Source organism: Ictidomys tridecemlineatus, chromosome 2 (genome assembly GCF_052094955.1).
Source record: "Ictidomys tridecemlineatus isolate mIctTri1 chromosome 2, mIctTri1.hap1, whole genome shotgun sequence".
In the NCBI taxonomy this organism is placed as follows: Eukaryota; Metazoa; Chordata; class Mammalia; order Rodentia; family Sciuridae; genus Ictidomys; species Ictidomys tridecemlineatus.
The window spans coordinates 6,376,818-6,448,906 of NC_135478.1; the positions used below are offsets into that span (position 1 = coordinate 6,376,818).

Here is a 72,089-nt window from a genome sequence, read left to right on the forward strand (position 1 = left end):
GAGGATGTAGCCAGGTGTAGTATTGCACACCTGTAATCCCAGTGGCTCAGGATGTTGGATGTTTATTAAAAAATAAAAACTTAGCAAATTCAAGGTCCGTGTCAGCAATTTAGTGAGACCCTAATCAACATAGTGAGACCCCCACCTAAATAAACAAACAAAAAGTGCTGAGGAAATGGCTCAGTGGTACAATCCCTGTGGCCAAAAATATTAAAAATAAAAAAAATCAGTGGATGCAGAAAATAATGAAAATTTTTAAAAACTGGGACAATAAATATAGGTGATTAATAGTAAATGGATGATGCATCAGTTGTTGGAAGTCAAACATTAACCTTCCATGCATATATTATGTGGAAATTCTTTCCTATATGATATGGACTGAGGCACAAAAATTTAGAAAGGATTGTTTTAATAATAAATGAAAATTAAATGATGTCTCCCTTGAGATAATGCTGTGCCCAGTTAAAGCAATTGAAGTAAATGTGCATACTTGAAAGAGACTGGAAATCACATGTCAATGTCAACCATTGCATTACAGGGCCGATAAGTGTACTACTGAACAATACTTAGAATAGCTTCAGGGATTGTTTAGGTAAATGTTTTAAGATACTCTTCATGGATATCTAAGTCAATACTGACACAAGAATTCTGAAAGGAAGTTTTATTCTCTAAATCATGGCAATAATTGCGTACTGGGGGCAGGTGTGCAGGAGAAAGGGAATCAGGTCATGAGAGTGAGAACTCAAAGGTATTGGGTAATAATTCCAATCTCAATAAAATATTGGTAATGAAGCAAATATAATTAAATGTTTGCATTTTCAAATTAGTTATCAGTTTTATTGAGAGTAATGACAGGTAATATTATTGCATCATTTGTAAATGCCAGGAAATATTCTAAGCCACTGGTTCTCAACCTTGGTTTAAAAAAAAAAATCCAGCAGAACTTCACATGCAGACTATAAATAACCAGGGTTGGCTCTGTGGCTAGAGTATCTATATAGTTTGAAATACCCACAGGTCAACATATTGATAAGTATCTGAATATATTTGATGCATAATTTAAGAGATTTTTCACAATTAAAAAATCATGTAAAGTAGGCCATTAATTTCCCCAGATTACAGATGACACAACTTTTCATGTGCTTTTTCACATGATTCCCTGAACTTTCTCCTTTGCATTGTTTCTTGATTACAGCATTAATCAGTGAGAGCTGACAAAATAATGAGCCCAAGTTTCCTTCAGGTATCTGATGTAACAAAATGCAACTCATATATCAGCAAAGATTGATTTAAAAATCTATTAACTAGCTGGGCACTGTGATGCACACCTCTAATTCTACTACTTAGAAGGTTGAGGCAGGAGGATAGCAAGTTTGAAGCCAGCCTCAGCATTTAGTGAGGCCCTGAGCAACTTAGTGGCATCCTGTCAAAAAATAAAAACTTAAAAAAGGGCTGTGGATGTGGCTTAGTGTTAAAGTGCCCCTGGGTTCAATGTTTGTACCAAAAACATACAAAAGCAAAACAACAAAAAAGTTTGACTAAACCTAAGAAGGCTGAGACTCAAATTGCAACTTCCCTGGGTTCAAAGTCATCAGCTATAAATAAAAGGCTTTATAATCAGAAAAGCAATGAAACAACATGACCAGACATTATACAAAGGAAAACAATTTGAAAAGCAAAGACCTATCTTCCATACCAGATATTTTACTGAGTTTGAATTGATTTGATAGAAGAAAACCTGGATAAAATTTAGAATATTCAAAAGTGTTTCTTAAGATTTTATGGTTTTGGGCTGGGGTTGTGGCTCAGTGGTAGAGCGCTTGCCTAGTGTGTGTAGGGCCCTGGGTTCGATCCTCAGCACCACATAAAAATAAATAAAACAAAGGTATTGTGTCCAGCTACTACAAAAAATTGTTTTATATCATTAGTAGGTACAATGTACCCTAATGTCATATTTGTGGTCACCAATGTTGTATAATTACATGCATTTAAATTTAAATTCAAATCTATATTTGAAGACCATGAAAGCCAAGGTTAGAAGGTATATGTTAAACAATTTTTGAAAGATAAATAATATTTCACTGAGTACTAACATTCACAAGGAGGGAATTCAGAAAACCCAAGAATGATGAAAAAAACTCCTGGGAACTAATGGAAGCACTTTTATTTTCTGAACTGTAAACTTTAACTTAATGTTTAGATGATGCAATCCAAGCTCTTTAGAATGTTTGCAAACACCCAAAGTCAAGGAAAATTGTGCTGCACTCCTAGAATAATGTATGCTTGCTGCTTCTCTGTTTCCTTTAATTAGAATAACTTTTTTTTTCTCTTAAAGGATAAAATATATTTCTTAGTCTCTCTTTTTTCCCGGAAGAATGAGATATTGGGCTGGGGGTGTAGCTCAGTAGTAGAACACTTGCCTAGCACTGTGAGGCACTGGGTTAAATCCTCAGCAGCACATAAAAATATAAAATTATATATAAAAGCAGGGACTGTAATTTACTGTGATCATGGCTCTGGTATTTTTGGCCTTATAACATTGTTCAGTGGAAGGCCTCTAAGGTAGGTATTTATATAAAGAGGTGAATAGCACATAAAAATAAAAGAATTCAAGTATATTTGGTTTGTTAAAAGTGAGAAATACTGATGAATATATATGAATATGAATAATTTACTTGTAGAATACTTGATTTCAAAATGTATGTAGAGTGATGGATTCCTATTCTTTTTGTTTGTTTGTTTTCCCAACACTCTTTTCTTTTGTAAAAGTTGTCTCAGCAACGTGGAACCACAAAATCTCACAGATGTCTCTGAATTCCATCTTCTGGGATTCTCAGAGGATCCAGAACCTCAGCCAATCTTATGTGGACTGTTCCTGTCCATGTACCTGGTCACTGTCCTTGGGAACCTGCTCATCATCCTGGCCGTCAGCTCTGACTCCCACCTCCACACCCCCATGTACTTCTTCCTCTCCAACCTGTCCTTGGCTGACATTGGTTTCACCTCCACCACAGTCCCCAAATTGATTGTGAACATGCAAACTCACAGCAGAGCCATCTCCTATGTGGGCTGCCTGACACAGATGTCTCTTTTTATCCTTTTTGGATGTATGGATGACATGCTTCTTAGTGTAATGGCCTATGACCGGTTTGTCGCCATCTGTCACCCGCTGCGTTACTTAGTCATCATGAACCCTCGCTTCTGTAGCTTCCTAGTATCCATGTCTGTTTTAGTCAGCCTTTTGGAATCCCTCCTGCATACTGTGATTGCATGTAAACTTACCTGCTTTAGGAATGTAGAAATTTTTAACTTCTTTTGTGACCCTTCTCAACTTCTCAACCTTAGCTTATATGACACCTTTGCCAACAATATAATCATGTATTTGGGTGCTGCTTTATTTGGATTTTTTCCAATCTCAGGAATCCTTTTCTCTTATTATAAAATTGTTTCCTCCATTCTGAGGATCCCATCAACAGGTGGGAAGTACAAAGCCTTCTCCACCTGTGGCTCTCACCTGGCCGTGGTTTGCTTATACTTTGGAACAGGCAGTGGAGCATATCTGGGTACATCAGTGTCATCTTCTCCCACTAAGAGTGCAGTGACCTCAGTGATTTACATGGTGGTCGCCCCTATGCTGAACCCCTTCATCTACAGCCTGAGGAACCAAGAAATTAAAAGCTCTCTGCTTAGGCTCCACAGAAGAATAGTCTAATCTCAGGAAAAGGTAGCAAATCTAAACATCCAGATTGATACACTCTACCTCCATGGTCACACTACTTTTATAGTGTAATGGGTTTAATCTCCCATCAGATTTTATAGCAGAATGTTCATTGCCAGGTTGGGTAAGAAATGGAGAATTTTAAATTAGGTACAATGTTTCAGTGCAGGAAGATGAAGTTTCTAAAGATGGATGATAGTTATGCTAGTAAAACAGCATGCATTTAATTAATGTCACTGAATTTTGCACATTCACTTTTATTTTCACATTTATTTAAAAAACAAATGACAAAGATCTAGTTTACCAGATTTTTAAACCTAAGCTTATTATTGCACATTTAAACAGTTGTCAAAACTTTACTAAGTTGCCAGCATTCATGCACATCTAGAAAACATTCTTAAATTTATATTAAACAAGAAATGTATTACATTTAATGCATTAATATCTTTCATTATTAGATACCAGAAAAAAAAACAAATTACTTCTATAGGAGCCTCATTCTGGCAATGTTAGCTCATAGTCATACACTGGCTCACATGTCAAACACAAGAGAAAGCAGATCCATGCTGGTATTAGGATAAAATCTTATTCTAGAACTATTCAAAGGCTCTCCTTGGATTATGTTTAATAAAAAAGTAAAGTGCATACAGAGATTGAAACAATTTTAAAGACCAAAAAAATGGTTATATTGTGTAGATCCAACAATAAACTCACAGTCTATGCCAAACAGGGACTCTGACGAGCTGTTTATAAATACTTTAGATTGGATACAATTTTACTAAAAGTCGATTTCATCTAAAATCTTCAAAAAAATGTTCCTTTTAATCCTCAAATGGAGCTTGTTATAGTTTAACATTTCTGTTAATTGCCTGTGTTGAATTGCTTGTTATCCTAGCGTAGCAGCAGCTCCTTACCATTTATCGTTAAGGACTTCAACTGGTTGTTCTCTTTAATTTCTACTCTTTCTTTAACATTCTCAATAATTCTTTTTGTAGTGATTTTTCTGTCATTTACCGTTTTGGTAGAAGTTGATATAGATTTGAAGTCACCCATCCCACTGCCACCAAATGATGTAGAAGAGAATAAAGTAAGGCCACCGTAACATAGTAACCCAAATGAATAAAATCCACTTCCAAATGATGGAAATTCACTTAAAGCAGAGAAAAATGAGCACGCACCTCGATTTATGTTTCCTCTGGGACCCCTTCAGTTCCCAAATAGTCTTCAAATAGATCTTCAAAGAAGTCCAAGAAAAATGGGCCCCTTCCACCAAAAACTTCCCAGAAGACAACATCTGAGTTCCAGAATGTGAAGCCAAACTCAGACTGTCAAAATAACTTCCACCTCCACCTGCACTATTTACGCCTTCTTTGCCATACTTGACATTAATGACAAGAATGAGTTGTTGGGCTGGGGGTGAATTCAAATCAATTTAACAGATAGCATCTGATAACACCTCACATGCCTCAGCTAGGTGTTTGACTTTTCTCTCTGCTTCTTCTTTATTATCAGGATTTTTTTTTAAATCTGGGTGATAATTTAGAGCCAGTTTCCTGTATGCCTTTTTGATATCCTCAGGTGAGGTGTGCCTCTGGATGCCTAGAACTTCAGAGTAGTCCACCATGTTTTAACAGATTTTTGGAACAAGTCCTCTGAGGACACAGCAAAATGGACAGGGCAGGCAGCTAGGTGCTAGTGGTCAGGCATTGCTACACTGGTGGCAATAATTTTCTACTTTGGGAAGCTTCTGACACTCTTCCTATCAATCCTGAGTACAGAGTATGGATCCTGCACCTGGATGAGGAATCCACAGCCATACCAGAGTGCACTGCAAAACTCCACCTTTTAATTTGTTACCAAGTCTTGATTTTATTGCTAATTTGGAAACTGGAAAGAGTTTTAAAATGTAACTCATTACATGCACCCCTGGTTAGACTTCTGGACCTCTGGTAAATGGAAAGAGCTTTAAAATGATGTAAACTTTCTGATGGCTGGGGTACAACCAAACTTGTTATAGTTTGGCCCATGTGGTGAAGGCTTGTCTGTTCTGGTGCTTTATTGGGAAATGGTGGAGCTTTTAGGAAGTGGGGCCTATTAAGAGAAAATTATGTCATTGGGGTCATGCTCTTGAAGAGGACACAGTGATGGTGGTGTCTTTGTCTCTCTTTTTGCTTCCCAGCTACCTTGAACTGAGAAGTACTCCCCGCCCCCACAACTCCTGCCATGATGTATTGTGCTGCCACTGGCCCACATCAAGGGAGCCAAGTGGAAATGGACTGAAACCTCTGAAACCATGAGCCAAAAATAAATCTCTCAGCCTTTTGAGCTCTTTATCTTAGGTATTTTGTTAGTGGCTGAAAGCTAACACAGACCCAGAGATCAACATGTTTTATTGTGAATCCTGTCAGTTCCACTTATTATTTGCATGACCTAGGGAAGGTTGTTCCTGTCTTCCATGTTCAGTCTTGTCCTCTGGGTTGATTTCTATTTGATACAACTGCACGTGTAAGAATAAAACAGAAAGTGACACTCCCTGTGTGATTAATATGTGATGAATGTAAAAAGGGAAAATGAAATTTAGATATTAACATTAAATCATGACAAGGTAACCTTCATTCCAAGTGTGACACTAAACTAGGTCTCACCTGAGTCTCACATGCAAAGCCATGCCCAGTTTTGGGGACCTGGGAGTGTGGACCCCAGGCCCACTGTGAGGCTGACAATGATGCAGATCAAAGCTGTAGTCTGCAGCAGTGTCTCACAGGTCTCTGCCTCATGTTGGGGAAGGTCTAGAGGCTCCATCTGGAGCTCTGTTCTGTTCACAGAGCCATTGGTTTGTACCCAGTGTGGCACCTCACAGCTCAGAGGCCTTTGCTGGCTTTCAGCTGTGCTCCCTGCAGGTTCTTATTCAGAGCTATTGCCTGAGGTTGGGGGAGGGATTTGGAGGCAGTCTCTGGGGCAGGGCTAACATAGTTTCAGTAGGTCAGCATGTAGTTACAGTAGGTCAGCTCAGGGTTTGTATGGGGGGGGGGAGAGTTGTGACTCTGCTGAGCAGAGGATGAAATCAATCATGATGGGTCTGTGAGAGGCCCCACCATGGGAACATGGAAATTCAAGTCTCGCACAAACATAAAACCACAAGATGTTCTATTTAGATAACCCGGAGGGGGGCAAGCTTAAGCAAACAGGGTAAAGGGTAAAAACAGGAACAGAAAGGACAGGATGCAATTTTATGGTTTTTCCAAGAATATAAAGTGGAAAAACAAGTTTACCCCCTAGGTGACCTAAATGCTGGATTCAGAGGAACCAATAGAATGACTGTTGCTGCGCTAAGCTGAAAACTAACCCCCAGTTCCCTATAAAAGAACTGTACCCTAAAGCCCGGTGTGCCAGTTCACTGAAGCTTCGGCTGAGGTATTGCTGAGCACCCGCAGGCGCCTATGAAGCAATAAACTGCCTCTTGCTTTTGCAGCCAGCGTTTCGCTTGTTTCATTCCGGGCTGGGGATCTGAGGGTCTTTCATCTGATTTCAAGTCTTAAGGCAAGGCCTTAATTTTCTCTCTCCCAAGGGCCCTTCTGCTGGGCTGCTTGGAGCTGAAGAAGGAGTGACTCCAGCAACCCCGCCCTTCCTTCCTTCCTCAATGCATCTTTTCTTTTTCTGATGCTGTTCAGCAAGAGCTCGTTTCTCCAGCTCTTGTGAAGCTAGTTTGGTGCATGTATTTGCAGCTATTCCATTTGTTGTCCCTGTGAGGAGGCGATCTCTGGAGGATCTTGGCCACCATTTGGGTCGGCAACTCCAATGACCTGGTTCTTCTCTTTACTCTTATCCCTTGGAAACACTAGCGATTCTTGCAGCCAGCGCGGGAGGCTCTGTCTCCAGGGCCCTCCTTGGCAGCCCCGCTCCAAGACCCAGCTCCCCAGGCCCCGCCCCTTATGCCCTGCCCCCTGAGGACCGGAAGCGGAAGTGCGGCTTTGCCAGGTGCTTAGGTCCCGCCATATCCCGGGTTTCTCTGACTGAGTGGGAAGTAAATTTTCTCCTCTTTCCTCTTGGCGTGCTGGCCCGGTCCCCTCCTGGTTCTGCCGGGAGGCGAGGGCCGGCCTGGGTCGCTGCGGGACGCGTTCCCGGCTAGTCCCGCCCTCCCAGGGCCTGTGTCGCAGAGTTGGCTCCGCGGGCGCCTGGCTGCTTGGGCGGCGGGCGGGCGCGTCTCCGTCTCCGCAGGCCGGAGCTGGAGAGCCCAGCGGCCTTTCCCGTCCTCACCCGCGCCCTCTGGAGGCGGGCAGAGCGGGTCTGAGGGTCCAGGCCTGGGGGTCTGGGGGAGACGTGGCATTCAGATACCGGGAGTGAGCTGCGTTTTAAATACCGTCCGCCGCCTCCTGGCCAGTGCAGGGCATCCTGATTGTCCATGGACCCTGTGACCCACAGAGAATTTGGTCCTCTGCCAGCTTCAGCCTCCTCTCTGTTCCTCGCGCTTCCCTTTTCAATGTCTTTACTCATCGGGGTTTGGAGTTGAGTGGAGCATAATGTCCCTCCTTCCCTTCTTTCCGACATCAGAGAACTGATCTGCCCTTTCACTATTAAATAGGACATTTGCTGTAGATGTTGGTATTTTCTTTTTCCTAATAAACCTTTTCCCCCTTGTTGGTCCTTCTTGTAGGCTACATTATCACCAATCACGGGTACTGAAATAGTCACTGTTTATGACTAAGAGAATGAGGCAAGTAATCTTCTCCTGTTTATGTTTATTAATCCATGACTTAATTTTTAAGCATCCTTTTTTTCCTAGGATGAAATGAATTTGGTTTACAGTTTATACTTAATTGTTCATTTCTCTAGTGTAGTGGTATTTTTATGTTGTTTGCACATTGTGTATGAGATCTTGTTTCAAGTTGTACCCTTTTGATCGTAGAAATACTCAGGAAAACAGTACCCTCACCCCATATTGGCTTTATGAATTCCTTTCTTAATTGGTGAACCTACCTATAAAAAGAGTATGCAACTTATCTTTTCTTTTTTTTCTTTAACCTGTTTTGTTTGTTTGTTTGATTAATAACTAGATATAACAAGAATTTGGGTTTCTTTTAGATCATTGCTGGAAAATTATAGTGCTTTGTAGAAGAAATTCATTGACTACTTTCCATTCCATATCTATTTCTTTAATTTATTATATTCTTGCAATGTCTATAATTACGATTCATTCTTTGAACTACCATTTTTGTCTATGCTCTGTCGCTCAAAATTGCTTACTTCGTCAGTGTTATTAATTTTCAAAGGGTGTATTTTATGTCTTCTGATTCTGTTAGGCTTTGAAAATATTAATTTTGTCCTATTTTCTTTCTGAACTTTTATGCTTTTCTTTTTCCATGAACCAATGGTTATTCCATGAATGTGATTTTGTTTTTCCTCCTGGAAGTTGAAGCTCATAAATATGTGCACTAAACCGGCTGTGGATTTACAGTTATTTTAATTTTATGCTTCTATCCTGCCACATAACCAGTCCTGACTCACTAAATATAAATGTGTTCCCTTAACTCTCTATACTATGATGTATTTCTATAGAGCATATACCACAACTTGATATATTTTGTTTATTTACTGTCTTCCCCACAAAGACTTTAACATCCATGTTAAAATTTTCTATTTACTATTTTTCTATTTTATTCAGTGCTTTATTTCTCATGACTTCGTTTAGTGAAGTCAGGGTAAATATGTCCAAGTTAAATATGAAATGAAGGAAGAGAAGGTAAGGGCTTTGAGGAAAACATTCTGGCCCAAGACCTAGGACTTATGAGAAGGAGCTCAGAGATGTCATATTTGAATGGAATCTTTCTCTCAATCTTCTCTCTATAGTGCCCAATGAGATTTTGGGCTAAATGCTAGTAATCTTAAGGAATAATGGCCATTACAATAGCAACTAAATTTTAAGACATGTATTCAGAAATGTATTCATTGGTCATTTAGACTTTAAAGACAAGTAGCCTTGTGTTCATACCCTGCTGGAGCAACTGTATAATGGGGTAACATTGTGCAAATGTGTGTAATAATATTCCTCAACTCTAGAGCTGGGGATATAGCTCAGTTGGTAGAGTGCTTACCTAGCATGCACAAGGCTCTGGGTTCTAATCCCCAGCACCACACATACACACACAAAAAAATTCCTCAACTCTAAACTGGTGGTCATAACATCTGATTTGCAGTGTTTCAAAGAAAAATCACTAACTTAAGGTGCAGACATCTCTCCAGAGTCTCTCACATATCAGCATTGTTGAAATGGCTTATATTATTATAAATATAGTAAAGAGTGTTAAAAAGGTTTTATTTTTTTAATATTTATTTTTTGTTTTTGGCAGACACAACATCTTTGTTTGTATGTGGTGCTGAGGATGCTGAGGATTGAACCTGGGCCGCCTGCATGCCGGGTGAGCGTGCTACCGCTTGAGCCACATCCCCAGCCCGTTTTATTGAGTTTTAAATACACTATTTGTTCACTTAAGTGGAAGGAACTGTTGAATTTTCATTGTCTGATATTTGTGAAACAGCACATATCTCTATTAGGAGTGACACAAATCAAATATTCCTCCGCTACTTGTGTACTGTTCAGGGAAATTTAGCATGTGAATCACAGTAAAGCAGTGTTCTTTGTGTCATTCATATAGAATTCAGTGAATTGATGGTCACAAACTAGGTTTGAGGGGAACCCCACAGTTCACTGGTATGGGGGGGAGTGGTCAAGGGCAGAGCTATAATGCTTGTTAACCTGGCAGGGGCTGCTGAAATAGATGTGTGTGAAACTCATAGAACCCTGGTATATAAATCAGTGCTTTCTTGAACTTGAAATAGGGAGTATATATTTTTAGGGTTAAAGGCACTGCTTGACAAACTTTATGCCTTTTGTTATCATGAAGAAATTGACAGCCAAACTTACGTACAGAATGACACTCTTAATCTCTTTATGATCAGCAAAGGCAGCAACACTGTTTTATGGCTCCTAAAGGGGAAGATTAGGTTTTTTGCCTTTATGTGTTTGCTTGGGCACCATTGGGTGTGTGTGCTTGTGTTTTGAGGGGAATTACAACATTGATGGACTGCAGCGTGTAGGCATGTGGGTGTGGCAGGTGTGGGGAGGTCTAGATTCACTTGTCAGCTTATTGCTTTTTCTAGAACTTGTGAACATCCTGCTTCCCTTCAGAAAGAGAACATGGAAGAAGAAAGAATAGCTGCTAAATTGCAGAAAACAATGATATAGGTAAGCCAAAGGTCATAATTCTCTATAAGAATATTTCCATTTGAGTAGCTGCCCTAGCTGGTTTTTAAATATGTATTTTTTTAGTTATAGATGGACACAATATCTTAATTTTATTTTTCTGTGGTGCTGAGGATTGAACCCAGTGCTCTACACATGCTAGGTAAGTACACTACCCCTGAGCCACAGTCCCAGCTCTCTAGCTATCTTTGAGCACAAGCTAGCAATCTAGTTCTTATTGGATCACATGGAAAAAGTATTTTAGGCTTTGAGGGCCATAGAGTTTCTATTGCAAGGAAACTTTCATACAAAATCAGCTATAGAGAGTATATAAGCAAACAATTTATTATGTTTCACTACTTCATTTACACAGGTAGGTGGCATGCTGAATTGGTTCATGTGCTGTAGTTTGCTGAACCCTGGCATAGAATACAAGAAAATATGACCAACTGTGCAGCTAGCATGAAAGATAACACTTGTTTCTGCTCAGGTTTGTGAGGGTGAACAGAATGAGAAAAGTGCCCATTCACTCTGTGTGTGGTATGATGCTCTCTCCAGCTAGAGATTTAATCCTGTTTTGTGTTGTGCTGATTACTGTGATGGAAATAAGGTAGCAAGTGACGTTGTTTCTGTAACAAGGAAATTGATGGTGTCAGTGTGGAAATTACTTCATTTTAGTGCATTTCTCTCATTTCTGTCATATGCTCTGGACTATTCTGGACCATGACAGAAATGAAATGGATCAACATCTGTGGTGATGTTCAGTATATACTTGATCTTAGACCAATGTCCTTGACATAGAGCTCCTAAAATCTGGGGCATGGCTGAAGGGATAAAGGTAACTTTGGATGCTAATAAGGATAATGATATAATAACCTTGGGATGGTTGTTCTTGAAAGATGAAGATGTAATTAAAGAGGTGGGACTTTTCAACACTGCTCTCTAATTTCCAGAGGCAGGAGAGGATCTGAAGTTAATCACCAGTGGCCAACAGTTTAATCTGTCATATCTACTAGTGGAGCCTCCATAAAATCTCAGTAAGAGTGGGTTTATGGAGCTTTTGGTAGCTGAACATGTGGAGGTTCCTGGAGCATGGCACTCAATAAGCATGGAAACTCTGTTCCACTTCCTGCCTACTTCTCTCTCTTCATCTGGCTGTTTCCATGTACTTTGTAATATAATTTATAATAAACTTTAAACACAAGGAAACATTTTTTGAATTATGTGAGCTCTTCCAGTTGATTAATTGAACTCAAGGAAAGCTCATGGAAACCTTGACTTATAGCCACTTGATCAGAAGTATAGTGACAAACTACTATTTGTGATTGAATTTTGAACTAGCAGTTCTATGGGACCAAATCATAAACCTGTGGTATGATGCTACCTCCAGCTAGACACTGTGATTATTTAATTGAATTGGAAGATATTCAGTTAGTATCTGCTGGAGAATGGCTTGGTCCATATGTGTGAGAAATCCCACACACGTCTGGTATTAGAAGTGTTTTGTGCTACAGAGAGAAAGGGTGTAAGAGTGACTATGTGATCTTATTACTATAAATTGCTGAGAGAAATTTAGTGTTTTAGGAGTATAAAGGCTGTGAGACAGGATTTGTTCAGTCACTAAGTTATGTGTGAGTAGAAAGGGAAAGAGATCTGCTGACTGAGTCCTGACATAGACTCTGGGAGACCATAAAATCTTCTGAGCTTCCCCTGAATTGATTCTCAGGTCCCCAGTGCTGTCAGCCTCATCTATCACACTGGAGGAGTTGTACCTTTCTGAACAGAATTTGTGGCATCTTTTAGGACTCGGTGACCTTTGAGGATGTGACTGTGGACTTTAACCAGCAGGAGTGGGCTTTGCTGGATCTTGCTCAAAGGAGCCTCTATAGAGATGTGTTGCTGGAAACCTTCCGGAACCTGGCCTCCCTAGGTAAGATTGGCAATGTTGTTCATGTAGTGGTTTAGAAAACAATTTTGTCTACTAGTTGACCTTATTCTAGGATTTGTGCTGAGGAATGGGGGTGCTTGGTAAATAAGACAGACGTGGTCACTGACTATAGGGTGCTTATGATCTGGAGGCTTCTTTAAGAAAATAAACATCAGTATATTAAATTTGCTTTTTATTTTTCTTGTGGTTGAAAAATTTGAAGCTTATTAAGTATTGTTAGTGTAGGCATTCATGGATTACTCTGGGGCACAGGGAGAGGTTGTGCTTTGAGACCTTTGAGGATTCTAACTGCTGTGAATGCCCTTTACCCTTTACCACCAGGAGAACATCTATAGTTAAAGAAGTGGGGTTATTTTGCAGTGTGTCATGGGAGAGCATACCCTGTGGGGATTTATGGGGCATCCTAGTAAGAGGACATTAGAAAGTACCAATTATAGGATTTTTTCTTTTCTTTTATGGTTCAGGGATGATTTTGTGGAAATACCTTTATTTGTTCCTTAGCCCCTCTGGAATGAAGTACCATAAAAAGTTCAGAAATTTATTCTTGTGTTTCTGGAAGCTGGGAGTATTAATTCCAAATGTCATCAGGGCTAAATTCTTTCTAAAGGCTCTAGGGAAAATGTCCCTACCTGTTTCTTTCTAGCTTCTGGTGGTTGCTGGCACTGCTTGGTGTTTCTTGGTTTATAGATGTATCACTCAGTCTCTGCCTCAGTCATCTTTTTCCTGTGTACCTGTATCTCTCTCCTCATAGGGTGCTGGTCATTGGATTTAGGGCTCATTGTAAACATACTAATCTCATTTTGACTTGATTTTTCTTTGCAAAGACTGTATTTCTATAGACTAAACCTACTTACCTACCTTTCTCCTCCTTTCACTTTATTTATTTTTAGAGCAGTTTCAAGTTCACAGCAAAATTTACTGGAAGGTGGAGAGATCTGCCCTATCTCTGCTGCCACCTGGGGACAGCCTCTTCCACTATCAGCATCCACCACCAGAGTGGTAAATTTGTTAAAATGAATGAACCTACATGACATATCATCATCACCTAGAGTCCACAGGATATGTTAGCACTCACTTGTGGTGATGTACATTCTTTGGCTTTTGGGACAATGTATAATGACATGTACCCACCATTATGGAATTCCATAGAGTAGTTTCACAGCCCTAAAAATCCTCTGTGCTCTACCTTTTTTATCTTTCATGTTCCTTAATCCTTTGGGAGCCACTGACCTTTAAATTCTCTCTAGTTTTGCCTTTTGCAGGAAATCACATAGTTGGAATCATATTGCATGTACCCCTTTTCAGATTGGCTTCTTTCACCTAATAATATGCATTTAAATTTCTTTCATGTCTTCTCATGACCTATAGCTGATTTTAGTGCTTGATAATATTTCACCATCAGGATATGCCACTGTTTATTGTATTGATCTACTCCCCTTCTGGTGACATCTTGATTGCTTCCACATTGGGGCAGTTATGACTACAGCTGTCATAAATATTCATGTGCAACTTTTTGTGAGGATGTAAGTTTTCCACTCCTTTGGGTGGATACTGAGGAGCACAATTGCTGGAATATATGGTAAGAATATGTTTAATTTTATAAGAAACCAAAAAACCATCTTCCAAAGTGGATTTTTTTGCCAAGTTGCATGCTTTCCAGCATTTGACATTGTCAATATTGTGGATGTGGGCTATTCTAATAGATTTACAGTGGTGTCTCATTGTTCGAAATTGCATTTTCCTGATAATGTATGATGTGAAACATATTTTTATTTACTTATTTGCCATTTGTATATCTTCTTTGGTGAGGTGTCAGTTGAAGGTCTTTGGCCAATGTTTTTATAAGACTGTTGATTCTTATTGTTGAACTTAAAAGCTGTTTGTGTATTTTGGAACAGTATCTTATCAAATGAATCTCTTGGAATTGTTTCTTCTAAGCTGTGGCTTGTCTTTTTATTTTCTTGAAAATCTTTAGCAGAAGATAAATTTTTAATTTTAATAGAGTCTAGCGTATCAATTGTTGTTTCAAGAATCAATCCTTTTGGTATTATATCTAAGATGTCTATGCCAAGCCAAGGTCATCTAGATTTTTCACTGTATTTTCTAGGAGTTATCTAACTCTATATTACACTTACATAATTTTAGGTTAATGCTTGTGAATATTTCACTTTTTTACTTGTGTTTCCAGTTATTCCAGCAGCATAACTTTAGGAAAAACTATATTTTTAAAAAAACTACTGCATTTGTTCCCTTTTGAAAGATCAGTTGACTCACAGTCATCCTTTGGTATCCATAGTAAATCCCTCTCAGAGATAAAATTTGTGTGTTCTAATTTCTTATTTAAAGTGATATAGTATTTGTATGCAACATATTCACATTTTCTCATATATTTTAAATAATTTCTTGATTACTTCCAAAACATAATACAACGGAAACCTGTCAATACTTGTTATACTGTATTGATCAACGAATGATGACAAGGAAATAGAGACTGTACCTTTTTAGTGCAGACGTCAATTTTTTCCCCTAATATTTTATGTTCATGATTGAGTCCGTGGATATAGATGGCTAACTGTATTTATGTGTATTTGTTTATGGCCTTTCTATTCTGTTCCATTGATGTATTTGGACATTAATGGGGGTGGACAGTGTTCAACCTGTACATAAGAGGTCACTTTAGCTTGTATCTGACAGAAAACAGAGGCAATTGAATATTTTGAGAGTGGAATATTGCCTTTTCTCTTTGTTTGTTTCTTTTTTTTTTTTGACTGTCCTTAGATAGAATTATGAAGTGGCCTTATTTTGTTTATTTATCATGGTCTTGGAAAAGCTTGGTATTCTGAGATTATTTATGTTCATTAGGAAAATAAAATGTCCTGGCTGTATCAGACAAGCTTATAGTAATATTGATACTCATGTGTAAATTTCAGATCACTTACGCACATCAGAGGCTGCTTTTATCTCCCCATCTCTGTTTTTTCTTTTCCTTTATCTTTTCTTTTTTCTTTCATATATTTGACATTTTGCTGAAGTGAAACTTACACTTAACCAACTTCAGAGTATCAGAATACCAAAATTTTGGCCCCATCTTAGGAAATGTGTGTATTTCTTCATTGTTTTCCCTCCTGATATGCCTCCTGCCTGTGCAGGGTACCCACTACATACACTCCATCTGATCTCCCAGTGATTACAAGAGGAAGAACTGCATACAGCCAAAAGAGGGCATATCCAGAGCTTCTGTACTGAACAGCACCAGGAAAGCAAGAATCTCTGGGATAAACTGGTCTTGGAGGGGAAAATAATCAAGTAGAAGTAGTTCGTTTTGTGAGGATGATGATCTTCCACAAATAGCTCTAATTGATCTTTAGACTTTTTATCAATGCTCTCACGCTGTTTTTGTTCTTGTCAAAGAATCCCTTTATACTCTCTTTTTAAGTGAATATTTGGTATGTACCTTTTATTCTGTTCCTTTCTCTTTGGTTTCATAATAATATTCTAGTAATGTTATCATCAGCATCAGTCTTCATTGAACTATTTCTTAGTGAATTGCTTACCATTTGACTGTTTTGCTTGTTAATACCCAAATTCCTGAAACAGCCACACTTTTAAAAGTCCTTTGCTCTCAAATGCCTTCATATTTTTATTTCACATTTTGAGTCTCTACTTAATACTGCTAATGAATTAGTTGCTCTTTGAGATACTGATAGAGAAAAATTATCCAATGAACAGAAAATATTGAGATTGAAAAGAAGTGGTTCCTCTAATTTGTATGAAAATGGGGAATCTGGTGGTGTTGGTGATTAGAACAAAAGCCATGAGAGACATTTGAGGTGAGTGCCCTTCATATAATAGTAGGTAGTGCCTCAAGGGAGAAACTTAAAATGTTTTGATTTAAGAAATGTGTATACATAAGCCTAGGTCAAAAATTGTGGTCTCACAAAAAATTTTGTCAAGATGATTTTTTTCCTCAAATGAAACTGAAATATTGAATCTTTGACACCTACTTTAATTATCAGAATTATTGGAAAAATTGTTACTGGAGTCCTAGGGGACCAGCATTTCTAGTACTTTTGGGAGTACTCACCTGAGCTTCCATATTATATAGACAAGGGGACCAGGAATGTATGAAAGCCTTCCATTGCTCCTCCTTGTTCAGGAAGCACATGAAGATTCATAGTGAAAAGACAAACTATGCATGTAAGGAATGTGAGAAAGCCTTCAGTAGTTCTTCCCACCACACTGAACACAACAGAATTCACAGTGGAGATAAGCCCTATGAATGTAAGGAATGTGGGAAGGCCTTTAGCTCTTCCTCTTACCTCATAATACATAAAAGAATTCACTCCTGCTCCTTGGCATATACCTAGTAGACTTAAAAATAGGTCACAGAAAGTGTTCACACATGACAGGCCATGGAAAGTTTCTTTCTCGTCCCCACTCCACTTCACTTCAGTCACCCACTTCTTCATCCACTCTTGCAATCATTCCACAAGTCACAAAACTCAAGTCAAGGTCTTGAGTTCCATTCCTACTCAGGAAACTAGAGTTAAAAATGTACCTTAGATGTACTTGTGGTTAAGTCTTCTAGAACACTGATTTAATGTTCAGGAGATCAAGAAACAATTAAGAGGAACAAAGTAGGACTCAGACTAAAATTCAATGTTGGCTCCACTGATTTCTGTGTGACATAGAGCAAGTTCTTTATATCTCTGAGACTCTATGTTGTCATTGAATTAATATCTAGTTGACACAACTATACTGAGCAAGGCTTAAACAGATAATGAATAATACATCCTCTGTGCCAAGGAAGATTTATTTTAGCTCTGGGAAATCCCAAAATGAATGATTCAGTCACTCTTCTCCAAGTATTCAGTATTTACTTATATAAGAACAAAAAGTTGCAATTAGAGGACTAGAAAAACCATAACACAAGGTCACAGAATATTTAGGTCAAACAGTATCGTGATTAACTTTACTATGATAATTAATTCTAAATCTTATCCTATTTCAAGAATGTGGAGATTTCCAATTTATTCTGTGATCCTTCTCAATTCCTTAGTCTTGCCTGTTCTTATACCTTTACCGAAAATCATAATCACAAATTTTGTTGGTGCCATGTATGGTTTTATTCCTTTCTCAGGTATAATTTTCTCTTACAATAAAATTGTTTTTACCATTTTGAGAATCCCAGCATCAGGTGTGAAGTATAAAGTAATCTCCACCTCTGGGTCTCACCTATCAGTTGCTTGCTTACACTGTGAAACAGAAATTGGAATATTCCTTGCTTCAGCTGTATCACATTTTCCAAAAACGGTTGAAGTGGCCTCAGTGATGTACACTGTGGTCACTCCCATGCTGAATCCCTTCATCTACAGGCTGAGAAACAGGAACATGAAAAGTTCCCTGAGAAGGCTCCACAGCAGAATGGTCTAATCTCTGGACCTGTGGCTTCCTTTTAGAATATTGGTTGGAAAAGGCAACAAATCTATCTATACCTATAAATCCTGCTTTCTTTCTTAGTTTCTTAGTTTCATTGTTTTTGTAGTTTAACATTTTTAACTTCCACCATCTTATTTAGTATAGAGATGATTTCCACAGTTGGTGGAAGAGAGTAATGTGAATTTTTTAAAAATAGGCACTGTTTCAATTTGAGAAAATAAAAACTTTCTGGAGATGGATAATATTGATAGTTTCACAAAAATGTAAATGAGATTAATGCCACCAAGGAGTATATTTTAAAGTGATAAAATGGTAAATTCTTGTATGTGTACTTTAGCACAGAACAAATGGAATAAAATAAAGATTACTCTTTAAAAAAAGATATAAATGAAGTAAATATTACACATGAGCATCCTCCAGAGTACATGAAGGTTTAAAATCTTTGGTGGACATTCTTTTTCTCTAATACTTCTTTCTCGTTAATATCTATTAATTCCACAGAGGTTGGGATAACAGACCAATTTGTCTAATTATGAGCATTGTGCATTGAGACTCCAAGGGCATATACTAGAAAATATTCAACTTGTGTCTTCAGCCTTCAGTATGTTGATTCTAGTCAAGTGGACTCTATATCTGTGTCTGCTCTCCAATGGTTTTCTACACCAGAAAGCTCCTGTCACATATTCATATCAATTGTGAGGACAGAGTCTGAACCTTCACTGGGCTTCAGGCAGAGGACGAGTGTTGGATCCATAGTACTTGGTCATGAGTCAGCAGACACAGAGTGTAACCAAGTAAGTGCTGAGGGAGTCAGGGATAGAGGAAGGACTGACAACTGAAGTGTTATTTCTTTATTATTCAAATACACAACAACTACAGTTGGCAGAAGGGAGAATAACTATATGAAAAATCAGATATGTTAACTTTAAATTCAATGTTATTTGTGGCGAAGGTGAAAAAAAATCTCATCCAAAGTAATGCTTTCCACCCCACCAGTTCTCCTTCTATAGACATCTTACCCATATTAGCTAAAACTGGTTCCTGTAAATGGTTTCATAAGCATTCCAAAACCTTCATCATTCAGACAGTGGTGATGAGGAGGAAGATGACAATAGGCATAACATCATTTACTCTTACTGTTTCATTTCATGTACATAGTTTTCTCCAAATATAGACTCTTACATTTTTAATTCTTACAGGAAGGAAGGAGCACCTTTTTGTGTAATGAACACTAGCTAGGTAGGTAGAAATGAAGGAAGCCTTACTTGAATAAATATGATTAGGACCCATGTCATTCTTGCCGTTAGAATGCTGGCATGTTGTGCTATTGACACTCAACCTGCTGTTCACTTCCCTCTCACTCCAGGAGAGACTGCTTGCTTCCTGTTTTCTTTTCTCTGGAGGTTTCAGGTAGATCACAGTGGAGTCATCTTTATTTTATTAATTGAACTTACACCATTGTTGTTGAATAAAATGAGTTGTATTCTGCATCTGCTGCATGAGCTATAGGCAGGAGAACTGTGGGTCACAGGCAGTGATCACAAAGCAATAATGTGTATTTCAGCACAGACCTCTCTCCCCCTCATCTTGAGACATGTGTGCAGCTCTCTCGGTCTTCCATCATTCTTACAATCTGCCACTCTATCTCAATAAAGTTGGCTCCTGGCACTCTTAGTCAGGAATCTGGAGACCTTAAAATTCACTTTAGATGTATCTGTGGTTAATGTATCTGGGCCTCTCCTTAAAATTGATGATTGAGAAACAAACATTTCAGTGTTCCAGATCTAGAGACTGACAATATAATTTGTAATGCTGTTAGATTTACTTTCCTTCTTTACTTCCTTCCTTTATTCCCTTTTCCCTCCTGAATTCCTCCTCATCCCCTTCTTTATCTTTATTTCTTTAGATTACTATTGGGGATTGAACCCAAGACCTCATTTGTGCTAGGGAAGTGCTCCACCAATGAGGTCTATCCCCAACCCTCCACTTATTATCTCTGTTATGTAGGGAAAATATTTGGTATCTCTGACACTCAGCATGATCATCTGAGTTGAATTATAGTTGATAGAACTTCACCAAGTAAGGATTACAGATGAAACATTCTCTCTATATGATTAATATAGAATGGATAAATGGATATATGAAATAAGTGCAAAATAAAATTTAGACTATAGCATTAATAATGATGATTTTAACCTTCATACCATTCAACAAAAATGTCCTGTGACCTGAAGCTACTCTTTTTCTATATCTGTAGTAGAACATTTTATTTTTGTCATTATGTAATTATATGCTATATATCTGGTGAGAAATGACTAACTCTCATTTCTGATTCCTTAGTACCTATTCTTTGTTCACCAAAAAGTAGGCATCACCAAAAAAATTACAGATAAATATTCAATAGATCATTTTTTTGTTCACAGAAAATGGCCATAATCAAATGATTTTCTTCTTTCTATACTTTCATCACTTTCAAGAGTGTCCCATAGAACTGGGGATAAGATAAAATAGCTCTTTTTATGTCTATGTCATGGACATATTGGTTCAATAATTCCAGTTATCAGCACCTGCAATATTTAGTTTTTCACTGACTATGGTAAAGGTTTTTATGGGTATAGAATGACAAAAAGTTGCAGATAGAGAAGGAGCTATATGATTCTTATTGCTTGGAGTAAGACACGGTTTAGAGTTTCCAGTTATCCCAGGAATGAGTACCCTTTGACAATTGCATTTATCATAAATTCACATTTTCATAAGAATTCAGTTCTTTATTTCTTTAAATACGATGGCCAAATATTTATTAAATTCTAAACTTCCCTAATATGTCAGATATGTACAATAGATAAGTGTTATTCTTTCCATTTCCATTAAGTAGTATAAGTTCAGAGAAGTGCAAAGATTTATACACATTCTACAGATTAGAGCAGGTTAATGGTTTGAAATAAAGATGTTCATTTCTTGTCTCCCTACTTGTCTCCCTCCTCTACTGTAGCCAATGGAAATAATATTCCTATAGGAGATGAAATCTATTAGCATGACACCATGGAAAAATTATTATTAGATCTACTGCAGGGATATTTTTTATGGTGTATCTTAACAATAATAGAATATATTGATAGTAACAAATATTTTATTGAAATGATATAGGTGATTAATAGTAAAACTGTACATGTCTCAATTATTGGAAGTCAACCATTATCTAATACACACATATTACATAGAAATTCTCACTTGTGATATAGGGAGAATAAGAATTTTGAAAAGACTGTCATAATGATAAAAATTAAATGATATTCCTTCCCAAAATAATTCTGTAAGTCATTTAAAGCATTTGAAGTAGCTATATGCACTTTATAGAAACATTTCAGGAGAAATGGGTTTTAGTTCCTTTGGGAAGTTTTCTCAAATGGTGTTCATGGACACATAAGTCAATAGGACATGGGGAGAGTGACAGAAAAATACACTAACCAAATTCCTGTTATTAGTTGCTTTGGGGGGACAGAAGAGCAGGAGAATATAATCTTGTTAGATATGAAAAACTAAAATTTAATGGATAACCATCAAATCTTTTATCAAATATGATTTTTGAATGTAAAGTGACTACAGAATAGAAATTTAAGCCAAAAAGAAAAATGAAATTATGTCATTTTCTGGAAACCTGATGGAACTTGAAAGTATCATGTTAAGCAAAGTAAGACAGAAAGGCAAGTGTTTTATGTTTTCTATGTGGAAGCTATAAAGGGTAATAGGGATCTCACTAAAACAGAAGTGAGGCCATTAGTGTAAAAGAAGGAAATGAGAGAGGTGAGAAGGTAAGGGGGGACTGGGGAGTGAAATTGGTTAAATTATGTGCATGTGTAAAAATGCCACAAAGAACCCACTATTCTGCATAATTAATATACACAAATAAAACATTTAAATATTATTTTTGAATAATATATTATTATTATTTTTATTTTAATGGGGGTAGTGAATATTATTGAAATTAATAAAATTTATCACTATGGAGCTTTTTTGAAGTGCACAAAGGCAGTGGTTCTCAACTCTAGTGTAAGAAAGGGTCATGAGGAACTTCACATGCAGGTAGTATAATTAAATTAATTTGGCTTGTGGTCACTGTATCTGAATATTTTAAAAAGTTAGCCAATAAATGTATTGATAAATGAAACTGAGAAATACTAGTTTATACAGTACAAAAGATTTTTTAAACACTTCCTTGTAACAACCCTATATGGTATGTAATTTCATCTCCATTATGCAAATCAGAAAACTCGCTAGAGGTGTCCTATTCTTTTCTTTACAGTTTTCTCCAATTAAATCAGAGTTGACAAATTAACGAACTTGACTTGCCTTTGGGTAGTTGAAGTGAGACAATTGTAATCCATATGTCAGGAAGGATTGATGTGAAAATCTAAACATAAGAAAGTGGGGGCTCAAACCTAAGGTTTGAGACTCTTCCTGATGTTGAGGTGCTAAGATATAAGAAGGTTTATGATCAGCAAAACAATTAAGCAGATTGGAAGGCCCTAGAGGATAAAATTTATATATTAAATGATTTTTAGAAGGTAAACCATATTTGACAGATCCAGTATATCCTTGAAGGAGGGAAATTGGAAAAATCAAAGAACAGGGGATTTATTTGCTAGCAGATAAATGGCAAGTTTTTTTTTTTTTAAATTACAAACAGCCAACTTTTATTTGATGTGCAGATATTTCATTTCTAGAACTTAGTTTACAAATATTCTAAGTTAATTGAACTTATACCATTGTTGTTGATTAAAATGAGATGTATTCCACAGGCTAAAGTTCATTCAATATAAATTATTTTTTTTCTACACAGGGAAGAATATGTCTTATTCTCTATTTTATCTTAAACAGCTGGTTGTTATTTAACTGGAATCATAAACTTGTTGTGTGTAATGTGCTTGGTCTTCTAATATTACATGGTTGAGTGTCTCTAAAGTAGTTGTGAACAAGAGGTAAATAACACAGATACAAATAATGAAAGAGTTCTAGGAAAAGTGGATATGTCAAAAATCAGAAGTGTTTCTAAAAGTCATGGAACACAAGTGTGGAAGGTTGAATAATTGAATTTAAGTTATATACAGAATTCGTGGTGCCTCTTCTTTTTCCCACTGGCTTTTCTTTCTCAAAAGGTGTCCAAACAATAAAGGACCACAAAATATAACACATCTCTCAGAATTCCATCTCCTAGGACTCTCGGAAGATCCACAACTTCAACCCATTCTCTTTGGACTTTTCCTGTTCATGTACCTGGTCACAGTGCTTGGGAACCTGCTCATCATCCTGGCTGTCAGCTCTGACTCCCACCTCCATACCCCCATGTACTTCTTCCTTGCCAACCTATCTTTGACTGACATCTGTTTCATCTCCATTATGGTTCCAAAGATGATTGGGAATATCCAGACTCACAGCAGAGTCATCTCCTACATGGGCTGCCTGACACAGATGTCTCTTTTTATCATTTTTGGATGTATGGATGATATGCTTCTGACCGTGATGGCCTATGACCGGTTTGTGGCCATCTGTCACCCTCTGCATTACTCAGTCATCTTGAACCCTCATCGCTGTGTCTCTTTAGTGTTGATGTCTTTCTTAGTTAGCCTTTTGGACTCGCTGTTGCACAATTTGATCATTTTACAACTTCCTTACTTCAAGGATATGGAAGTTGCTAACTTCTTCTGTGACCCTTCTCAACTTCTTAATCTTTCCTGTTCTGATACTTTTATCAGTAATATAGTAATGTGTTTTGTTGTCACCATCTCTGGTTTCTTTCCCATCTCAGGAATCTTTTACTCTTACTATAAAATTATTTCCTCCATTATGAGAATCCCATCCTCAGGTGGGAAGTACAAAGCCTTCTCCACCTGTGGGTCTCACCTCTCAGTAGTTTGCTTGTTTTATGGTACAGGCTTTGGAGTGTACATTGGATCAGCTGTATCAAATTCTCCCAGAAAGGGTGCAGTGGCCTCAGTGATGTACACAGTGGTTACTCCTATGCTGAATCCCTTCATCTACAGCCTGAGGAACAGGGACATTAGAAGAACCCTGAGGAAGCTCCACAGCAGCATAGTCTAATCTAAGGACCTGTGGTTTCCATTTGGAATATAGTTTGGAAATACAGCAAAACTAAACATACAGACACATGAATCATATCTCCTGGGTCACATTAGTTTTGTACTTTGTATGCTTTAATTATCATCATGTTTCATAGTATGGAGGCAGTAATATTTTAGAGAAGGAAGAATGGGAGGATTTTAAAATGGATACAAAATTTTAGTTTTGGAGGATGAAAAATTACTGGGGATGGACATCACTGAATACTAAACATTAATTTAAATATAATTAATGTCTGAATTTTGCACCCTTTACTTAGTCTTCTAAGTTGTAGTACTATTTTTGGTCAGCCTTTTGGACTCCTGGCTGCAAAAATGGTTTGCTATACAATTTATTATTTTAAGGAGGTGGGAAGTTCCAACTTCTTCTGCCAACCTTCTCTATTTATTAATATTGTCTGTTCTGACACTTTCACTAATAGCATAGATGTTTATTTTCTTGGTGCAATATCTTGCAATTATTGCAAGATCCTATCTCAAGGATCCTTTTTTTCTTATTATAAAATTCTCATTCCGTTGTTCAGAGAACTCCATCATCAGGTGAGAAGTATAAGTAAGGCCTTCTTCACCTTTGGGTCTCACTTGGCATTTTTTTCTTACTTTATGAGTTAATCTTGGGGTGTACATTGGTTCAGTCAGATCACATTCTCCCAGAAGCAGTGCAGAAGCTTCAGTGATGTACACTGTGATCACTCTTATGCTGAATTCCTTCATCTACAACCTGAGGAACAGGGACATGAGGAGGCTCCACAGCAGAACAATCGAACCTCACTCAGGTCCTGAGGCATCCATTAGGAATCTAGTTTGGAAAAGGCAGCCAAACTAAAGTCATAGAACTGTCGTCCCAGCATGTTAATTTGCAGTTTGTGTGCTTAATTCCTCTTCTTGTTTCACAGCAGAATGTTGTTGGACGCTGACTGGAGATAGAGGAATAGGGACTTTTAAAAGTATGCACAAATGCTCAATTTGGGAATTGGAAAATTTTGTACAAATGCATGATGGTGAAATTGAACAACATGTGAATATAATCAATGCCACAGTACTGTAAACATAAAAATGGTGTTTTTTTCTCATGTATTTTTACCACTATAAAGAATGGAAATAAAATGAGAATGTTCTCTAAAAATTGAAGACACAAAAGAAGTTAATATGTACAGCTCAATTCATAATAGCCAAGTTGTGGAATCAGCATAGTTTCCTGTTGACAAAAGATTTATAAAGAAAATATGTCACATATACATGATGCCATTTTTTTTCAGGTTTAAAGAAGAATGAAATTATGTCATTTGCAGTAAAATGGATGAAAGTGGAGAGTATCATGTTCAGGGAAATAAGCCAGAGACAGAAAGACAAGTATCATATGTTTTGTCTCATATGTGAAGCTGGAGGGAATAAAAATTTTAAAAAAAGAAAAAAAATCATATCATGAAAGTAATCAAGAAACTGATTTGGGTAGATGAAGGGGATCAGGGAGAGGGAGGAGGGAAGGTAAGGGGAGGCATTGGAGATTAATACTGAGCAAGTTTTGCTATGTACATGCACCAATATGCCAAATGAAATCCACTGTTCAGTCTTTACAGGATACAGTGTGATATTTTAATACATGTATAAATGTGGAATGATCAAATCAGGACAATTTGCATGTCCATCACTTCAAAGATTGAGCATTTCTTTGTGTTGGAAATATCTAAAATCCATTCTTTTAGCTGCTTTAAAATATACAATTAATTATTGTTAGCTGTAGACATCCTACTTTGCTATAGAAAGCAAGAACTTATTTCTTTTTCATAAGAGTATTTTTGTACTCAATAAAAACCTCTTTCTATTTCCCTCCAATGCTCCCTTACACTCTCTAGCCTTGGGAGCCCGCACTCTACTCTCCATTTAAATGAAACTTACATTTCTGTCTTCCACATGCAAGTGAGAAATGTCTGTCTTTCTATGCTTGACATTTTTTACTTGATGTCCTCTAGTTAAATCCACATTGCCACAAATTACTCTTTTTCATATCTGAATAATATTTAATTGTGTACATATACTACATGTTCACCAATGACACTTTGGCTGATTATCTTGGCTATTGTGAGCTGACTACATGGAGCACTACAATAGTACACTGACACGCAAAGTGAGATTGCTCTGTCAGATGATGCATCCTCAAAAGTGTTTAAAGCATGTGTGTACCTCAGACTTAAAATATTCATGCAAATCATTTTGTTTTAGGCATAATTGGTACAATTTAAAAGAGCTTTGGGTACTTTGTAGGAAAACTTTTAATAAGTGTTCTAAATTTATTAGATGTATATTAAATTATAGAAATATAAAATGATTAACTGGAAAACGTATGTATTTCCTGCAGATAATGTTGTGCACTAAAAATATTTGAAGTAGATATATGTTCCTTACAGAGAGATTCAAACACAATGCTATGATACTAAGATCACTTTAGTGAAAACTTGTGTGGCATACTGTTCAGCTAAGATTTAGGAGACTGTTCATGGTATACAAATCCATAGTAATGTTATGGAAACTATGAAAGGAAAATCTACCCACCACATTTACAAAAACTTTGTTTTGAGGGAAATGTCTACATAGAATTATGATCATGCTCATGGCATTTGCAGGAAAATGGATGGCATTAGGGCAGATTATGCTAAGTGAAGTTAGCCAACCCCTAAAAAACAAATGCCTAATGTCTTTTCTGATACAAGGGGGGGGGTGACTCAAAATGGGGTAGGGAGGAAGAGCATGAGAGGAAGATTACCACTAAATAGGGAAGAGAGGTGGGAGGGAAAAGGAGGGAGGAGGGGAATTGCACAAAAGATGGAAGGAGACTCTCATTGTTATACAGAATACATGTATGATGTTGTAAGGAGAAAAAAAAAGGAAAAGTGTGTCACATTAGATTGGATAGAGAAAAGTGCTAGGAGGGGAGGGGAGGGGAATAAAATAGACATTATGATTGCTGTATGTATATAGGTGACTGTATGACCAATGTGATTCTGCAATCTGTACAATCAGAAAAATGAGAAATTAAACCCCATTTGATTCAAATGTATGAATTGTCAAGATCATTGTAATGTCATGTGTAGCTAGTTAAAAAGAAAGAAATATGATCATGCAAAGACCCATGTGAAACAAGCTTTACTGGTATTAGTACAAATTTCTACAAAATATGAGGTGAGGCAAATATTATTAATGTTTATGTGTTTAATATACAGGGTGGATATTGATGAGAACAATAATAGTTATTATTAAGTGATCGTTTTTTAAGTGTTGGACAATTTTCTATGGCAGGTTTTTTTCTACCCACCAAGAGTCTTAAATATCAGTTCTATCTGATATTCATTCTATTCAGAGACACAGTATCAATATATTTGAAATACCTTTGGTAAATACATGGATCCATTGCTCTTGAGAATCACTTGGTTTAAGAAATTTAAATATTAAAAAAATACTGTTTCAATCATTTATAACTATTTAGGTCTAATCATCATGCTAATTTAACACATGAGGAATTGATTCAGGTATGTTTATTCTTTGAATCTTATATATTTTTCCAGTTAAATAATTATGTAACCATTCACAATGATGAAAGTGAGTGTCCTTCAGGTAGATGAAGTTAAGAGAATGTCTAATCCCTGTGACAGCAATTATGTGAAACCTTTGAACTAGGTTTTAAAGGCTGTTTCAAATCTGGTTTTGGGAGCTCCCAGTATGCTAAGTATGATTGTAAAGTGAAGCAGTTTTAACAGTCCACTGTGGATTACAGAGTTTAAAAAAAATACAAAAACAGAATAGCAAATAGTGACCAAACAAGATGCATTCTTCTGATTACAAGGAGTTAATTCAAACAAACCTGTATAATATAACGCAATGAAAAAATCTGTTCTAAAGTTTTTACTTTTGTTTAATTATTAACATATGTGGTACACTAATGCCATCTATGTGGTCTGGGATGCTTGATAATTGTACACATGGTTATGTACATATTTCTCAAAATTTGAAGTACACTGAAGACAAAGGGTGAGGATTATGTATTAAGTGACTTCTAAAGACAATCCACATATTTGAGTGAACATTTATTTTCATGAAGAAGCAAAATCCTAAAAGTGAAGGAATTATGAAACCTTATGAATTTAACAGGAAAAAGAGCATACTTTGTGATTGTGATGCTTGGACTTTGTGGTAATTCTTGATTATAATAATAATAATAACAACAACAATAACAACACAGGCGTGGCTCTTGTTTATAACTATTATAAGCGAAGGTAATTTGTAAAAGTACAATAAATTGATTTTTGATCACTTTTTAATGTCTTTTAATTAGAATTCTTTATCTTATTAAAGGAGTAGGGATATTTCTTATTTTATATACTGTATTTAGGGTCTTATCTATATTACAATGAATATGAATTTGATATCTCTAATGATGTTGGACTTAATCTTCAGTAGAGTATCTCTGGGTTAACCAGCTTCCAGTTAATATAGCAAATACCTGAAATAACAGGTTATAATAAGAAAGGCATGATTTTAGCTCACAACTTTAGAGGGTTCAACCCAGGATTAATTGAACCCTATTGTTTTGAGCCTGTGATCAGGCAACATATCATGTTGGGAGAAAGCAATAGAGAAAAATTCTTACTGTATAGTCAGGAAAAAAATGGAGAGAAAGAGGAGTCAGATGGGGTCCCTCTATCCCATTCCAGAGCAAGCTCTCAACCACACAAAGCACCCACTACTACCCATCTCTTTATGTTCCAACAACTCCCAAGAGCACCACCATAGGATTCACCCTTTAACACTTGCATCTTTGTGGATGATGCAACATCTGAACTTCCGTCTAATATAAGTAAGATTAGAAACAGGTGTATAATAATAATAATAATAATAATAATAATAATAATAAATTATTTTAAAATTTAAGATATTTCTAATGAAAACATTCTAAAAATTGGTTTTTCCTAACTAGGAAATACAGTAGAAGGTGTATGGTCTTTAAATGCAAGAAATTTTCTATTGAACTGCTTGAATCAAAATATATACACACTGCTACATGCTGGCAACATGCTTCTTTATTCTAAACCCTCTTTCCTTTTTCAAAAGGTGTCCAAGCAATAGAGAACCATAAAATATGACACATGTCTCAGAATTCTATCTCATGAATTCTCAGATGATCCAGACCTACAGCCCATCCTCTTTGGGCTGTTCTGGTCCATGTATCTGGTTACAGTGCTCGGGAACCTGCTCATCACCCTGGCTGTCAGCTCTGACCGTCACCTCCACACCCCCATGCACTTCTTCCTCTCCAACTTGTCCTTGGCTGACATTGGTTTTACCTCCACCGCAGTCCCAAAGATGATTGTGAACATCCAAACTCACAGCAGAGTCATTTCCTATGTGGGCTGCCTGACACAGATGTCTCTTTTTATCCTTTTTGGAGTATGGATGCTACACTTCTGACTGTGATGGCCTATGACCACTTTGTGGCCATCTGTCAGCCATTACATTATCCAATCACTATGAACCCCTGACTCTGTGGCTTCTTGGTTTTGTACTTTTTTGTTTAGCCTTTTTGACTCACAACTGTACAATTTTATTGCCTAAAAATTTCCTTACTTGAGAATGTAGAAATTGCTAATTTCTTCTGTGACCCTTCTCAAGTCCTTAATCTTAATTGTTAGAATATCTTTACCAGTAATATGATGTATTTTTTGGTGCGATATTTAGTTTTTTAACCATCTCAGGGATCCTTTTCTCTTGTTATAAAATTGTTTCCTCCATTCAGAGAGTTCCATCATTAGGTGGGAAGTATAAGGCCTTCTCCACCTATTGGTCTCGTGTGTGTGTGTATGTGTGTGTGTGTGTGTGTGTGTGTGTGTGTGTGTGTGTTTTATGGAACAGTGATTGGAGTGACCTTCAGTTCATCTGTCTCACATTCCCATAGAGTGGGTGTAGTGGCCTCAGTGATATATACTGTGGGTCACACCTATGCTGAACCCCTTTATTTACAGCCTGAGGAACAGGGACATAAAAGAGCCCTGAGGAAGTTACACAGAAAAGCAATCTAAACTAGAACCTTTATCATCTAATCCTAATGTTAGTTGGAGAAGACAGAAAAAAGAAACAACTAGAATCACAAATTCTGTTTCCTTGGGCACATTATTTTTGTACTTTAATAGATTTAACTTCTCATCATTTTTCACAGAATACTGGTGGTTGCTGCTTTGGAGCGAGGTAGAAATGGAGAGTTTTCAAAGTAGATACAATTTATGTTGTAAAAATGTAAAATTTCTGGAGATGTATGGTGGTGATGTATAACTAACAATGTGAATATGATTAATGCGATTGAACTATGTTATTAAAATTGTCAAAATGATTAATGTTTTTATATTTTGTATTTTCACACAATGAAATGGCGAAATAAAAAGCAAATAGATTTAAAACTAAGAGAGAAGTGAATAGTACATAAGCTATATACTGAGTAGAAGAGTGGCCCCAAATGATTGAGGTCATTATCTTTATTTTCCTTCTCCCATTAATAGTAGGAGGTTCTTTGAAATTGGGTTAATGTGAACCAGTATGACAAATTTGACCTCTGTGCACCAAGCCACCAAGATCAAGTTAGAGCAATTACCCATCTTGTGCCTTCAGTCCTTCAATTGATGGCTCCAGTCCAGTTGGCACCATACCTGTCTGTACCTCCCATGGTTTTATGTGACAAGAAGCTCCTATCAATGTGCTCATGTTAATCTGAGGAGTTTGTGGCTTCCTTAGGCCACAGGAAGAGAAGGTTCATCATATTTTCAGTCATTGGTCCTGGACAAGTAGACATTGCAAGATAACCAGGTAAGTGCTGAGAGAGACAGGATGGGAGAAAGACTAACAGAAGCATTATTTTCTCACCATCAGGTGTAATATGTCAGCTGGAACAGCCGATGGGCGGAAAAGTGTACAAACTTCAGGTATGTGCAATGTGCAGATTGTGGTCTTGTTTGTGGTGTGATTTCCCCTCCCGCTGCCAAAAAAACAACAACAAAAAAACTTTTTCAATACTTGACTTTCCACCCCACAGTGGTTCCATCTCCCATAGACATCTGCCTCATAAGAACAGAAAGTGTGACCATGTAAAGTGTTCCATAAGCACTCCAAGACATTTATAATGATAATGAGGAGGAGGAGGAGGAAGACGACAACAGTAACCCTAATATCATATACCATTATGAAGGGCTTCCTATGTGCCTGATGCTGAGCTCTATTCTATGTAGTTTTTTTCATTTCCTGTGTGTAGTCATTCACAAGACATATGCCCCAACACTTTTATTAGCTTACAAGAAAGAAGGAGCCCATCATTTTGTGTGGCATGAACTAGGTGATAGGTAGAAAAGAGTGAAGCCTTGTTTGAGATGACCCGTCTTTGTTCAACATAGGCTATTCTTGCCAGCAGAATCCTGGCAGGCCATGAAATTGATAACCCTCATATCCATTTCCTTCTCTTTCACTCCAGGAGATATTTCTTTCGAGATCCCAGGTAGGCCACAGTAGAGTGCACCTGTTAGACACCTGTTGCATGAACAGTACCAGGTAGAACAGTTGTGCATCACAGGCTATGACCACAAAACAATAGACACACAATAATTCACCACAGACTCTGTCTTCTCTGCAGTCCAGTTTATCCTTTCATCTCATATCATCCATTCCTGTCATCACCCCACTTGTCTCAAACAGAGAAATAAGGTCATGTCCTGGTGTCATTCCATCAGAAAGCTGGAGAGAGTTTTCAAATGTACCTCAGATGTGCCTGTATTTAAGACTTCTTGACCTCAGCTTACAATTTTCTGATAGTTTGGAAACAATAAAATGCTTTGGTGTTTCAAACTCAAAAGATTGATAATTTAATTTTGTATTCTGTTGGTTCTACTTATTTCTGTGATGTAGTGCAAGGTTGTTGATATGTCTGAGGCACAGGATTGTCATCTAAGTTAGTTTCTAGTTGGTACAATGACACTAAGTAAAGATTACACAGGCACAGCTTGATCCCTGTGAGTATGTGAAGGACTAAAATGCAAGAAGGAAAAAATGCAACTTTGACATTAATCTTAATAAAATCAACCTTCATACTATTCAATCAAAATAGCTTTTGATTTGAAGTTACCATTTCCCTGTTTCTGTAATGGAACATTTAATTTTTGTCCTTTTATGTTTACATACAAGGAGAGGAGTTACTATTTCATTTTTGATTCCCCAGAAACTATTCAATTTTGGGCACAGAAGAAGTATCAACAATAAAAACTTTCTTTAAATATTGAGTAGGTTTTTTCTTGGTTCACAAAATAATGGCCATACTCAGCATGGCTCCAACACATGTGGTGTTTTTTCCTCTATACTTTCATTCCTTTCAGGAATCTTCCATAGAACTAGAGACAAGTCAAAACGGCTCCTAGCTGAATCTGTTTTAGGGACTCATTGGACCTATAATGACATTTAATAATATCTGCAATGCTCAATTATTGAAAGATAACTGCAGAGATTTTATGAGTAGAAAATGACAGAAAAGTGTGTAGGTAAACCTTCGGTTGTAACACATTTTATATGTTCACGTTATTCCAGGATCCAGTGCCTTTTGCAAGCTGCTACTCAGTAAATTCACGATCTCCAAAGTGATGGAATTGCTTATCTAGAAAACGTATGGTGAAACAGTTAATGACTTCCACATTACCTTGGCATAGAAATGAATGATATTCTCCCCCTTTCAATAGGGAGTACAAACAGAGAGGTGGAGACTCACATACATTCTAAAAATATAACAGGCCAATTATGTTGGCCCAAAATGTTGATATTCTGATTTCCATCTCAGGGCACTGTCTCCTCTACTGGAGCCTAGTGGGGATATTATTTCTGATACAAAATGAAATTCCTTGGAGAATAATCTCAAAAGAATTATTGCTAGATAGATTTCAATGATATGTTTGGTTATGTACATATATATAAAAGATAAGGAGATATATTAAAATATAAAATTTCAGATGTGTTAACATTTCATTAATCTTAGGCATCAATTGGTGTAGTGTAAAATAATATATTTCTGATCAGTGATTTAGAATTATGTGGATTTAACTAAACCATCAGGTCAAACAGTAGTGACATTAAGTAATTAATAAATAACAATAAAAGTGAGGATTTATATTTACAAAAGAGGAAAATCAGGAAATTCAATAATGTTGAAAATTCAATAATGTTGAGTGCAAGATAATTGGCACTCAATAATGTTTTCTCATTGTGAATTATCAACTTTGATTTAGTGTGCACATGGTCTGTCTTAGTTCTTTCAGTGTTTTTAATATTCTAAGAAAAAGGATGTTTTCATATAGTCTTAGAATAAACTGTGTTTGATTGTTTTTTACCTTCCACTCTTTTCTTAAAGGCAAAAGGATATTGGTTCTTCTTTATTATTTTCCAAAAAATATTGGCTGTATTTTACTGTGATAATGGACTAATTATCCATAATGTTCTTGATCTTATAACAATATTCAGTTGATTGTCTCTAAAGCATATATGTAGAAAAGGAGGTGAGTAAAACAGAAATGAATAATGAAAGAGGTTTAAAAAGATTTTGTCCTGAGAGGTATTGCTACAGTGTATGGACCTCAAGTTATGAATAAACAATTTTGCATACTAGAATTCCAAATAATGAGAACTGAATGCCTCTTGGTTCCATTTTCTTATCCATTTTAAGTTTTCAAAATGTCTAATAAATAGAGAATCATAAAATGTAACATAGGTCTCAGAATTCCTTTTTGTGAGTTTCTCCAAGGACCCAAACCTGCATCCCATCCTTTTGGACTGTTCCAGTCCATGTACCTGGTCACTGTTGTTGGGAATCTGCTCATCATCCTGGCCGTCAGCTCTGACTCCCACCTCCACACCCCATGTACTTCTTCCTCTCCAACCTGTCCTTGACTGACATCTGCTTCATCAACACTATGGTTCCAAAGATGATTGTGGTCAATTCAGAGTCGAGTCATGTATGTGGGCTTTCTGACAGATGTTTCTGTTTATATTTTCAGAGGTAGGAATGGTATGCTTCAGACTGTGATAGCCTATGATCAGTTTGTAGAAATCTGTCACATTCTGAATTATCCAGCTATTATGAACCCTTGGTTCTGTGGCTTCTTAATTTTGATGTCATTTTGGGATAACCTTTTGGATTCTCAGATACACGATTTAATTCAGTTATAATTTACCTGCTTCAAGGATGTGGAAGTTTCTAATTTTTTCTCTGACAATTGTCAATGTATTAATTCTACCTGTTCTGAAATCATCATCAATTACATAGTCCTGTATTTTGATGTTGCCATCCTGGATTTCTTTCTATGGGAATCTTTTTCTCTTACTATGAAATTATTTCCTCCATCCTGAGCATACCGTCATTGGATGGGACACCTAAAGCCTTCTCCACTTGTGGATCTCCCCTGGCAGTTGTTTGCTTATTTTATGGAGCAGGCTGTGAGGTGTACTTATTCATCTGCATCACATTTTTCCAGAAAGGGTACAGAAGCCTCAGTGATGTACATGTTTGTTGATTTTTTTTTCATTTACACCTTGAGGAAGAGATCCCTAAGGCGTCTCCAGAGCAGAAGAATCTGATCTTAGTACCTTTGACATTCATTTGGTATAGAGTTTGGACTTGGCAGCAAAGCTAAAAATGTACACCTGTAAATGGTGCCTCTTGCTTACATTAGTTTTGTACATTTTAGACTTTAATTCCTTATCACGTTTCACTTATAAACCTAAAGAATGGTCTTTGCCAGTGTGGAGAGAGGGAGAAATATAGAGATTTTAAAATGAGTTCAAAGTTTCACTTTGGGAAGCAGAAATTTTCTGGAAATAGATGTTGATGATAGCTGAACACCAAGGTGAAGGTGATTAGTACTATCAAATGAGCAAAAATGTGGTGAAATGGCAATGTTAATGTATATTTCACTATAAAAAACAATGGAAAAATACAAGTGTGCTTTAAAATAAAAAGAGAAAGAACAAATCAAGTGAATAGTACAGGGACCAAAACTTTGGTCTTCAGCTCTTTTTCCCTCAACTACTATTAAGAAATACTTAGAGATTGGGATTGGGGTAACATGGACCAATTTGGCTAATGATCACCTCTGTGCATTGAACCTCCAAGGTCATGTTGTAATAAAAATCAGCCATTGCCTCCAGTGCCTCCAACCCTTCAGTCTGATGGCTCCAGTCCAGTGGGCTCCACACCTGTGTCTACCCTCCCAGGGTTGCATAAGGAGGCTTACATCTTACCTTGGATTCACACCGAGCCCACACAGAGAGCAGAGTCCTTCACTGGGCATGAGGTGTGGTATTTGAATTGCATTCCTCAGTCATGACCCAACAGAGAGGCAGCTTAAACCAGTAAGTGCTGAGGGAGATGATGGAGGGAGGGAGGACCATGGAAATATTGTTTTCTCCTCATCGGGACAAACACATCACAGTGGGTAGTCAGAGGGGAGTCGAGTGACAAAAAATCATACCCATGATGAGTGTTCTGTGTTGTGTTTGGGTCCCAGAAGACTCATGCGAAGATTTGCTTTCTTCCTATACTTGCTGTGCTTGCCAGACACACCTCACCCATGAACATTTAAATGGGTTTCCCAACAGTGTTTCCTAAGTACTACAAAAAAATAATGAAGGGGATGAGGAGGAGCAGGATGGCAGCAACCATCACATCATGAACCATGTTTGAGGGATTCCTGAGTGTCAAGCTCTGACTTTTTATAGCTTGCTTCATTTCATTTAATCTGCATAGTTTCCCCCAAATTGTAAGTGTCCACTTTATTTTCCATAAAATGAAAAAAAAAACAAAGAATTTTTATGTATCTGTTATCAGACTGTTAGGTAAAACAGACTGAAGAGATTTTGAATGGGTCTGTCTGAATATAGACACAGAGAATCCTGCCAAGAGAATCCTGCTGGGTTTCCTCCTGACAACCCAACAGTAAATTGTACTTCTCTGTCACTCCAGGAAGAGACCCCTCGCTCACTATATCCTTCACAGGGCAGAGCAGTGGCTGGCACCTGCTGCATCAAATATAAGAGGGGTAGCTAAGATCACAGGCAAGGATCACAGAAAAGGTAGACAATCACAGTTCAGCACAGATTTCCCTCCTGACCCACTCCAGGGTGTTTTGGATCTGTCCACAAACGCCTGCAGTTTTGTAATCTACAAACCCCACTTCAAAAGGATACTTAAATTCACGTCTTGAAGGAGTTGATTTCCTTCTACCGGGAAGAGTCTTCTGAAGTTCCTCAGATATCCCTGTCATCGAGACCTCTGAATATCTGCTTAAAACTTACTGTTGATTGGAAAACAAAACATTTACTGCTCTGGACGCAGACATCAGATATTAATTGTGAATCTGTCCCTCACACCTGTTATGTCAGTGACACAGACAGATTTTCAGTATATCTTAGTTAATTTCTAATTAATACAACTTCATTAAGGGTAAGTTATATATATATATATATATATATATATATATATATGTATTCCCTGCATGATTAAGATGTGATAAATAGATAAAAAAGGAGGAAAGGCAATTGATATTATTATTATCATTATTATTTTAATGTTCATACAATTTAAAATATGATATTTGAAGTTATTGTTTTTCTCTTTCTGTAATGGGACATTTTATTTTGTCCTTTCATAAGTGTAGGCTGTGTATCTGGAAGGAGATGCCAAATTCTTTTTTCATTTCTGATGTATCAGATCTTCCCTTGTTTGTAGAGGGAATCAAAAATAAAAGAAGGCATCAAAAATAAAAGGACTGTCTGTTAAATGTTGGGTAGTCGCTTCCTTGCGCAGAATGTGTCCATATCAGTGTGGCTTCAAACATTGGTGCTTTCCTTCTGCACTTTTGTCCCTTTCAGGAAAGTCAGAAAGAACAGGAAACAAGAAATAATAGTTCTTGCTTATGTCTTTTATGCCTCATGGACACATGACCCTCACATTTTTTATTTAACAGCATCTACAGTATTACATTACTCAAAGGAAATTGCAGAGGTATGTATTAGCATTAAAAAGGAAAGAGGGAGAAAGAGAAGTAGACAGGTGTTCTTTATGTTAAGCTAAGTCATATTTTTGAGTTCTATCATTCCAGGCTTCCCTGGGTTTTGACAGTTGTTTGAGTCAATTAACTTGCCATTTTCATAAGGTTGGATTTCTTTATTTGGAAAGACAAGACAATAACAAAATGTATGTTAGTTTCCAAACTTTCCTTTCATGGCTTATATGTGGAAGACATGGGTGTGTTTGTCCCTATTTCTTTAAGCAGTGTGCACCCAGACAGCTGGAAAGATGTGCACACATTGATCATATAGTTGCAGGTTAATGATTCGATATTAAATGTTGATTTCCTGACTCTCAGATCAGAGTACTGTGTTCTGTACTGGAGTCAAATTAAAATATTATTCCCTTTATAAGATGAAGTTTCTTGATCAATAATCCTGCAAGGATTATTACCAGATAGACATAAGCAATATTTTTGACAGTATAAACTAACAACCTATAACTAGGTTGTGTTTGACTAGAACTGATTTTGTTTGTTTTGTTACTGAGATTGAAACTGGAGATTGAGCTACATCCCCAGTACCCCTTTCTAATTTTGTTTTTAGAGACAAGATTTCACTAAGTTGCTTAGGGCCTTGCTAATTTACTGAGGCTGGCTTTGAACTTGCAATGCTCCTGCTTCAGCCTCTGAGCCACTGGGATTACAGGAGTGTGCCATTGTGCCTATCCTAGAACTCATTTTCAATTGACACACTAAATATAGGTGATTAATAGAAAATGGGGTTCAAATAACCAAACTTTATGTGTATATTATTTGTAAATTTTTGTTTCTGTGATATGGAGAGAGAGGCACAAGGATTTTTGAAGTTATTTTATAATAATAAACTTGCTCCTCCCTCAAGATATACTGTATATCAGCTGAATTATTTGAAGAAGCTGCATGTCCTTGACAGAGAGACTTAAATCCACACAACATTGTAAATTTTTACATTTCTTGGCAATTGATGTTTGTTGTAGACTACTTAGATAAGCTTGACATATTTTTTAAGGTACGCCTTCAAGAACAAAACTTACACATACACATATCAGTACTGACATCTCTAGTAACATAAAAAATATGACCACTGAGACATGTGTGAAGGGTTTTTTTTGGGGGGGTGGGTGGGTGGAGGAGACACAGGTATGAAGGAGAATGGAATCATACAAAGAAACCTGAAAGTGAAATTATGTAGGCAAATATCCAAATCCCTCTAAAATGTTAGTTCTGAAGCACATATTGCTAACTTTATTTTCAGTATAAGTAGTGGGTATTATTGACAGTAATAGTAGATAAACTTAACAGGGCATTTTCTCAATACCAGGGAGTACTCTCAACTCTGGGCTAAGGAAAGAACACGAAGAATTTCACTTGAAGATGCTCTGATTATGTTAATGTTTGCCCAATGCCAGGGATTCATGATATTTTAAAATATTCATAGCTAAATACAATGATAAATAAGACTTAGAAACACTAGACTGTGCAATTTAAATAAAAGAATTGTAAACTATTCTGCAGTCTCACAATAAGCTAGGTAATTATTGTCCCCATTTTAGACATGAACAAATGGCCCAGGAGGGTTTACTTTATTTTCTCTACTTTTCTCTTCTGCTTTTTTTTCATAAATTATATCATATTGTGACCTCATAAAACAAATAACTCTGAGTCACCTTACAGTAGCTGAGGTAAGAGAATTGCATCCGAGTTCCAGGAAGTGTGGACATTAAAATTCTCTTACATGACATAAGAAGAGTAGTACTCATATTTGGGATTGGGGGACATCCCTGATGCAAAAATTCTCAACAATATGTAGGAGAATTTATGATCGGAAATATAATGACCAGTGGAAAATAGAAGTTTTTTTAAAGCCAAACAATATCTTCCTCACTAGATATTTTATTGAGATTATAAGGGATCAATACAAATAAACCAACATGAAATATAAATTTCTAGTCTGCTACTTAGTATTTCATGGCTGTTTCATCATTGATAGGTTCAGTGCTCACAAAGCCCACATTTGAGGTTGGTGATGACATTGCTTATGTGCATTTACCTTATTTATCAAAATTTGAAGTCTACCAGGCTGAGTATACATGTTCTATTTTAAATAACTTTTTAAAATGCAAATAAAATTTTATAGAGGGATTCTTTCACAAATGAGGGAAATAAAAAAAATACCAGAAGCCAAAATAGCTTTGGGGTAAATTTGTTAACAAATTTTCTGATATAAACCAATTTAACTTTAGTGTTGATATAATGCAGTCTTTATTTTAAATATTCTAAAACAAAGGAATGTGTAGGATTGTTTGCATATGTGTTTCCTGTTTATTGCTTATTTTTTTACAATCCTCTTTTCTGTTTCAAAAGGTGTCCAAGAATTAGAGAACCACAAAATCTAACAGGTGTCTCAGAATTCCATCTCTTGGGACTTTCAGAGGACCCAGACCTTCAACCCATCATCTTCGGGCTATTCCTGTCCATGTACCTGGTCACAGTGCTTGGGAACCTGCTCATCATCCTGGCTGTCAGCTCTGACCCCCACCTCCACACCCCCATGTACTTCTTCCTCTCCAACCTGTCCTTGGCTGACATTGGTTTCATCTCCACCACGGTCCCAGAGATGCTGGTGAACATTCAAACTCATAGCGGAGTCATCTCCTTCGTGGGATGCCTGACTCAGATGTCCCTTTTTATCCTTTTTCTATGCATGGATGATCTGCTTCTGACTCTGATGGCCTATGACCGGTTTGTAGCCATCTGTCACCCCCTCCATTATGCAGTCATCATGAACCCTCGCCTCTGTGTCAGATTAGTTTTGGTGTCTTTCTTGTTTGGCCTTTTGGACTCCCAAGTGCACAATTTGATCACCATACACTTTTCCTACTTTGAGAACGTGGACATCGCTAACTTCTTCTGTGATCCTTCTCAGGTCCTTGGTCTTGCCTGTTCTGATACCTTTACTGTAAATATACTCATGTATTTTGTTGGTGCCATCTATGGTTTCCTTCCTCTCATAGGGATAATTTTTTCTTACTACAAAATTATTTCCTCCATTCTGAGGATCCCATCCTCAGGTGGAAAGTACAAAGCCTTCTCCACCTGTGGCTCTCACCTCTCAGTAGTTTGCTTATTTTATGGAACTGGCATAGGAGTGTACCTTTTTTCCAATAAGTCATCTTCCACCAAAAAAGGTACAGTGGCCTCAGTGATGTACACTGTGGTCACCCCCATGCTGAACCCCTTCATCTACAGCCTAAATAACAAGGACATTAAAAGTGCCCTGTGGAGGCTGCACAGGAGAGCAGTGTGATCTCAGGTCCTGTGGCGTCCATGTTTAGTTCTGGCAGCAACAGAACTAAACATCCAGACATTAAATCTACCACATTGGTCACATTATATTTTGCAGTTTGATAGCTTTAATTTCTCATCATGCTTCATAGTAGAAAGAAGGTTTCTATGGCTGGGGGAGGAATGGGAAGTTTTAAAAATTGATATAAAGTCTCAGTTTTGGAAGGTGAAATAGTCCTGGAGATAGAAGGTGGTGATGCTTGCACAAGGAAGTACCTATAATCACTGCCACTGTTTATTTGTATTTTGATATTTTCAGTTTGGATGTAAAAAGAAGATGGATCCTTAGGGAAAAAGAGAAAATCAGAAGTGAATAGTACACACAAACTTTCTCCTGAGTGTAGGAAGAACCCAAACTTACTGTAGACATTCATTTTCTCTTTTTTCTCCACTAATATGAGGAAGTCCTTTGAGACTTGAATTTTGTATATCAACATGACTTAGTATGAGCTCTGTGTGTTGGGCCTCCAAGGTCTTACAGCAATAAATAATAAGGCCGTGACTCCACCCCTTCATCTGGACTCCCAACTGTGCAATTGGATCACCGTACACTTCTCCTACTTGAAGAACACATTAAGTGCTCAGGGGTGGAACCATTTGTTACCCTCATGAGAACAAACTTTTTAAAATGTAAATAGGTAAAATGAAGACCAGTACAGTAAAGGAAGGGGAACAGGTGGAAGAGGGAAGGGAAAGGGGAAGTACTGGGGACTGAAATGGAGCAAATTATATTGCATGCATGTGTTTTTATATCAAAAGAGCCCAGATATTATGTATAACTGTAACACACTAATAAAGGCATTAAAAAGGTGGAAGAATACCAATATGCACATTTCAGATATGAGTTTTGTGGACTTTATGTATTTGGATATGATGGTGATACCCATACTAACCCTACTCCCCCTAGATAGCTTAACCCCAACAGGAAAATTTGGATCCCTGAAATCGGTTTCATATGTACTCCAAAAGGATTATGAAAATAATGCTGAGAAAGAAGAAGAGGATGATAGTATCCCTAATGTCATGGACTGACTTGGAGAGAGTCCTAAGTGCCAGGATCTGATTTATGTATCCTCTATAACTCATTTCATCTGCATTAACTTGCCCAAGTCTAAGCTTCTATATTATTATTATTATTCAGAAAATAAGGAAACACTGCATTTTTATGTAGCTAATTTGAGGTGGTTTGGTAGAATATTGATAAGGCACATTTGCATGGTTTGTCTGATTATAGACACAGGGCATCACAGCAGGAGAATTTTGGAATGCTGCCTCCTTGACAACCCAACCAGGGGTTTCACTTGCCTGTCTTTCCAGAAAGAGACCCTTTTCTCACTGTGCTATTCCTTTTAGAGGTTCCTGGTACAGCACAGCGAGAGAAATGGTCAGCAACTCCTGAGTAAACTCTGGGAAGGGTGACTATAGATGACAGATTTCCGTCACATGAAGATTGGATACACAGTGATCAGCACAGATCTCTCTTCTTTCAGCTGGCCATGTTCTCCTCTGATCTCTAACCAGCCTGCTCAATCTTAAGAGGAGACAAAAGAGATGCTATACAAACCTCCTTTAAAGTCAGTGTCATTCATTCCTGGGTCCTAAGATGTCATGTAATAATAACTACAGTGTTCAATTATTCAAAGACTAACACAAGGATCTTAATGAGCAGAAAAAGAGAAAAAGGAAGCCCAAAGATTGTTTTTTTCCCCCAAACCACCATTAAAAAAAATAAAGGACAAGAATCCCCCCTGCATTATGCAGTCATCATGAACCCTCATCATTCCTAGTGTGAATGAGTTTCTAGATCAGCCTTTTGGACTACTGTGGCATAATTTGAGTGTCTTACAATTTCCCAACTTCAAGGTTGTGGAAGTTTCCATTTTCTTCTATGACCCTTCTCAATTCGTCTTTTCTGTTCTGATACATTTACCAATAATGTAGTCGTGCATTTTCTTGCTACAATCTCTGGGTCTCTGCCTATCTCAGAGATCTGTTTCTTTTAATATAATTTTTTTTTCTCCATCAACTGGGAAGTCTAAAGCCTTTGCTCTTCTGGGTCTGACTTTTTGCTTGTGACTATTTTTGTATGGCAAAAGCTTGGAGTGCACCATGGTTCCACTGTATCACAGTCACCTAAAAACAGGGCAGCAGTTACAGGGATGCACACTGTTGTCACCCCTCTGCTGACCTCCCCTTCGTCTATACCCCAAATAATATGTTTCAGCATGGTAGAAATTACAGACATCAAACTACAAAAATAGAGGTAGCCAGGGTTGGGGGAGGAAGGAATGGGAAGATTTTTAAATGGACACAAATGTTCACTTTCAGAAGATGAAATGTGAATGCAGATGGATGACACTGATAGCTGCAGAATAATGAGACTGGGATCCATGGCACAGAATCCCATTTATATGTAGAATTAGGTGTTAATAAAGGGACCCAAGAGAAGGGAATATTGTAGACAATATTCTGCTGAATGCAGGAAATATCCACAACCTTTTGGGCATTCATTACTCTTTTTCTTCCACCACTAATATTAGGAAGTCCTTGGAGATTTGGAGAGCATGTACCAATTTAGCTAATTATAGCTCTAAGCATGGAGCCTCCGTGCTATATAGTAGGTAAAACTTCCCCTGCATCCAGGCTTCAGCATGATGCTCCAGTCCAGTGGGCTCCACATATCAGATCTCTCCTACTGTGGTTTTCTGAATTGGGAAGTTGCTATCTTACACTTATTCATATCAATCCTGAGAATCGAGTCCAAGCCTCAGGCAGAAATTTGGCAGGGGTGATGTGTTGGATCCTCAGACCTTGGTCATGACCCAGCAGAGACCCAGCATCACCCAGTAAGTGCTGAGGGAAATGATGGGTGGAGGAGGGATTATGGGTCCTCCTCACTAGGACCAACAGGCAATTTTGTAGCCAGAGAAGAGGCACCGATATGCAAAATTTTAGCTTTGAGGACAGTGAAGTTTGTGTTCTTGGTCATGTTCAGGGTCCCCAAAATCTTATTTAATGCTTTTCTTTCTTCCCATAGATAGCTCACTCACTGTCTAGGAGAAAATGGGCCCCTTTCCACTGTTTTATAAGCACTCCAAAAGGTTAGTAAGGGGACCATAGGAAGCAGGAGGAGGAAGACACCAACCACAACATCATGGAGCATTCCCGAGAGCTCTTTAAATTCCAGGCACTAGTTATGTTGCTTGTTTACATTTCATCTGTATAGCTTTTCTGTTGTTATAAATGCCCACATTATGATTTTACATAAATAGAAAGAGACAGCATTTTTAGTCACTTGCATGAGGTTTTGGGGTAGGAAAGAGTGAGTTCTCTTTTCACCAGCCTGTCTGATTATAGACAGGGCATCTTGCTCTACAAATACTGGCAGGATGCCCCTTGACAACCCAAATGTCCTTTTTATTTCGTTTCACTCCAGGAAGAGATGTCTTGTTCACTGGGCTCTTTTCTTTTATTTTTTTCCCTAATCTTCTAGATCACAGGGCAGAGCATTGGGTGACACCAGCCATCCTCTGTGGGAAGCACAGCCCCAGCCCATGGGCACAGATCATGAAAGAGCAGACAAGGAGGGTTCAGCACAGACCTGACTCTTGCCTAGCCCAGGAGATCCCTGCAGCTGTGCACACCCTCCTGAGAACTTGTACTCCGCCCACCCAACCTCAAAGACCTGAAGTCAGGGCTTGATTCCATTCCTAGGAAACCAGAAACAGCTAAAAAATTGTTCCTCACATATAGGTTTAGTTAAAGGCCTACATCTGTGTTTCAAATTTCTAATATTTGGGAACAATGAAAGATTTAGTGTATAGAACTGAGAGGCTACAAATTTAATTTTCTCTCCTTTTGGCACCTGTTTATTTCTGAAATCTGAGGCAGAGTGTTATTATCTCTAACTCAGTATTGTCATCTGAGCAGACATCTACCTAGTCCACACAGCTGCAAGACAACAGGCTAAGCAGTTGCTCTTACTGTGATCCATCATAAGAAAGGGAAAATCTAGATATCAGTATTATAAGTTAAATCTTCATACCACACAACTAGAATGTCCTCCAGTCTGAAGTGAACATTCTCCTATTTCTATAACAAGACATTTCATTTTTCTCCTTTTATAAATATTAGTTGTATATCTGGAGAGGAATAATAATTACCCAGAGCCTATAACTTGTAAGGCCCAGAGGAGGACTAAACAATAAAAAGCTCTTTAAATATTGAAGAGACCCTTTCTTAGTTCACAAACCTCGACCATAATCAGTGCAGCTTCAGACACTTGGAGTTTTCCTCCTGCACTTCAATCCCTTTCAGGAGTGTCCCATGGAACTAGAGATAAGGGCTTGACTTGGGACATGATACATGTCAGGGCTTCGTATCATTCCAGTATCAGTGTTTTGACATTCACATTCATCGGTAACTCATTATTCCCATAATATTCTGTATTTTTAAAAAAGTAACCACAATGACCAAACCATTTTTAAGTTCAAACTTCACTTATATGACATGTGGATACAGGTGCTCTTACCCTAGCAGTGGGTATATAAGTTGATAGAGGTGAAGAGTGTCACATACACCTGCATCCAGCCACAGGTAAATGACTACTCATGGAAATGGTGATTTCCAGACTCCCACCCCAGGCATCAACTCCTCTAGTGGAGTGAAATAGAAATGTGATTCCTGAGAGAAGATGGAATTCCTTGTTGATTCCTTATGAGAGAATTATGAATTGATGCCCTGTAAGGAAGTGTTGATGGTATATGTTAAGGATATTAATAATAATGCCTACCTTTAATTGGGCACCAAATGTAGGTGTTTTGCAGTAAAACTGAATATACATCAGTTGTTGAAAGTCACATAACTATCCTCTACCCTGATGATGCATGAGACTTTTCAGTAGTGTGATGTGGAGACAAGCAAAAGAATTTTGAAAAATGTGTCCTAATAATGCATTGATAAATGAAGCCCCTCTTTCAGGTAATTGTGTGCATGAACTAAAACATTTCAGGCTAATATTTGTACTTGACAGATTTAAAACCACATGCCAAAGTAAACTAGTAAACTAGTAGTACATTTCAGGTAAAACAGGTAATTCACACTGTTTACATGAGCTTTAGGAACTTTTAGGTAAGTTTTAGAAAAAAAAATTTTTTTACAGAGACCTAAGTCAATACTGAGATGGAAATATTGATAGGAAAATCTAACCATCAAATTCATGACAGAATTTGCCTTTGGGGAACAGGTGGATCTTGCAAATACTAAGCGTTCAAATTCAATGTCATGATTCAAATGTGTGTAAAACATCAGGCCTGAAGTATGCATCATTAAATGTTTGTATTTTAATGTAGGTAGTGGGTACTCTTGGAAACAATATTAATGGGACATTTGATAAGTGCCTGGTTTCTAAGGCAGTGATTCCCAAAGCTGATGTAGTAAAGGACCCTGGAGACCTTCACCTACAGACACTCCTGATAGAAATGGTTTGGAGTGAAGCTACAGAATCAATATATAATAAAATATCCACAGGCAAATAGACTGATTAATGAAACTGATAAACACAACCCAGACAACTTGAAAGATTTTTCAAAACCTTTTATTTTATGATATAAAATTGAGACCAACAAGATAGAAGAGATCAGGGCAGTAAGGAGGGGAGGGCCAGGGGATATTGGGAGTGAAATTGATCAAATTTTGTTAGATGCATGAACCAATGTACAGCAATAAAACTCAGAATTCTGTGTAATTAATGTGCACAATGAAAAAAACATCATCTAGGATTCCTTTATGGCACCGTCTGGTCCTACTGCCTTCATAATTATCACCATTTTAAAGATGAGGAAAGTGTCTTGGAATTGTCACATTATTTCAGGTACCTTTCTCTTTTGTATTTTCCACAAGGAAATCATTGCGTGAGTTGTCAAAAAATAATGTGCCCAGGTTGTCTTCAAGTAGCTGAAGTAGGAGAACTACAATTTATGTATCAGGCAGAATTAATGTGAAACCGAGTAACTCAGCCTAAGAAGGTTCATACTTCCAATTCACATTTATGATTTTTGGGTCTACTCTTAGCTCCAAATTTTCAAATGTAAAAGAAAGGTTTGTGATCAGAACAAATAGCAAAGCAGGACTGGCAGGACATTATAGAATGCAGAATCAAGAGGGAAAAAATTCTCTTCCTTTGAGATAGTATGAGTTAAACAACAACAAAAACAAAAACCACCCAAAATCTAAAAACAAGTTCCAAGTTTAAAAACTTTAAAACACTTTTTATTTGTTTTAATTAGTTATACATGACAGTAGAATGCATTCATACACTTTGATAGATCATACATAGATGAGATATAGTTTCTCATTTTTCTGAGTGTACATGTTGAAGAATCACATTGGTCATGTAGTCACATACATACATCCAGTAGTAATGTCTGTTTCATTCCACTATCTTTCCCATCCCCACATCCCATCTCCGCCCCTCCCATCCCTTCCTTGTACCTAATATAAGGTAATGCTATTCTTCCCTAGTTTCCCCGCCTTATTAAAAAACAAGTTTCTTTTCATTATTTCTTAAGCTTGACTGACAGGTGCAATATACGATAATGTCACATTTACAGTAGTGACTTCATATTATTATGTGCATTTAACCAAATCGTATTTGTGAAAATTTGAAGGTTACATAACATTAAATAATTTTTTAAAAAACAGAATATGTTTCCTGGGCATATATGTCTACAAAGGTGAATGACATTTAAACACAAGGGTGATGAAAAACTCCTGTAAGATAATTGTCAAATATCAATGTTTTGTAATAATGAATTGATAAAATAATATAGTCTTAGTCTGATACCATATTGACAAACATTTTAATAAAGGGAAATTGTACCATTGTCTTAGAATAAAAAGTTATATTTGACAATTTCTTAAATTCCTCTGACGATGGACTTTTATCCAACAGTGGGAAAGATATGTCTTATGTTTTACTTTTCTAAAAAGAGTAGTTTGTACTTTGTTGTGTATGAGGATTTGTTATCTGTGACGCTCTTGGTCTTCTAATATTGCTCTGCTTGGTATAAATAAAGCAGGTGTATATAGAGCATGGTAAATAACAACAACCATTAATGGGAGAATTCTCTGAAAATTGAGTTTGTTAAAAGACAGAAGTATTTCTGAAGATATATAAAAAGAAATATAAAAACTTCATATGTGAATACTGAAATTCTAAGCATATAAATAAAGAATACTGAAACCTGGCATGGTGGTGTACCTGTAATCCCAGGGACTCAGGAGGCTGAGGCAGGAGCATTGCCAAGTTTAAAGCCAGCCTCAGCACTTTAATGAGACCCTAAGCAACTTAGTGAGGCCCTGTCTCAAAATAACATAAAAAGGGCTGTGGATATGGCTCAGTGGTTAAGCACCCCTGCATTCAATTCCTGGACACCCCCCGCAACAAAGAAGAACACTGCATTACTATAATATTCTCTCCTTAATCTAATCTTTATTCATTCTTCCAATGCTTATTTCTTCAACTCAAAAGGTGTCCAAGCAACATAAACCCCCCAAACCTAACATCTGTATCAAAATTCCATCTCTTGGGACTCTCAGAGGACCCAGACCTGCAGCCCATCCTCTTTGGACTGTTCCTGTGCATGTACCTGGTTACAGTGCTGGGGAACCTGCTCATCATCCTGGCTGTCAGCTCTGACCCCCACCTCCACACCCCCATGTACTTCTTCCTCTCCAACCTGTCCTTGGCTGACATTGGCTTCATCTCCACCACGGTCCCCGAGATGCTTGTGAACATCCAAACTCACAGCAGAGCCATCTCCTACGTGGGCTGCCTGACTCAGATGTCTCTTTTCATCATTTTTGTCTGCATGGATGACATGCTTCTGAGTGTGATGGCCTATGACCGGTTTGTGGCCATCTGTCACCCCCTGCACTATCCAGATATCATGAACCCATCCCTCTGTGCCTTCCTGGTTTTGGTGTCATTTTTAGTTAGCCTTTTGGACTCCCAGATACACAATTTAATTGCATTACAGTTTACCTATTTCAAGGATGTGGAAATTTCCAATTACTTCTGTCACCCTTCTCAAGTTCTTAATCTTGCCTGTTTTGATTCCTTTAACAGAAACATAGTCATTTATTTTATTGGTGCCATATTTGGCTTTCTTCCTGTCTCGGGAATCCTTCTCTCTTACTCTAAGATATTATCATCAATTCTGAAAATCCCATCCTCAGGCGGGAAGTACAAAGCCTTCTCCACCTGTGGGTCTCACCTGGCAGTTGTTTGTCTATTTTATGGAACAGGAATTGTAGAGTACCTTGGTTCAGTTATGTCACATTCTCCCCAAAACAGTGTGGTGGCATCAATGATGTACACTGTGGTCACCCCCATGCTGAACCCCTTCATCTACAGCCTGAGGAACAGGGACATTAAAACTTCCCTGAGTAAATTGCACAGGAGAATAGCTTAAGCTTAGAATCTGTGGCATCCATTTGTAATATAAGGTGGAAAGGTAGCACAAGCAATGAGTTCATTGTCCCTAGTCACATTAGTTTTTAGTTGGTGTTCTTTAATTCCTCAGCGAGTTTCTTAGTAGAATGGGTTTTGACACTTTTGGGATACAGATGTACAAAGGGGGCTTTTAGAACTGTGTTGAAAATTTCATTTTTGGAATAGGAAATATTTGTGGGGATCCATGATGATGCTAATGATGATTGTACAACTGTGTTTATAATTGATGCCACTGGAATGAGCAGTTAAATGGTAATTTCTGTTATGTACTATTTATCACAATCAGCAATGGGAATATAGTGCAGATGGTTCTTTAAATATTATGACATAAAATAATTCAATTCTGATGCTTTCTGCTAGTAGTACAAGAGTCCCAAATCTGTGTGGACATTCATTTACTCTTCTTCTTTCTCGGCTACTATTAGGAAGTCCCTAGAGACTTGCGTAACATGAATCAATTTTAGCTAATTCTGAGCAGGTGCATGGAGACTCCAATGTCATCTTATAGCCACTAATCAGCCTGTGCTTCTAGGCCTTTGTGTGACGGCTCTGGGCCATTGGTCTTCATACCTTTGTCCTCCTGCCATGGTTGTCTGCATTGGGAAGCCCTCATTTCACACTGCATTCATATCAGTCCTGAGGAAAGAGCCCAAGTTTTATTAGCCATGGGCCATGGAATATAACAATGGCCATCTTGGGCATGCCCTACACTTTCCCCTTTTAGGGTTCCCCAGTATATAATCTACACATTTGAAGTTTTCTGCAGAGATCCCTTAATGAGGAAGGCAGAGCCCTGTATCCACAGGCCACGACAACATTACAACCAGAAAGCAAGCCCCACTGCCTACAATTACTAAAATCCATCTCTATGTGGTGGACAGACTAGTGCACTATTTCTGCAAAGGATCACTGGTCAACTGCTGTATAGCTGCCACTTCAGAGGTCATATGTGCTAAAGCCATTCTAAAGTTTTTCGAGTGATCTGGAATATGCATACAACACTCAGTACCAAACATAGTATGTACCCCTATGTGTGTTTTTTGTTAGGAAATTAAGTGCTATGTGATTTGGTATTGCAACTTTACATCTATTTCTTCATTTACTAGAGACGTGTATGATTTGTATGATTTATGGCTCAGGCTGTGTAATCAGCCAAGGAAATTATCTGCATTTCAGTCATCAGGGAAACCCCCTGTGGTAAAAACATCCAAGGTGTCTGGCACACTCTATATCAGGATTGTACAGTCTCCCAATTGGAAGGCATCTGGAGCAAGGTTTGGCCTATGGCAGGAGGGAGGTATGGATAACTCCAAGTGCAATTCTCTGTCCTATTCTGTGGGAGGTATAGCTACTCATGAGTTCTAGAGTACCATGTGACCCTGGCATAATCATCATACTTGTTCTATGATATCTGGTTGGATAGTTGGGCAAGAGCCTCTAGGTACCCAACCCACAGTTTTTGTACCTTCCATTTTCTCCAGACACTGGGAAATCAGATTTCTTAGTTCTGAAGTTTCATATGGGAGCCAAGACATTCCATCACACACAGAGTACCCCAACCACAGGCAAGAGGCTCTGAGTTACACCTGGACTGCTATCACAATGGCTGCCTTAGTTTTATCCCATATTGTGGTGGCAATAAAACTCTTTCCCAGCTATGTTCAATAGTCCAGAAATGAGGTCATGCATCAGAATTCACAGTATTAACAGCCTTGCACTGCTGGCCCACCATAATAAAGAGTGATTAAGATATGCATTTCAAAGATGTGCAGCCATGGACAACTAGGCTACAAATTCAGTGGGAGCTGCATGTCCCATACCACCCACAGGTTGCTGGCAGAGAGAGATACTGGCCTGCCCAAGTAAGGACTTAGGACTCCAGTCAACTAAGGGGTGGCTGCAGCACCTGTGGGGAATTGTGAGAGCTCTGATTGAGCATTCTAATGAGAGGGACCAACTCCTATGAAGGTGTTGGTGCACCACACAACACTCTTATTGAGCCTAAGACTCCATTTTGATGCCTTAATACAGATCCAGGTAAGGAAGGATGTTGTACTTAAGCCCGGGTTTGGGTAGCAAGGGGATGTTCTCTTGCCTGCTTCCATGGGCTTGAATTTGGGAGTAAATTGAGCACTGGACATGGTCTGGACAATAACGCCTCCCCCGCTTCATTGAGTAGCCCTGTTGGCGCCATGGGGGAAAGGTTTGGAGTGTGATCTCCTTGTGATACCATGGGGACTAGTGAATTCCCTCTCCCCCTAGGTACATGTGACGTGGCCAGGTGCTGCAGATAGGACAGATAGATTTTTAAAGGCACATTTGTTATTTCCCTTTGGCCCAGTATGAGTTTCGCAGTGCTGGTGCATACAGAGCCTGCTGGAGTTCAGGACCAAGCTGTACCAGCGTGGTATCACCACCCCGGGAAGCCACCACGGGCAGCTGTCCAGGACTCAAAGCTGGCATGTGTCTCCCAGTGGATGTGACTTCCCTGTGCGAGGGCCTTTAATTACCTGTCCTTTCATCTGTAGGTGTGTCCTTGCTAACACAACTGTGTTAGCGATTCCACGAGAGGCACAGCCCCCCGTGAGTCCCATTGGGCCATCAGAGACCCAAATGTGGTGGGTGGAACATTCTGTAGAATCAAGTCCCTCTGTCAAGTGCTTCCTCAGTTGTGTGTTGAACTGGCCCTAGAATCTGTTGGAGCTCATAGAATAAAGAACTGGTGGACAAAATCACTCCTTTGTTCCAAATACACACCCCACTTTCCTAGGGTAAGCATCTGGGTTACACCCGTCCTTGGGGTGGCTGACCAATTCCACACCCATCCTGCTACGGGATCCATGGTGCAGACCAAGGCTTCACAGTGGCTGCAAGTATTTCCCTATCAGGGTATAGAACTGCGACAGATGCCCACTGGTCTTCACAGCTGCTTGTGAGGCTGCTGCAGGCCATACCAAAACCGTTCTAGATTACTTGGATCTCCAGCCCAAAGGTGAGAGCTAACTCTACTACCTACAGGAACTGAATTTGATAAATGGCTCTCTTGATGACCTAAAAGACCTTTTTAGCTGCTTCAGTCCAGTCCCACTGTGCCCCTTTGCTCACTGGGGCATAGATGGGATAAACCAATTAGGCCCAAATGGGGAATAAAAACTTGCCAATACTCAATAAGACCACATGGGTCTGCAATTGCCTAACTGTTGTTAGTTGTGGATATGCCTGGATTTTATCAATAACAGCTTCGAGCACAACCTTTGTCTTACGTAACCAAGTCACACCCAAGAACTTGACTGACAAGCCAGGTCCTTGCACCTTGGCAGTGTTTCCTGCCCAAACATTTCCAAGTGGGTCACTAAAGTTGGGGCCACAAGCTCTTACTCTGCAAGAGAGTCAGAAGTCAACAACACATCAGCAATACAATGAAACATGTATGGTGGACAGCTGAGTCCACAGGCTACCAGAGCATGCCATATGGTCGGGCTATGTCAATAACCTTGTGGCAACACTTGAGTGTCCTTTATTGGCCTTCCTGGGTAAAGGCAAACTGCTCTTGACTTTATGAGTTCAGAGCAATAGAAAGGAAAGCATTAGCAATATTCAGCACATAACACTATCTCCCCAATTGAAAAGTCACTGGTCCCTGAGATCATGCACTGAGGGAACCCCTGTATTCAGAGAAGGAGCCACTTCATTCAGTTCTCAAGAATCCACAGTTATTCTCCAAGGACCAGCAAATTTCTTCACCCATCACACTGGAGAGGTAGAGGCTCTACAGTGGTCATATTATGCCCACCTTCTCCCATTCCAGGAGAGTAGCTCCAAGTTCTGCATGTCCCCTTGGGAAGTGGTAATTCTTCACCACCACGGTCCTCCAGGGTTGTGGTGAGACCTGGGGTGGGTGTTTGTCACATCCTATCAAAACCTCCTTCACAATTTGCACACAGAGATGGAACTGTCTCATTGTGGTCTGCAGTCATAGTCTTTGAAACACATCTGCACCCAAGATGAACTCTGGGATAGGAGACATGTGCACCATGTACCCAGTGGTAAGGATATTGTGGTATGAACTGATAAATACAATCAATAGGAGTGTAAGTTATAGGTTATAGATTAGTTTAAAAATATAGATCATAGATAGAAGATTTTGATAAATGAGATAAGATATTTATAAAGCAAGAACTGTCATAGGCAGCCTAAGACTCTATTTTGCTGCCTTCTATTAAAACAAACAAATTAACAAAAAAACTGTTACAAGAGCTATTTCTGAGAAACTAAAATGAAAGCTGTTTTCTTATAAAAATTGTCTTTCTGTATTTTGAACCCCACAGATTGTACTCTACTCAGGATGCAGCGGTGGTGTGGTGAGCTACATCCTGGGTGTGAATGCCCTTGTGGGTCTACATGGCTTTGAAGTAGATTCTTGCCCACTGACCCCCGCCCAATTCAAGATACAACTGTCTAGCACCTGCTTGAACCCAGGACTGTGGTCAACTGAACTACAAAGCTAATGCTTTTTCAGCTTCTGTTTATCGCTTGCTTGCTGACTGGAAAATTCCAGTCCTTCCCAGAGCCCACAGGTCCCACTTATTAATGTTTTAATTTCTGTGATTGGCTAGCTTACACTTACATGACGATAAGCAAGTCACTGAGGTGTGGTTTTTGTCCTTATATTCTCCTTGGATGGACCAGGAGGCTGCTGTCCTTCCTCAGAGCTTGAGTCTTTGCAGTGGGTGACAGTCAGGTAAATAAAGTTAAATAAAGGTAAATAAAGGCAGGTAAATAAATCTCTCTTTGGGTTTGAATTTGGACTTAGAGTGCTTTCTGAGGCATGTCCCCATAACAAGGACACTGACACCCTCTCCCTTTCTACTTCCTAATTGGGGACCTTTCTCTCGGGAGGTCTTATGGGTTGCACTCCAGGGGCTGCAAACCGTCTTGGAGAGCTGTTTTGTACTGGGCAGTCAGGGAGAGGGGGAGCTGGGGACTATGGATGCCTGCCCAGCTGGTGTCCCAAGCTGGGAGTTGCCACAACTAAAGATGGCAACGCTGTCCCAAAATGGAGGCAGCTGCTTTCAGTGATGGAGTGTCAGGTCCCGTGGGGGGGGGGCAGTGACATGGGGTGATGTGGTCAAAGATGCAGCTCAAACCCAGTGCAGGCGGGTGTCGGCCGGGCTGTCCCGGGCCTGCCTGGGCTCTGAAGTACATAGCAAATGACTATAACAGTGGTCCACTTTATGCTGTGAATAGAGCCCTTACTGCTCAGCAGCTGCAACTTATTTTTAAAACAAATCTCTTTCTCTCCCTCTCTCCCTGCTCCTCCCGAATCTCTTCCCTCCCTAATCTCTGGGGAAAGAGGATGACCTTTCTCCCCTATCCCAGACAGAGTTCTCTGTCCTCCAGCACACACCCTCCTCAGGGACAGGTAATTCAGACTTGGGGATGGCACCAGAAGATCTCAGAAATGACTGGCTCCCACATTGACAAGTGAATTACAACTCCAGACAGAAGACATGGAAAGTAGCCTTTCAAACACCTCTTTTAAAAGCCCTATGTTTCCTTTGATGGGAAGAATCACAGCCGCTGAGACAAGCATCTCCTGTGCTTCTCTTTTGCAAACAAAGCAATAAAACTTCTTTTTCCAGTTTTCTCAAGACTGCATCCTCATTATTGGATTAGCATTGGGGACAAGAATGGAGCTTCCAGTAACAGGTTGAGGTCTTTAATTCCCACCATGTTTCATCATGAATGAAGGTAGCCAGGTTAGGGGAGGGAGAAGGATGAGATTTTAGAATAGGCCCAAAGTTTCAATTTGGGATGATGAAAATATCTGGAGATGGGTGTCCCTGATGGTGCCACAACAATGGGAATGTAATCAACCCCACAGACATTGGACAAAAGCATGGAAAAATTGTGATATTTAGTGTATACTTATCCATACTCACTAATGGAAATAAGATGCAGTCAGGACTTTCAAAACTTAAACCAGACACAGAAAGACTAGTGTCATATATTCTCTCCGATATGAGGAAACTATAATAGTGACGACCCTGAACTGGAAGCCCGTTTGCACAGGGGGAGAAGGAAGAAGGATGAAAGGCAGGGACCAAGCTACCCTGTATGCAGGTATGCAAATGTGGCACTGGACCCCATGAAGTGTGCGAGTCCTAGGTGTTAATAACAGACACTGGAGATGTGGACAGCCTCCTGCTGAGGACAGGAAGGGGTCACTTTCTTTATTTTTCTCTCGTTTTTTAAATTTGGTGTGTGTTTCTGTGTGTGTGTGTGTGTGTGTGTGTGTGTGTGTGTGTGTGTGTGTGATATTAGGCTGTATTTTGAGATACATGCATGGAGTATAACTTATTCTAATTAATATCCCCTTCTTGTGGTTGAACATCATGTGGAGTTACCTTGGTCGTGTATTCATATATGAATATAGAAAAGTTATGACTGATTCATTCCACTGTCTTTCCTGTTCCCATCCATCTTCCCTTCCCTTCATTCCCCTTTGTCTAATCCAATGAACTTTTTTTTTTTTTGGCAGTGCTAAGGATTGGACCCACGGTCTTGTGCATGCAAAGCAAGCACTCTATCAACTGAGCTATAGCCCCAGCCTCTAATACAAGAATTTCTATTCTTCCCTCCATCCCCCCATTATGTGTTAGCATCTGCATATCAGAGAGAACATTTGACCTTTTTGAAGCGGGGATTGACCTATTTCCCTTAGCATGACAGTCTTCAGTTCCACCCATTTACTGGCAAATAGCATAATCTCATTTTCTTTATGGTTGAGTAATATATGTATATGTGTGTGTGTGTGTGTGTGTGTGTATATATATATATATATATATATATATATATATTTCACATTTTCTTTATCCATTCATCTATTTAAGAGCAACCAGGTTGGTTCCATAGCTTAGCTATTGTGAATGAATGCTATAAACATTGATGTAGCTGCCTCACTCTAGTATGCTGATTTTAAGTTCTTTGGTTTTTAAACTGAGGACTGGGATAACTGGGTTAAATGGTGGTTCCATTCCAAGTTTTCTGACAAATCTCCACACTCCTATCTAGAGTGGTTACACTGATTTGCAGTTCTCCAGCAATGTAAGGGCTCATCCATTCTCTCTCCTTTGTTTTCCTCCACTAATCTTAGGTAGTCCTGAGAGATTTGGAGAACAAGAACGAATTTGCCTAATTATGATCCCTGTGCATGGAGCCTTCAAGGTCATATAATAATAATTGGATTCTCTCCAGCCCTTCAGCTTTATCATGCCAGTCCAGAGGGTCCATTCCTGTCTGCCTCAGGAAGATCCTGTCAATATTTGTCTGCCTCAGGAAGATCCTGTCAGTCACTGACTTCATCTGTATCCCGAGGACAGAAAACAAGTGTCAGATAGTGATTTGGCCGAGGAGGGGCACTGGATCCTCAGCCCTGGGGCCATGAGCCAGCAGAGGCCCAGCATCATCGGGTAAGTGTTGAGGGAGATGAGGGACGAGGGGCCAGTGTTGGAGGGCTGTCTCCTAAGCATCAGGACAAGCATGCAGTCGGTGCAGCCAGAGGAGAGGACAGAGGTGAGAATCAACTAGGCTGTGAAGACTGGGAAATATGGATTCTGGTTTGTGCTCAGGGTCTCAGAAATCTCATTAGATGTTTCTCCTTCCACCACAGTGGTTCTCCTGCACATAGATATATGTGTATATATATATATGTGTGTCAGATCAGAAGCACACATATTAAATGTTTGTATTTAACATATGCAGTGGGTACTATTACCAGTAATAACAGGTAGTATTGATGGAACATTTACTAAGTGCCTGGTTTCAAAGCAGTGATTCTCAAAGCTGATATAAAGAGGAGCACCAAGCCCTTTACCTGCAGATATTTTGATAAAATTGATTTGGAGTGAAACTATAGAATCAATATAAAATAAAATATACACAGGTACATACATTGATAAACGAAACTTGAGATCCAGTCAACTTAGGAGATTTTTACACATCTTGCTTACAAAATAGAAATGCAAAGAGGGTAAAAGGGATTGGTGATACTAAGGATAAGATGTAAGGGGAGGCACTGATCAAATTATGGTATGTACGTGCACAAGTGTGCAACAGAGAAGCTCACCATTCTGCATAATTAACATGCACAATGAAGACCTTACCTAGAACTCAGCTTTGAAATCATCTGGTCCAGAATTGGGGTTGTGGCTCAGTGGTAGAGCACTTGTCTAGCATGTGTGAGGCACTAGGTTTGACCTTCAGCTCCACATAAAAAATAAATGAATAAAATAAAGATACTTTGTCCATCTATAACTAAAATAAATTTTAAAAAACCCTAAAAACCATCTGGTCCTATTGCCTTCATAATGATAGTTGACAGTCCCCTTTTGATATGGTAATTTATCTATTTATGCATATTTGACACATTGAGTTTCATCTGAATCTCATTCAAAAAAATCATTCTTTCCAAAACCCTATTAAATGGATAATTATTATTTGTATTTTAGAGATGAGAAAACCGCATCATTGTTTGCACATAATTTCTGGTCTTTTGTTTTTGTGTGTTTTCCACAACGATATCATGGTTTAAGCTGACAGAAATAACATACTTGAGTTGTTTTCCAGTAGCTAAAATAGGGGACCTGCAGTCCACAAATCAGGCCTCAGTTATAAGGTCCTCATTGTGCATAGTAATTATGCAGAAAGGTAAGTGAAACCTATTAACTAGGCACAAAGAGGTTCCAACTTCCAAATTACATTTAACTTGGGGGCCCTTTCTTGGCTCTAACGTTTTCAAATGAAAATATCATGATCAGGAAAAATATAATGCAGCAGTGTTAATAGGTCATTGTAGAATAAGAATCAAGAGGAAATCCTCTGTCTTCCTTTGATGCATCATGATGGAATAATATACAAATAACTGGAAAATATTTAAAATTTTTAAAAAAGAGTTTCTTAACATTGCATTATCTTTATTAATTGACAGTTTAATTGTATACTAATGACACATTTGTGATTATGATATCTTATTACTATGTCACTTAACCAAACCTTCAACATGTGAATATCATCACAGCCAGGGTTAGTATTTTTTTACATTAAATAATTTTTAAAAAGCCAAAAATGTGGATAAGGCCTACATATTCACAAAAGAGGACACAGTGCATAAATGTCATGTATAACTCATTAACACAAAAAAATAATTAAAAAAAAGAATTATTAAAAAAAAACTCCTGGGAGATGACTGTTAAATAACAATGTTTTTTGATAACAAACTATTCAAATAACATAGTTGTATCAGGATATATAAATATTTTAAGGAAGGGAAATTTTTCCATTTTCATAGATAAAAAAGCATATTTGATTAATTTCTTACATGGCAATTATTCTTTTCATACAATGGCAAAGTAATTCCTATTTTTCTACTTTTCTTTGAATAGTAGTTTCTATTTTTCTGGGAACATGGACTTATCTGTAATTCTCTTGGTCTTCTAACATTGCTTTGATCAGTATCACTAAAGTAAGTTTATATGTAGTGTGGTGAATAATAACAACCCAAAATGTTAAAACTCAGAAATATACCTGAAGATATATAGAAATCTATGTGAACACTTCAGTTGAGAGTTCTGAAATTCAAAATATGCACAGAGTGCTGGGTGCCTGATATTTCGTTTCTTTAATCATTATTTTAATGCCTTATTTTCCAATTCAAAAGGTGTCCAAAAAATGTGAAACCCCAAAACTTAACATCTATATCAGAATTCCTCCTCCTGAGCCTCTCAAGGATCCAGACCTGCAGCCCCTCCTCTTTGGACTGTTCCTGTCCATGTACCTGGTCACGGTGCTTGGGAACCTGCTCATCATCCTGTTGGTCAGCTCTGACTCCCACCTCCACACCCCCATGTACTTCTTCCTCTCCAACCTGTCCTTGGCTGACATCAGCTTCATCTCCACCACGGTCCCAAAGATGCTCATGAACATCCAAACTCACAGCAGAGCCATCTCCTACGTGGGTTGCCTGACACAGATGTGTACTTTTATGCTTTCCGGGTGCATGGATGACATGCTTCTGAGTGTGATGGCCTATGACCGGTTTGTGGCCATCTGTCACCCCCTGAACTACCCCATCATCATGAACCCTCGTCTCTGTACCATCTTAGTTTTGATGTCATTATTAATTAGCCTTTTGGACTCCCAGATACACACTTTAATTGCATTACAGTTTGCCTATTTCAAGGATGTGGAAATTTCCAATTACTTCTGTCACCCTTCTCAAATTCTTAATCTTGCCTGTTTTGATTCCTTTTACAGAAACATAGTCATTTATTTTATTGGTGCCATATTTGGCTTTCTTCCTGTCTCGGGAATCCTTCTCTCTTACTCTAAGATATTTTCCTCCATTCCGAGGATCCCATCCTCGGGCGGGAAGTACAAAGCCTTCTCCACCTGTGGGTCTCACCTGGCAGTTGTTTGTCTATTTTATGGAGCAGGCATTGTAGAGTACCTTGGTTCAGTTATGTCACATTCTCCCCAAAACAGTGTGGTGGCTTCAGTGATGTACACTGTGGTCACCCCCATGCTGAACCCCTTCATCTACAGCCTGAGGAACAGGGACATTAAAAGTGCCCTGAGGAGGCTGCACAGCAGGACAGTGTAAACTCAGGACCTGTGGCATCCATGAGGGACAAAGGGGAAAAGAGAACAAAAGCATGCTGAACGCTGGTGAGCCCAGGGTCCTTGGTCACATTTTTTTCTTAATTCCTCAGCGAGTTTCTTAGTAGAATGGGTTTTGACACTTATGGGAAAGGTATGAAAGGGACTTTTTAAAAATGTGTTCAAAATTTCAGTGTGGAAATTGAAATACTTTGCGGAGTTCCATGATGGCCATAATTCTGCAACCGTGTTTGTAATTAATTCCACTGGGAATGTACAGTAAAAATGACAATTGTTTTATGTACTATTTTTTACCACAATCACCTATGGAAACATAATGAAATTGACTCTTTAAAAATAAACAAAAATAGTCAATTCAGATGCTTCCTCCTTAGTAGTAGAAGAGTCTAAAATCTGTGTGGATGGTCATTTACTCTTCTTTTTGCTCGGCTACTATTAGGAAGTCCCTAGAGACTTGCATAACATGGATCCATTTGGCTAATGATGAGCTCTGTGCATGGAGACTCCAATGTCCTATTATTGTCACTAATCAGCCTGTGCTCCTAGGCCTTTGTGTGATGGCTCTGGGCCACTGGGCTCCAACCCTGTGTTCTCCTCCCATGGTTGTCTGATTGGGAAGCCTCTATCTCCCACTGCATTCCTACCCTCCTGAGGACAGAGCCCAAGCTTTCATTAGACAGGGGGCCCAGAGGGACATGCATCCTTCATCCGTGTGCATGACCCAGCAGAGACAGCACCACTCAGGAAGGGCTGAGGGTGAGGATGCATGGGAAAGGACCATTAAGGGTGTTGCTTCCTCGTCCTCAGGACAGACAGCATTTGGGGAAGCCTGATGGTAGAACGGAAATACTCAGAGGAATGTAATCTATGAGGAATGTCAAGTTTTGGTGCCTGGCTGTGGTGGGAGTCTGGTAACGCCAGGCAAATTTCTGCTTTCCTTTGATGCTGATTCTCCTGTCTGTTAACATCTCACCCATGAGAGCAGAAGATGGGTCCCTCCAACCTGCCTCCTGGGCACTCCAAAAAGATAACGAAGGTGACAACACAGATGAAGTGGAATGACAGCCTCGAAACCTCATGCAGCCTTATTCAGGGCTTCTGATGCCACCCCCTGAGCTCCGTGTCCTGTGGAGTCTGTTTCACTTTATCTCCAAAGTGTTCCCTCAGATAGAATCATAATCATCATACAGATATGTAATCATCATACAGAAAGAGAAAGAGCCAAGTTTTTGTTTTTGGTTTTGGTTTTATGTTGAACATACCACATGGTTAGGTAGAGAAGATGAAATCATGTTTGAATTTTCCTGCTGGATTAGAGAAACTGAGCATCGTATCAGAAAACTCCTGGCAGGTTGAGCCTTGACGAACAAGCCAGCTGTTTTCTTCCATGTCATTCTAGGAAGAGACCCTTGTTCACTGTGTTCTTCCTTTTTGAGGTTCCTGTAGACCTCAGGGGAGAGTGGTGGTTGTCACTTGCTGCCTCTGCTGTGGAAAGGATGACTTCAGGTGGAGGGCGAAGGTCACAGAGAGTGTGGGTGCAGAATAATTCATCCTGAGAATTCAGGTCTCTTTTGTCCCTAGTTCAGAATACCTTAGCAATCTCTGCATCCTCTTCCTTGTCAACAGTGCTGAATCTCAAGAGAGGACAGAAGCCAGTCGTGGTGGTGGTCCACACCTGTAATCCAAGCAGCTAGGGAGGCTGAGTCAGGATGATTGCAAGTTCAAAGCCAGTCCCAGCTACTAGTGAGCCCTAACCAAATTAGCGAGACCCTGTCTTAAATAAATTAAAGAAGGAGAAGGAGAAGGAGGAGGAGGAGGAGGAGTGAAGGAGGAGGAGGAGGAGGAGGAGGAGGAGGAGGAGGAGTGGAGGAGGAGGAGGAGGAGGAGGAGGAGGAGGAAGAGGAGGAGGAGTGGAGGAGGAGGAAAGGGAGGTTCTGGATTTGGGTCAGTGACAAAGTGCCCTTGTTTTAATTTCCAGTACAAAAAAAAATTCAAAAGGAAATAGAAAACCAGATGATGATTTCATTTATGCTCAGGAATATAGAAACAGTAAGATATACTGCCCAGGATGTTCCTGGGGTAAAGAACTCAAGATCTCTACTTAAATCTTTGTGTTGGTTGAGAAACAATTAAACATTTCCTGATCTAGAGAACAACCATCTAGGTTTGAGTCCCCATGTCTCCACCTATTTCTGAGTTTGTTAATATGTCTGAGGCTAAGCATTGTTATGTGTCTGGATTTTCACTTGATACAACTGCACTGAGTATAGATTTAAAAGATACTGGATGCTCCCTATTTGATTAATAAGTGATAGCTCCATACAATAAGGAGAAATATGAGATATCATTATTATTGCCATTGAGATTTAGGCTGATCACTATATTTTGACTTATATATCCTCTGACGTCAAGTTGTGGTTTTCCCAGTTCCCTGTAGGACATTTTGTTTTTGTCCTTCTGTAAGTAAACACTGAATATTTGGGGAGAAATTATAAAGTGTGTGATTCTGGTTTCCCAGAGCCTACACCTTACTTGGCACATGACACCCATCGAGGATTAAAATCCTGTTAAATAAGACCCTTCCTTGGTCCATAGAAACAGAGCATGGCGGGTGGCTACTCACCCTCTGGCCATTTATGCCTGTGCTTTACTCCTTCCAGGGACATCTCAAAGGACCAGAGATAAAATAAAACAATGCTTTTGTCTATGTAATGGAAACAAGGGACTTAACACTTTGTTGTTAAGCCTCAAACTTGCATCAGTTTCTACATAAGTGCTTGATATGGTGTTAATTTCCATGTTTCCAGTAGGGAACATGAGCACAGAGAGGTGGAGAGAAGAAGGATCAGGGCCACCTACCGATCTCCTGATCTCAGTTCCAGGGGCCTGTTCTCTCCAATGGAACCAAGGGACATATTATTTCTTACACAGAAAACAAAATTTCTTTGTGCTCTATCATGATTATTGTTTACATATCTTAATAACAGGAGAATGTGTTTTATATTAACTAATTTTTACATTTCACCACAAGTGCAGGTGATTAATGGAATCATTGATCGTGTATAAACAAACTCAGGTAACTGTCCCGTACATGTCATGGAAAACGTCTCCTTTAAAAAAATTTTATAAGTATTTTTATATATGGCTTATTTATGTTGTATGATGTGACATTGCAGAACACAATGTGGAATTATCAAGTCAGGAAAATTTGGTACCCATCACCTTCAAGATTCATCATTTGTTTGTGTTAGGAACTTTGAAAAGTTCCATTCTCCGAGCTGTTTTGAAGTAGGCAGCAAATTATTGAGAACTACAGTCCCCTTGGGTGCTACAGATACCAGATTTTATACACTTCCTTTACATTTTCCTTCCTTCCTTTCTTCTCCTTTTCCTGTCCTTCCTTCATTTCTTTCCTTTCATACTTGGGGTTAATCCCAGAGGAGCTCTGCCACTGAGTTACATCCCCATCCCTTGTTAGTTTTTACTGAGACAGTGTTTTATTAAGCTATGGAGGCTGGCCTTGAACTTGTGATCCTCCTGCCTCAGCCTCCTGAGCAGCTGGAATTAAAGACTTGCACCACCATGACCGACTCTTTTCTATAAGGGTGTTTTCATACCTAATAAGCAACCTATGTCTGTGCCCCTACTCCCTTACGCTTCCCAGCCTCGACAGTACTTATGGTATTCTCTACTTCTACGACATCCACATTTTTATCTTCACATCTTCCATATATGAGAACAGATGGGTATTCCTTTTGGGGATTTATTTCACTTATATGGTATCCACTAGTTAAATCTAAAAGATGAAGAATGGATAATATGTCAAAATTATTCATCTTTATAGCTGAATAATATTCTTTTGACTAGATAAACGAAATTTTTTTTATTCATCCATCCATTGATGGAAACCTTGACTGATTTCTACCTTAACTATTAGGAGTTGAGTCACAAGTAGAGACCCACAAAGATTTTGAAGATGGTGTTGCAAAATAAACTGAAAAATTCAGTGATGTTCCTTGATCATATAATGGCTTATATCTGTAAAAGAGTTTGAAGTAGATGTTCACTGACAGACTTAAAATGTTGATGCAAATCAGTTTTCTTCAGGAACTGTAAGTATTATGTACTATTTAAATGAGACTTGGCTACCTTTTAGGCAAACGTGTAAGAACCATTGTAAATTTATTAGATATCTATTAAAACGGAAGTTCAAAATTATCAACTGGAAAATTATGTTCTTCCTGCAGATAATGCTGTGTCCCAGTTAAAATACTTGAAATAGATATACATACTTTATCCTGAGACTCAAATAGTTGTGACACACAAGGTCACGCTGAGGAAGTGTGTGTAGGACACTGTTCAGCTGATACCATTTCTGTGCAGTGGGACAGGATCTAGTACCTTTGGCACTCACTACCATAGGAATTCATTTCTAGATGGTCTGTATCCACAGGGAAAGAAGGCTCCTTATAGGATGGATGTGTGAAGAATGCATAAAATGAAGTAACATACGATTTTGGTAATCTTCCTAACACTTAATCTTCATGCAATTCTATTCAAATCACCTGTGATCTGAAGTTACCACTTCCCTATTTCTGTAATGGTGCATTTTATTTTCTCCCATAAACATACATTTAAATATGTAGAGAGGAACCCCCTCTTTCATTTATGATTGCCCACGACTTATCCTGTTCTTGGCATAGAGTTGACATCACCAAAAAAAAAACCCTTATTTTAATCATTGAATAGGCTTTCCTCAGTTCACAAAAACTGGGCAGAGTTAGTGGGACTCCAACACACTTTTCTGTCTAGCACTTCAGCACTTTTCTGTCTGTATTTGTTTTTTGTTATTTTTTATTGTTTCTTTTTACTTATGCATAAATCTAAGGATTCATTTTGACCTAATCCTAAAGGTGTGGAATATAATTTGTTTAGCTCCTAGTACTTCCCTTTTTCCTCCTCTGCCCCCTCACCCTGTTCCCTTCCCTCCACTCCACTGATATTTCTGCTGTTTGCCTTCAGGTGTTTTTTATTTGTTTGTTTTTGTTTTTTGTTTTTAGTCTCTTGTGGATATACTGTCACTCTTTCAAGGAAGTCTTCAAAATTAGAGAGAAATCATAATTGCTCTTTGTTGAGTCTCTGTCACCGACTCTGGGCTCCTGGGAAACCCTTTAGTAATAATATCTACAACCTCTAATTATTCTAAGACCCTGCAGAGATTTTCAAAAGCAGAAAGAGGCACAAAGAGGAAGGAAGTTGGGGGGGTGGGGGGGTAGACCTTGGACTGTGTCACATTTTACACTTTTCCATCTCTGTGTTAGCTGGCTTCCTAATACTAGAGCAAATGCCTGAATCAAATTATAAACAGAGAACATTGCTTTGTCTCACGGTCTGGGAGGTTTTGATCCAAGTTCACATGGGCCCATTGTTTTGGGTTTGTAGTGAGGCAGGATATGATGGTGGAACACACAGAAGAGCCAAATGCTCACCGTTTCCAGGGGGAAAGGAGAGGGAGGGGAGGGGTTGGGGTCCCTCTATCACCTAGGAGGACACATGAAGAATGACCTGAAGACCACCCACTAACTTCCATCTCTCAAAGGCCCAAGTCCTTCCAATGACAAACCTGAGGATTGAGCTATTGGCACCTGGGTCTTTTGGGGACATGCAACATCCAAATGATATCAGCCTCCAATATACACCTGTTTAGAAACAACTGGTGAATAATCCTGAAATTAATGAAGAAATCCAAGAGGAATGGGTTTTCCACAATGGGAAATATTGTAATAGGTGTTTATTCCACAAATGTGAAGACTTTCCTAGTGAATTGCTTCGGTTTAAAATGTAGACAAAATCCTGAATGCTGATATAGTTGTTTCCTTGTTTAAAAACCTCTTTTGAATTTCAATAAGTCTCCCAACAACAAAATGCTAAAAATATAACTTGTCTTTCAGAATTCTACCTCATGGGTCTCTGAGGTGATCTAGGACTGTAGCTGGTCCTCGTTGTACTGTCTCTTCTCACAGTGCTTGGGAACCTGCTCATCATCCTGGCTGTCAGCTCTGACCCCACCTCCACACCCCCTTGTATTTCTTTCTCACCAAACTGTCTTTGACTGATATGGGTTTCGTCTCCACCACGGTCCCAAAGATGATATGGACTTCCAAGTTCATAAGAGGCATCTCCTATGTCGGCTGCCTGACTCAGATGTCTCTATTACTTTTGGAAGTATGGATGGTAAACTTCTGCCGTGATGTCCTGTGGCTAGTCGTGGCCATCTGTCACCCATGCCTCATTACCCAGTCATCATTTCATCATTACCCTTCACCAATATCACCAATATGTCTCCTTAATTCTGTTATCTTTTTCCCCCAGTCTTTTGATCTCCCCTCTGTCAATCTGATTATCTTGTACTTTAAACACTTCAAAGATAAGGGACTCACTCATTTCTCCTGTGACTCTTTCAACTCTTGATCTTGAGGGTTCTGACATTTTCACTAATAATGCACTGATGTACTTTATTGGAGCCATATTTAGATTTCTTCCTCACTCAGGGATCCTTATACCTTAGTGTAAAGTTCTTTCCTTCATTCTTAGAAACCCATCATCAAGTGGGAAACATGAAGCCTTCACTACCTGTGGGTCTCACCTTCTAGTTGTTTATTTTGTGGATAATGCAATAAATACCCCGTGGTTTAGCTGTATCACATTTGCCCTCAAAGATAAGTTGGTCCAGTGATGTACACTGGTAACCCCAGTGCTGAATCCCCACATCTGCAGCCTGAGGAACAGGAAAATTAAAAACACTTAAGGAGGCTAATGGAAAAACAGTGTGATGTCAGAACTTGTAGCATCCATTTGAGATACAGATTGGAGAAGGCAGCACAGCAAAATGAATGTAATTAATGACACCAAACTGTCCTTAAAAATGGCTAAAATGATAAATTTTTATTATGTGTGCTAACATAATAAAATATGGAAATAAAAAGTAGATGGATCTTTCTTAACAAAAAATGAAATAAATGAATAGTTTACATGAAATTTTCCCTGAGTAGAGGAGAAACCCCAAATCCTATTGAGGACATTCATTTTCCATTTTTAATCTTTCATTAATATTAGCAAAACCTTAGGGATTTGTGTAGTGAAGACCAAGGTGAGTAATTATGAGCTCCGTGTACTGAGCCTCCGAGGTCTTGATCTAGTAAATACTCAGCCTGTGCCTGCAGTCTGGTTGGCACCACACCTTGGTTGTCTTCTGCCCTGGTTCTCTGCATAAGGAAGCTCCTATGGGTCACCTTATTCAGATCCGTCTTAAGGAACAAGCTTGAGCCTTAATTACACAATGGGAAGGGGAGGTTCATCAATTCTGCCATCCAAGGTCATGACCAAGTAGCTGCTCAGCACAACCAAGTAAGTGCTGAGGAGGACAGGGATGGAGGAAGGACTAACAGAAGCTTTACTTGTTATCATTAGAAGACATTTGACAGTTGAGGCAGACAGATGGAGAATGACAGTGTAAAATTTTAGGTACGTGGACTGCGAATTTTATGTCCTAAATTGTGATGGGATTCCAAAAATCTTATTCAAAATTTTACTTTCTGCCCACAGTACTCTACTCGCCATGGACATCACACGCACAACAGGAGGAAATGGGTCTGTGTAACCTATTTCATAACTACTCCAAGGTATTGATGATGGTTGGGGGTGAGAGTGCCCTGACATTGTGCACCAGTGTTTCTGGTTTCTAGGTGCCAGGCGCTGAGCGCTGCGTTCTATGTAGAGTGTTTCATCTCCTGTGCACAGTCTTCTCCAAGTTACATGTTCCCACGCTGGCATCCATTTACAGGAAGGAAGGAGCCCAGCACTTTTGTGTAACAAACACAAGGAGAAGGTGGTTAGGTAGAGAAGCTGAAGCCTTGCTTCAGTTGATCTGCATGATAATGATGCAGTCCTGCCAGGGGAATCCTGCCAGGTGGGGCTGTTGACAGCATACCCAGCCATCTCACCTGCCTTCACACCAGGAGAGATTTCCTCAGCATCATAAACTTGCCTTTTGTGAGAGTCCAGGTAGATCACAGTGGAGATCTCTAACTGGCACCTGGTGCATGGAATATAGGTGGGATAGCTATATAAAATAAGCAGTGATTTAAAAAAAATAAAAAATAAAAGAGCAGGCACAAAATAATTCCACCCCAATCTTTCTTTTTTTTCCTAGTCCAGATTACCTTTGAAAGCTGTTCCTATCTTCCTCTGATATTGTAATGAGTCTCATACAGAGAAATAAATTCAGGTCTTGGTGTCATTTCTTTCAGAAATCTGGAGGGACTTTAAACATGAGCCTCATATGTCCCTGTGGTTATGACTGTGGAAACTCTTTTTAAACTTTCTGGTGCTTTGGAAACAATAAAACACTTTCTTGTTCTAGTTTCAGAGTCTGGCAACTTAATTTCCAGTGTTGCTGGCTTCACTTATTGTTTCTGTGACATAGAGCAGGTGGCTCTTGTCTCCAAGTCTGAGCACTGTCCTGTGAGTTGATTTCTGGGTGACAAGTGCACCCAGTAAGGACTGCAGGGGTGAGTCGTGTTGCAAACGTTGCTGGACACAATTAAATTTCCCTCTTTTGTGGCAAAGAGCTCCTCCCACTTTGTGGACTCTCTTTTCATGTTCTGCCTTGTTCCCTTTGCTGTGCAGAAGCTTTCTGATTTTATGCCATCCCTCTTGTTGGTTCTTGGTTTTATTTCTTGAACTTCAGGGGTCTTGTTATGAAAGCCGTTGCTACACCACTGGGTGGGAGTGTTTCCTTCGAGCAGTTGCAAAGTTTCTAGTGGAATTCCCAGGTTTTTGATTCACTTTGAATTGAGTGCTTTTGTAGGGCAAGAGACAGGGAGTTTCATTCTTCTGCATATGGATATTAGTTTCCCAGCACCAATTGGTAAAGTAGGCTATCTACAAATCTAACCAAGGAAGTGAAAGGCCTCTACAACTAAATTATTGAAGACTGAAGAAAGAAACTCAAGAAGACCTTAGAAGATGGAAAGACATCCTATGTCCTTGGTTAGGTAGAATAAATATCGTCAAAATGGGAATATTACCAAAAGCATTATACAGATTCAGTACAATCACCATTAAAATATGAATGGCATTTTCATAGAGGGGGAAAAAAAGTCCTAAAATTCAAGTGAAAAAAATACAAAAAACCAAAGCAATCCTGAGAAATATAAGAAATACTGGAGGCAGCATAATACCCAATCTCAGATGATACTCCAGAACTAGAGTAAAAACAACAGCGTGGCATTGACGTAAAACAGACTTTAAGGCAAAAGGAATAGAATAGAAGACACAGAGGCAAATCCACATAGATCAGTCATCTGATCTTTGACAACGGTGCCAAAAAAAAGTCATTAGTTTTAATCATTGACTGTTACTTTGATTCATGACACATTTATGGTGAGGGATATCACAAGACTATATGTATTTAATTAAACCATATTTATCAAAATTTGAATTTCATCATGCCTAGAATCGGAGTTATTTGATTTTTTGTTACATGATTTCTAAACTCAAAAAATTGAATGAGGTCTTCTAACTACAAAAGAGGTATATCAGAATATTCAGTAACTGGAACATAACCAGCATATAACAATCTTCTGCATATAAACTATTAAATTCAGTGTGCAGATAATTTGCTTGTTCTTACATGGTGTTTAAAATACTCCAAGTAAAAGGACTTTGGCCCATTGTCTTAGAATAAAATTATCATTTGACTGCTGCTTTTTTGGGGGGGAGGACCAGGGATTGAACTCAGGGGCACTCAACCACTGAGTTACCTCCCCAGCACTATTTTGTATTTTATTTAGAGACGGGGTCTCACTGAGCTGCTCAGGGGCTTGTTGCTGAGACTGGCTTTGAACTGCAGATCCTCCTGCCTCAACCTCCCGAGTCACTGGAATTATAGATGTGAGACACCACACCAGGCTGTTTGACTGCTTCTTAACCTTCGTAAGTAGAATGATTTCATTTATAAAGGTAAAAGGCTATTAGTACTTTCTTTTCTCAACGGTGTTAGGTTTATTTTACAATAATAATGGACTAGCTCTCTATTATTCTGTTGGTCTTCTAACATTGTCCCTTTCAATATCTCTAAAATATAGAATGATGTGAATGAAACAGACACCAACCCTGGAGGGTTTATGACTAAGCTGACCACAGCTGAGAAGTATTAGAGAAGCACATTGATGTTAAAGTGTGAACAATACTTCATTATACTTAAAATTCAACATATATGGAAACAACTCTATGTCTGCAGTTATCTTTTTTTTAAACCTGCATCTCTGTTTCAAATATGGTCACCAATAAAGAATCACAAAACCTAACATCTGTATCAGAATTCCATCTCATGGAAATCTCAGAGGATCCAGAACTACAGCCTGTGCTTGTGGGACTGTTCCTGTCCATGTACCTGGTCACGGTGATTGGGAACTTGCTCATCATCCTGGCCGTCAGCTCTGACCCCCACCTGCACACCCCCATGTACTTCTTCCTCTCCAACCTGTCCTTGGCTGACATTGGCTTCATCTCCACCACGGTCCCTAAGATGATTGTGAACATCCAAACTCACAGCAGAGTCATCTCCTATGTGGGCTGCCTGACACAGATGTCCCTTTTTATCCTTTCTGGGTGTATGGACGACATGCTTCTGACTGTGATGGCCTATGACCGGTTCGTGGCCATCTGCCACCCCCTGCATTACTCAGTCACCATGAACCCTCGCCTCTGTGGATTCTTGGTTCTGATGTCCTTTTTGATCAGCTTTTTTGATTCCCAGCTGCATAACTTGATTGTCTTAAGCTTTCCCTACTTCAAGGATGTGGAAATTGCTAATTTCTTCTGTGACCCTTCTCAACTACTTCATCTTGGCTGTTCTGATACTCTAACAAATAACATAGTCATGTATTTTGTTGTTGCCATTTCTGGATTTCTTCCCATCTCAGGGATCCTTTTCTCTTACTATAGAATTGTTTCCTCCATTCTGAGGATCCCATCCTCAGGGGGGAGGTACAGAGCCTTCTCCACCTGTGGCTCTCACCTGGCAGTTGTTGGCTTGTTCTATGGGACAGGCCTTTCAGCGTATCTCGGTTCAGCTGTCTCACTTTCTCCCAGAACATGTGCGGTGTTCTCAGTAATGTACACAGTTGTCAGCCCTATGATGAATCCCTTCATTTACACCCTGAGGAACAGGGACATTAAAACCGCCCTGAGAAGGATACACAGCAATTATGAGGACAATCACAGAACCTGAGGCCTTTGTTTTCAATGGAGGCTAGAATTGGCAGCGAAACTAAACATGTAGACCTGTGTGTCTTGCTCACAATATTTTTGTAGATTAGGGAGTTTAATTCCTCATCGTGTTTCATGAACAAATGGCCATTACCATTTTTGTTTGAAAGAGGGAGGAAGCTGGGCACGGTGATGCGACTTCGGAGGCTGAGGCAGGAGAATCACAAGTTCTAGGCTATTCTCAGCGACTTGGCGAGGCCCTAAGCAAATCAGTGAGACCCTGTCTCTAAACAAAAATATAAAAGTGTTGGGGTTGTGACTTAGTGGTTAAGTACCCCTGTGTTAAATTAAGGGGAAAAAATGAATGAGGAATAAAATTTTTTAAATGGTTACAAAATTTCAGTTTGTGAAGAGAAAAAATTTCTGGAAATGGGTGTTGGTGATAGCTGTGTAAAAAAGTGAATGTAATTAATACCACTGAATGGCATAAAAATGGTGAAAAGTGTAATGTTGTCGTTTTTTATCACAATAATCCATGGAAAAATACAAATGGATCTCTAAAGATGAGCAAGGAAAGATGGGAAACAAATTAAGTAAATAGTACCAGGGGCTTCTTCTTCCACAGAGGAAGCGCCTAGAACTTTGGTGGACGTTGAGTCCCTCTTCCTTTTTCTTCTA

At 38.7% G+C, this 72,089-nt stretch overlaps 6 protein-coding genes and 1 pseudogene across 6 annotated transcripts; 6 read left to right on the forward strand and 1 right to left on the reverse strand.

The window, feature by feature from the left end:
- The first annotated feature begins 2,796 nt into the window (after positions 1 to 2,796).
- On the forward strand, positions 2,797 to 3,712 carry LOC101962562 (olfactory receptor 7E24). Its single transcript, XM_013366105.3, has one exon. The coding sequence runs from the start codon at positions 2,882 to 2,884 to the stop codon at positions 3,710 to 3,712; it is 831 nt and encodes a 276-aa protein (XP_013221559.2). The 5' UTR covers positions 2,797 to 2,881.
- An 897-nt stretch (positions 3,713 to 4,609) lies between these two features.
- Positions 4,610 to 5,342, reverse strand: LOC101962841 (dnaJ homolog subfamily B member 6 pseudogene; annotated as a pseudogene).
- A 7,419-nt stretch (positions 5,343 to 12,761) lies between these two features.
- Positions 12,762 to 41,782, forward strand: LOC101963399 (olfactory receptor 7E178). The gene is made up of 3 exons (XM_005342153.5): positions 12,762 to 12,888; positions 31,395 to 31,447; positions 39,965 to 41,782. The coding sequence occupies exon 3, from the start codon at positions 40,077 to 40,079 to the stop codon at positions 40,905 to 40,907; it is 831 nt and encodes a 276-aa protein (XP_005342210.1). The 5' UTR covers positions 12,762 to 12,888; positions 31,395 to 31,447; positions 39,965 to 40,076; the 3' UTR covers positions 40,908 to 41,782.
- LOC110597268 (olfactory receptor 7E178) lies at positions 12,767 to 25,733 on the forward strand. The gene is made up of 2 exons (XM_040291103.2): positions 12,767 to 12,888; positions 13,797 to 25,733. The coding sequence occupies exon 2, from the start codon at positions 23,614 to 23,616 to the stop codon at positions 24,442 to 24,444; it is 831 nt and encodes a 276-aa protein (XP_040147037.1). The 5' UTR covers positions 12,767 to 12,888; positions 13,797 to 23,613; the 3' UTR covers positions 24,445 to 25,733.
- A 1,980-nt stretch (positions 41,783 to 43,762) lies between the features above and the next one.
- LOC101963685 (olfactory receptor 7E24) lies at positions 43,763 to 49,680 on the forward strand. Its single transcript, XM_013366100.3, has 2 exons — positions 43,763 to 43,791; positions 48,477 to 49,680. The coding sequence occupies exons 1-2, from the start codon at positions 43,763 to 43,765 to the stop codon at positions 49,417 to 49,419; spliced, it is 972 nt and encodes a 323-aa protein (XP_013221554.2). The 3' UTR covers positions 49,420 to 49,680.
- A 7,223-nt stretch (positions 49,681 to 56,903) lies between these two features.
- On the forward strand, positions 56,904 to 60,149 carry LOC101955956 (olfactory receptor 7E24). The gene is given in 3 exon segments (XM_005342133.3): positions 56,904 to 56,932; positions 59,179 to 59,243; positions 59,246 to 60,149. Coding segments are annotated over 3 exon segments (969 nt in total). The 3' UTR covers positions 60,121 to 60,149.
- A 10,366-nt stretch (positions 60,150 to 70,515) lies between these two features.
- Positions 70,516 to 71,450, forward strand: LOC101963986 (olfactory receptor 7E24). Its single transcript, XM_005342154.3, has one exon. It carries the CDS (start codon positions 70,531 to 70,533, stop codon positions 71,431 to 71,433), a length of 903 nt encoding a protein of 300 aa, XP_005342211.2. The 5' UTR covers positions 70,516 to 70,530; the 3' UTR covers positions 71,434 to 71,450.
- Positions 71,451 to 72,089: the final 639 nt, after the last annotated feature.

What these genes read in the sequence shown, in the direction of transcription:
- LOC101962562 (XM_013366105.3), top strand. Translation starts at nt 2,882, where the DNA reads ATGTACCTGGTCACTGTCCTTGGGAACCTGCTCATCATCCTGGCCGTC.
- LOC110597268 (XM_040291103.2), top strand. Translation starts at nt 23,614, where the DNA reads ATGTACCTGGTCACAGTGCTTGGGAACCTGCTCATCATCCTGGCTGTC.
- LOC101963399 (XM_005342153.5), top strand. Translation starts at nt 40,077, where the DNA reads ATGTACCTGGTCACAGTGCTTGGGAACCTGCTCATCATCCTGGCTGTC.
- LOC101963685 (XM_013366100.3), top strand. Translation starts at nt 43,763, where the DNA reads ATGACCCAGCAGAGACCCAGCATCACCCA. An exon ending in CAGAGACCCAGCATCACCCA is followed by an intron (nt 43,792 to 48,476) that starts GTAAGTGCTGAG and finishes TCAACTCAAAAG; the next exon opens with GTGTCCAAGCAACATAAACC.
- LOC101963986 (XM_005342154.3), top strand. Translation starts at nt 70,531, where the DNA reads ATGGAAATCTCAGAGGATCCAGAACTACAGCCTGTGCTTGTGGGACTG.